This window comes from Centroberyx affinis, unplaced genomic scaffold (genome assembly GCF_046629955.1).
Source record: "Centroberyx affinis isolate AG114_WGS23_722 - 3 ecotype Tasmania unplaced genomic scaffold, CSIRO-AGI_Caff_v1 ptg003475l_1, whole genome shotgun sequence".
NCBI lineage: Eukaryota > Metazoa > Chordata > Actinopteri > Beryciformes > Berycidae > Centroberyx > Centroberyx affinis.
In genome coordinates this window covers 3,404-74,377 of record NW_027281435.1, presented here as the reverse complement: position 1 = coordinate 74,377, position 70,974 = coordinate 3,404, and the positions used below count along the sequence as shown (strand labels likewise).

The following is a 70,974-nucleotide window of genomic DNA, read 5'->3' as shown; positions in this document are numbered from 1 at the left end:
TCATATTCATATCTTCCCAGCCACATGCTTACATCCTACAGACTAAAGGGATGCAACTGTAGATAGTTAGGATCTATGTAGAGCTACTCATAAACCTAAGGTGACATCTGCTGGCTGAAAGGATGAACTCTTTACATGCAGGTTCAGTGAGAGTTAGGAGAGATTCTGCATGGTTAAAACATGTACTACAGTTCAAATCAGGCTTGCTCTGTTCTCAATATCACCACATTATTGGCTATAGCCTGACTCCATGTCAGTTAACCCAATCATTATAAAACTATATATAATAGTTTTATTATAATTTATATTATAATACATACCGTATATTCACAATAGTTAAGGAACCATGTGTGCAAATGTGACCCATCAAATTCCATGACATTTGGTGCACATGTTCAAGAGTGAAATATTAGTTCTTATCTAAACTTTGGTGTTGATTGATGCATGTGGTTGTGGTCTGTCACATGACGGCAGACGGGTGTGGATTATCATAACACCTGATATATAGGCCTATGTCAAGACCTATTGACTATTTTGAACCTAAATATCATGCATTAATTACAAGGTGTTTGGGACTTCCCCTGATGTCTCCAGTGCTCATTTACCCCTTGGCTGTGACTGTAAAACTGTTTTATCTATGGCTCCATGAAGACATCTTTCCCATACCTTGCTGTATACTTGTTCTCTGCCTTCAAGGAACTGGGGTTACATGGTTAAGACCTCAAGAATAATATCTGAGTTGCTAAATTTACTTGTATAACTATCTTTCATGAAGATTATAATGCGTTTGTCATATTTTCACCCTGAAAATAAAAAAGTTACATAAAGTACTTTCTAATTTTCTTAGATTTAATATTCTGACTGCAGTGCTATGGCTGGGATGGTAGTGTCACAAAACGTTATCCCATGAACTGAGGCAAAATGTTGTGACAGCCCATTAAAAAGTTCCAAGTTTTTTTTTGCAAACTGTTCATTATAAGATGCATACATGATTTTCTCCACCAGTGGCAAAACTTGTGAGCAGTGACGTGCAACAAAGTCTTCCCTCTTTTACAGTCTCACTGGCAGCACACTTACTGAAACTTAAAAATACAGTACATTCGGATGTGCCTAATTTCTTACAGTGGCTTGTCTAATCTCTTTCCCAACATAGTTTACCACGGTATTCACATACAGTAAATGACTGTCTTCTGTTGCAACACATTTCACTAAACATATTGAGAAGTGCTGCCTTCATTAAGCGATAACGTCATGGTTGAAAAGCTGCAGCATTTTTTTTTTTGTAAATACAAAATGCTATCCCAATGCCATGCAAGTGAATCATACATTCAAAGCTATGGTCATGATCTCCAAATTAGAGTTCATCCTTTACCCTACAAAACAAATGAGATCTATTGAAGGGACATAATATCAGCATTGTTGTGTTATGGGAAATATAGCTATGACCTGCAACTACAACAATCGATTTGTCTTTTCTTTGAATTTGTTACCTGTTAGAATTTTTATTTATATAATTTTCATTTTTTAAAAGGATACATCTCAGACAGAAAATACCAAGTAGCTGCATCATGTGCAAAAAGTCATGTGGCACACAAAATTTGCATATGACTGTAGATCTATAGCCATCAGAAAAAAGATAAAACAATTGGCTAGTAAATAATTTAAAATGTCATTTTAAAATCTTGTAAACAGATATATTCAACATTTTAACACATTCAACTTACCATAGAGCACTACTTCATCAATCAAATGGCATAGAGCAACAAGCAGTCAATGCATATCTTTATTTTTTAAGTTCATACAGTACAAAGCCTAGTGCAAATCTAAGTTGAATGTTGGCATATCTGCTCAATGTATGTGTACAAGAGAACACATAACACAATGATTTGAAATGTCATGGCTTATCAAATGGCTTTACTGGATTTCTGAGGCCAAAGGTGAAATAGTATTTGAAGACATGTCTGAAGGTGTGATCTCTGAGGCCATATATGAGAGGGCTCAAACACCTGGGGAAAATGATAAGGCCTACAAACAGGACATACTGAACATGTTTTGCCTTCACAGGATCCATGTTCCAGTGCACCATAGAGCTTATCATGTGAAACAGAGTGGAGCTCAGACACAGGCAGAACTGAAGCAGATGCATCAGCACCGTCTTGTGGGCCTTACTGGCTGTAGACACGTTAGACGAGGCCGACCTTGCTGTAACCATGATGGCAATGTATGTATAAATGATAATGACACCAACCAACACAAAATACACAATGGTGAAGGCCTTGTTTATAGTTGTATAAATCTCTAGTCGTAGGACTGAATATCTGATGCAGAATATGCGCATGGTGAAACCTGTGTTCTCAAGACTGACATACACAAAGAGTTGGGTGAGTGAGTCTAAAGAGCTCACTATCCACATGACAGCGATGGCCACGCTTGTCCTGCTTTTGGTGGCAATCTCAGCATTCCTCAGTGGGAAGCAAATGGCAACATACCTCTCCAGAGACATCACAGCAAGATTTAGGGGTGCAATTTTTGCGATGATGCCCGCAAACAAAGCCACCACCAAGCAAACATAGCTAATCATTTTGACACCGGTTGCGGCAAAAAGGTACATCATCATACTCGCTAGAAGGTGCAGGGAGTCAGTGAGGAGCAAATGACCAAAGAGGATGTAGCGGGAGGACTCCTGAAATAAAGGCTTCCTCATCAGCGTAAACAGCATGACACCATTTACATATAGGAAGAGTAGACACGGTGTCAGGGAAAGCACAGCTTTAACAGGCTTCTGGAACAGCATCAGGAGGGTTACTCCTGTTGTCTCATTCATGGCCACAACTTAATGCAGCATCTGTAAAGGCATGGCACACACACAGACATCAGACCGCTTCCTGATAAACAGTATAAATGTTATACAAAGTAAAAATAAAATTTGTACTAATCCGGATGCATGAAGCCTGTTCAGGATGAGATTGTTGTGAAGAAAAAAAAAATCTTAAATAAGCATGTTTGCCTGAAGCACAGTTACAGTTAAAAACATTGAAAAAGTAATTACTGTACACAATCCAATAGCCAACCACTATTTCAAGTATGGAACAATTCTGTAGTATAACAATCAATAAAAAAATTTGAGAACAACATAGAAATGCACAGTTAATGACATCAATTCATTGTATGTTTGAGATGCACTAGAAGAATACTTACACATTGGTCAGGAGCTTATGCTGCTTTGGTCTGACTTCATTTGACTGTGAAGTTGTGGAGAATAGAATGAGACCAATGAATCAATCACCAGCCCAAAATGTCCTTCATATAAGACATCCATGTCTTCATGACATCATCACATATGTCAGTCTAATCACCAATCACAGCACAGCAGTGGTTGATGTTGGATAGACAGCTTATTTGAAGGAGTAAAGATTTGAGAAGGGGTGTGCTAAAAAAAAAAAAGAGAATATTCATTGATAACAATATTTAACACCACTGTGTTTTTCACTGTGCTTTCTTCATTTGGAATATCTGTATTGCTTTTTATTTGTTGCAGTTATTAAACACTGTTAAACATCAACTTGAATTCAACATTTTACCAAGGCTAAAGGAAGAATACAAATCTATAGGAAATCATTTCTATACATTTTAATGCATTTCGACACCTTGCTGTCTTAAAAACAAATATTTTTTATTTCCAATGGTAAAACCGAAAACAGAGCCTTTCTTGAATTCAGCCTTGTGACCGAAACATTATTTCCACATAAGGTGAAGTGACAAGAATGCCAATGTGCTCAAGTAAGTTTTCATGAAAACTGAAAAGAAAAATAATTTGTAAAATAGTGAACAGAAATGCTATACATTGCTGAGAATTACATATAGTGACATACATATTGGGTTGGCAAGAAGGCAACAAGAAGTTCCTGGGCTCAAATTTCAGCCCTGGTCCTTTCTGTGTGGAGTCTGCATGTTCTCCCTGTGTTTGAGTGGGTTTCCTCTCATAGTCCAATGACAGTCAGGTGAATTGGAGACTCTTAATTGTCCATAAGTGTGAGTGTGAGTGTTCAGGTTCAGGTGAGTGTGTTTGTCTGTCTGTGTGTTAGCCCTGTGATGGATTGGGACGGATTTCAGTGATTTTTTACTCATAGGAGCCAATCAGGACCAAGTCCAGTTGTGATGCGTTTACTGAAACTACCTGTAATATAGGGTGGATTTTTTAAAATGTAATCACTCAAACAAACTCAAACATAGCAATGTCTTCATTAAACACCATTGACCATATATGTATATAAAAAGAGGAAAATTTGAATTTCTATAATATGGGACTTGATACATACTGTATTTTCACAATAGTTATGGAACTATGTGCAAAGACATTTGAAATCAGCCAGCAGTGGCCGCAACAAATGTCATGTGCGTGAATGTGTGAACACCACAGATAACTGTGAGACGTTTCTAACTTCTTTGAAATTACCAAAATTACCTGAACTAGGCTCTCTTAGAACCAACAACCAATAACCAGACATGAATGTCTCTTCAGTCTGGAAAAGCCCCTGGGTTAAGACGGGTTTACACCTGAATTTTTATAAAAAAATTACAGTGTCATTTAATGGAACCTTTAATGGATATGTACCGTCACTCAGTTGACAACAAGGCATTGCCCCCAACTATTCAAGAAGCCCTTATTACACTAATCTGCAAGCCGGAAAAAGACCCCAAACTCATGGGTTCTTACTGCCCTATTTCTCTGCTTTCAGTAGAACGCATTTGCTAAAGCAACAGCAATGAGACTAGAAGAATATCTCCTTTCACTCATTCATAAAGATCAGACCGGCTTTAAAATAGAGCGTCAATGAACAATCTGAGGTGCCTTGCCTACATAATATCAGAGGCAGGGAGATCAAATGATCTATCAGTAATTGTCTCACTAGATGCTGAAAAAAAGGTGTTCGATTGTGTTGAGTGGTGTTATATGTTTTAAGTCCTGGAACAACTAAATTTTGGTAAATACTTCATTAACTGTATAAGGCTTTTATATGATAAACCTAGAGCCAGAGTGAGCACTAATGGAACCATATCAAGCTAGAGGTCTTCACGGGTCCAAAATGATGGACCCGAAACCTAATGGACCCGGGAAATTCATTCCGAGATCCAATTGGACCCGATAATTTTTTAAAATATATATATACCGACCCGTTTTTGCCCGAGATATTACAGACCCGACCCGGTGCATGTCCGAGAGGAAAGAGACCTGAGACCCGAGACCTGTATTTTATGGACCCGACAAACCCGGTAATTAAAATTGCTACTAAAAATGCCATTCTACTGCTAAAAACTTTTATCATGTCGGATACAACATATGGTAGCCTAATAAAAGGAGATCAAAATAACAGAAAGACTTGCCAAGTTGTGCCGTTCTACAGTTTGTCCAGTAGATGACAGTGAGACTCCATAATGGAATCTAGCAGCTACGTAGCCTACAATAGGCTAAGTGACAAGGAAATTAAATTAAATTATTATTAAATTAAATTATATTCATTTTCTTTTAGCTTATTTTTCACCTCAGTGAAGAAGGTATCCATCTTGTGCCTTTCCTCCACTCCAACTCGCTGGCGCTGCTCAACGTTTTTTTCACCTTATTTTCGCTCTTGTAATCTGATCCTAATGGTCAGCCTAATCATCACGCAAGTTACACAGTGCTTCCATGCATTTCTCATCTCGTCACGTGATCAGCGCTGATCTTGGGTCTTGTCGGATCCACTAGGGTATTACACATAATGATAAACAGACCCTGGACCCGTGGTAATAGAATGGGACCTGACCCGGACCCGATTGACCATGACAAAACGTGGACCCGAACCTGTACGGGTCCCGGGTTGGGTCGCGGATCCTAGGGTCTGGCTAGACCCGTGAAGACCTCTATATCAAGCCCCTTTCCTTTTGGACGTGGCACAAGGCAAGGGGGCCCCTTATCCCCACTGATTTTTTACCCTCAACCTGGAACCGCTGGTTCAACAAATTAGGGAGGAATCTAACATAACGGGACTCTCAACTGGGAAGACTACACACAAAATCACGTTATATGCCAATGATATACTTTTGTGTTTTAACCAATCCCAATACCTCACTTAAAGCTTTACTCAACCTGATTGATAACTTCAGTAGTTTTTCCGGTTACAAAATTAACTGGTCGAAATGTGAGCTCCTCCCAATATCTAAGACAGGGCTATCTTCACTGATAACCTATCCACCCTTTCAGGTCAAACCCAGGATTAAATACTAAGGTATCATGACAGACAGCAACCTTAATAATTTGTATAAATTCAACCTACCCCTATTGCAAAAAATTTAAAGGGACTTGTCAAGATGGACTACCCTCGCTTTAAGGCTTACAGGCAGATTAAATGTTCTCAAAATGAACATACGCCGTAGACTTATGTATCTGTTTCAATCAATACTAACCGGTCTTCCACAATCCTTCTTTAATAAGTACAATAAAGCAGTGGGGAGGTTTCTGTGGAGTAACAAGGTTTCAAGAATTAAAAGATCAACTCTGAATTTACCAATAGAGAGAGGAGGACTAGGACTTCCAGATATTCATATATACGACTGGGCTGTCCAGTTAAGACCACTATTTTATTGGTTTGGAGGAGACGAACCACCCTCCTGGACACAAATAGAAAGTCATATCTTAAATACAGAAGATTTATTGCATATTCCATATTGCTTTAATAGTAGTAATGTAAAGAAATACACAGATAACCCAATCATTATTCATTCAATTAAAATTTGGGCCAAAAACAATTATTATTTAGGACAAAATACTTCTTTATCTCCATTCACCCCTATAATGTCCGATTCCTCTTTAGAATTTGTCCGGAAAGACCAAGGTTTTAAAGTATGGGCTCAGAAAAATCTAATGAAAATTAGTGACCTGTATGACACCCTAATGTCATTTCAGCAATTAAGAGACTCCCACCAAATACCAGCCACACATTTTTACAGATTGCAACATTTTATACGATCACAATTGGGTGGGTCTCTGGTGAGACCAAACCTTTCACAACTGGAATCACTGCTAACCCAAAGAATTTATACTAAACATATTTCAACAACTTATGCCCTCTTAATGGCAAATAATAAAGCTAACACTACCTTTGTCAAAGAGAAATGGGAGAGAGATCTCTCCTATTACTTACAGACGCACAAAAAGGTTTTTATAAATACAAGATTTAATATTTGTAATTTTAAAATTATCCATAGAATCTATTATACACCTGGAAAGATTAGCTGTTTTAAGGGTAATACATCCCCACATTGCACCAGGTATAACATTGAGATTGGAAACTTCTTAAATATGACCTGGACGTGTCCAAAGTAAGAACAATGGTGGGAGGCCATAGAAAACACACTCAGGAAAGTCTTAAATATGGAACTTAGTTTTTCACCTTCCATAGTATTAGATTACATATAATTTATAGGGTAACCCACAGAGATTTCTAAAAACATGGCAAGCCTGGATGGACTTCTTAGAATATACCTTTATAGAATATAATTGGGTAAACCTGTACTGCATCACCACTTTGCTCCCTTTTTACTATTATTATTGTTGTTATTTTTATTTAACTTATTTTTCTTTTTATACCGACACTGCCATTGTAGACGATAAGGCGCTCATTTGTATGCATGTGTGAGGCCACACGTATTCGGGTATGTGTGTGTATGTATATGTTTGTGTGTTTGTGTATGCTTGTGTGCATGTGATTAACTATTTGGACATTCGCTAGTATAGCGAATGTCTGGATATATGAATTAGCAGAAGGGTGCAAATGAACTGAAAATGTGAAATGTGAATGTAAATAATATCAGCCTTGTTGGAAAATAAGGCAAAATTTAAACAATTTCTATGGTTAATATAGCTATGACCTGCAACTACAACAATCAACAAGGAGTGTGTTTACTTTTGCACACATGTACACATGAGTACATCTCAGACAGAAAATACCAAGTAATTGCATTATTTTGCATCATAACAAAATGTGCAAAAATCAAGTGGCACACAAACTTTGTATATGACTTTATGTCTTTATCCATCTGACAATCCAACAATCAGCTAATTTATTATTTGTTATTTAAAACGTATTTCAGAATCTTGTAAGCAGATGAATTCCATATTTTAACACCTAGTCATTCAACTTACAATACACTTCTTCATACACTAAATCAAATGACATAGAGCAACAGTCAATGCATATTTTTAAGTTCATACAGTACAAAGCCTACTGCAAATAAGTTGAATGTTGGCATATCTGCTCTTTTGTACAAGAAAAAACAACAACATGTAACACAATGGTTTCAAATGTCATGACTTATCAAATGGTTTTACTGGATTTCTGAGGCCAAAGGTGAAATAGTATTCGAAGATATGTCTGAAGGTGTGATCTCTGAGGCCATATATGAGAGGGCTCAAAAACCTGGGGAAAATGATAAGGCCTACAAACAGGACATACTGAACATGTGAGGCCTTCACAGGATCCATGTTCCAGTGCACCATAGAGCTTATCATGTAAAACAGAGTGGAGCTCAGACACAGGCAGAACTGAAGCAGATGCATCAGCACCGTCTTGTGGGCCTTACTGGCTGTAGACACGTTAGACGAGGCCGACCTTGCTGTAACCATGATGGCAATGTATGTGTAAATGATAATGACACCAACCAACACAAAATACACAATGGTGAAGGCCTTGTTTATAGTTGTATAAATCTCTAGTCGTAGGACTGTGTATCTACTGCAATATGTGCGCATGGTGAAACCTGTGTTCTCAAGACTGACATACACAAAGAGTTGGGTGAGTGAGTCTAAAGAGCTCACTATCCACATGACAGCGATGGCCACGCTTGTCCTGCTTTTGGTGGCAATCTCAGCATGCCTCAGTGGGAAGCAAATGGCAACATACCTCTCCAGAGACATCACAGCAAGATTTAGGGGTGCAATTTTTGCGATGATGCCCGCAAACAAAGCCACCACCAAGCAAACATAGCTAATCATTTTGACACCAGTTGCGGCAAAAAGGTACATCATCATACTCGCTAGAAGGTGCAGGGAGTCAGTGAGGAGCAAATGACCAAAGAGGATGTAGCGGGAGGACTCCTGAAATAAAGGCTTCCTCATCAGCGTAAACAGCATGACACCATTTACATACAGGAAGAGTAGACACGGTGTCAGGGAAAGCACAGCTTTAACAGGCTTCTGGAACAGCATCAGGAGGGTTACTCCTGTTGTCTCATTCATGGCCACAACTTAATGCAGCATCTGTAAAGGCATGGCACACACACAGACATCAGACCGCTTCCTGATAAACAGTATAAATGTTATACAAAGTAAAAAAAAAGAAAAATTGTACTAATCCGGATGTAGCCTGTTCAGGATGAAATTGTTGTGAAGAAAGAAAAAATCATAAGCATATTTGCCTGGAGTTAAAGATTTTGAAAAAGTAATTACTATACACACTGCAACAGCCTACCACTATCCCACGTATAGAACAATTGTATAACAATAAACACATAAATGCACAGTTAATGACATTGTAAATCAATTCATTGGATGTTTGAGATGCACTAGAAAAATACTTACATGTCGGTCAGGAGCTTATGACAGTTTGGTCTGACTTCATTTGACTGTGAAGTTGTGTGGAACTGAATTAGACCAATGAATGAATCACCGGCCCAACATGTCCTTAAGACATCCATGTTTTCATGTCATCATCAAATGCGTCAGTCTAATCACCAATCACAGCACAGCAGTAGTTGATCTTGGATAGACAGCTTATTGGAAGGAATAAGGATTTGAGAAGGGGTGTGCTAAAAAAACTGAGAATATTGATTGATAACAATATTTAACACCAAAATTCATTGTACCTTCTTCATTTGGAATATCTTTATTGACTTTTTATTTGTTGCAGCTATTAAAGTCCCACTGAAATGGAAGTTAGAGCATCTTTAGCTTCTGTACTGTGACGTATTTCCCAGTGAAACGGAATATTTGAGCGGTGTACAGTTACAAGAGGGATTTAAATCAAATCCTTCGCATTTGATTGGACTGCTAAACAGTGGGCGGGGCTTAGAGTTTAGCGCAATACAGAGCAACAGAGAGGAACGGAGCTACAGAGGACTGTTGGCTCCACACACACCAGGTTGAAGAATGATTGATGGGTGGATGTCATGATATTATTGGTTGAAATTGGTTGGTTCATGCTTACGTAAGCACACGGCATATTTTGTTTTACAGAAAGAAAACATGATTGGATTTTGATATAAGAATACAAAGAAATTGATTTTTTGTATTTTTTTTGGCTGTTAAATAGGTGCACAATATGACTAGGGATGTGATCTAAAAGGGTTAAAAATGCATTTTTCATTTCATCTCGACTTTAAACATTGTTGACTTCAATTCAACATTTTACCAAGGCTAAAAGAAGAATAAACATCTATAGAAATTCATTTTTACATATTTTTAATACATTTCGACACCTTGCTGTCTTAAAAACAAATATTTTTTATTTTAAATGGTAAAACCGAAAACAGAGCCTTTCTTGAATTGAACACTGGCAATTATTTCCACATAAAGTGAAGTAGCAAGAATACCAATGTGCTCAAGTAAGTTTTCATGAAAACTGAAAAGGAAAAATAATTTGTAAAATTGCATATAGTGACATATAGTGATGTGTATTGGGGTGGCAAGAAGGCAGCAAGGTTCTGGGTTCAAATCTCGACCCTAGTCCCTTTCTGTGTGGAGTTTTCATGTTCTTCCTGTGTTGGTATGGGTTTCCTCCCACAGTCCAAAGACATGCAGTCCAGGTGGATTGGAGACTCTAAATTGCCCATAAGTGCGAGTGTGAGCATTCAGGTTCAGGTGAGTGTGTTTGTCTGTCTGTGTGTTAGCCCTGTGATGGATTGGTATTCTGTGGAGAGTGTTTCCTTCCCTTCATCATATTACATTACACCACATCAAAAGTCCAATCCAAAGACAATACTCATTGAGAAAATGGCATGGGCTATCTTGGAATTTATTGCTTTCACTGGCCCACTTCTACTTCAAACCCCTCCTAGCTCCAGAAGTAAAAAAATACTCATTATGTAATGTGGGAAGCAGTGAGGGAAAGTTGTGTGTAATGCTGAATTAACCTGTAGCCCAGCCATGGACTGCAGAATCAATTATCAGTATCAGAGATAAGCTGTCATCATTTCTGATGGCTGATCATGGTTTATAGGCATGTGAACGGCCTCCTGCAGGAGCTGTGTGATGCTGGACGTCCTCAAGGCTCAGACCAAGTGGTTTCCTTTGTAAATGGACAGCTGGCTGAGACTAAAGTAGGCCTAAATCTCTTCAACTACATTTCCTATTCCCTCTCAACCATCTGACCCCTTTCCACTCTTCCCTGTACTGTATTTCCCTCATATTCAGTCTTTAAAATGTTATTTTCTTCAAATAAGTGAACAATTATGCCATTGGGGTGAGATAATTCTACAAATTTCCTAGAAACAAGTGTCAATATGTTGAAACGAGGCACAGTGGATCACTCAAGAAAATGGCATTTGATTCAAGACATGTCTTAAGACATGTTGATTTGTATTGAAAACAAGTTAAATGATCTTACCCCATTGGCAGACTTTTTTCATTTGCTTTAAGAAAAATACGATTTTAACACTCAATACCAGATTAAATATTTTCTTTGCGTGCATCTTGCCCCGACTATTTCCACCTGTTCTCCAGCCTTCATGTTACTCTCTGCTCCAGCACCTTATGCATATGCCCTACCTGACCTCTATACACTGTATATATCATCTATTCATCTAGGTGCCATTATAGATATAGCCACGCTTTACGTATATGTTGCAAAAATAACAGTATTTAGGACAAATGGGAAACCGTGTCAATATCAAAAGGCTGAGAAATGTTCGGCCCAAAATGATGTGAGCAGCCAACTTTCCCCACAGTTCAGGACTGTACGTTGTGTAAGTATTGATTACATAGTCACATCACATAATGATCTTGGTGGCTTTGGTTCTTTGGAGGACAATCATTATGATTCATTAATAATTCAAATGCTTATATTGCAGCATATCCTTGAGACTATTAATCCATGGAGGGATAATTAAAGTCTGCATTCTCATTCCCCGGGGGAAAAATAGCTCACAGACAAAAACATGTCATCTTTGTCACGAAGTTTAGGAAAACTTTTGATGTCAGATAATTGCAACCATGTTTGTGTTTTTGTTCCTCCTATTCCCTAAACTTTTGGTAGCTAACTGTATACTATCTAATAAAGCAGAAATATTCCTGCTCTATCATCTTTTCAAGGTCTTTATAAGAGACTGTTATTTGATCAATACAGCTTAATTTTTGCTCATGTTATTTTGAAGTGTGAGGAAGAGATACTGTATATGGAAGTAGAAATCTGGAAAAATATGATTTAAAATATTTCCAATAGTATATATGCAAAAAAAAATCAAAAACAAAGGATATTTTCCCTCAGATGTTGACATGAGTAGTCAAAAATAGTACATAAAGAGGACAGTGGGAGTAGTGTCAAGATTCACAGCTAAGCTGTGAAGATTCAGTTAAGGTTAAATTTTCACAATTACATCTTTTTATACTGCTCAATAAAGAACAGACATAATTGTACTGTGATGACTGATAGCACACAGATACACAAGATATTAGTGTCTGTTACCCGAACAGCCTCTTGATACCCTCGAGTGTCATGAACAAGACCATCCTAAATTAACTTATGTAACATGGAGGCAGTAAGAGCTTGTTGAACTATCTAGAACATTTTGGGAAGCTAACATTACATTGTGCAAGCCCAGTGGCCCATGCACGAAGCTGGAGAACAGCAGCAAACTTGTGGCGTGTGAGAGCTTTTCTTTTTGTTCTGGCAAAATGTTCCCTGGCTCCAAGCCTGAGCCGCTGATGCAGAACTAAAGGCAGCCGCTATCTAGTCATGTGTAACTAGTACAGTGAGGAGGAATGCTAAATTGAGTGGACTTTACATGGCCACAAGAATAACATGCCAATTCCTAAAGCTACAAGCAAGATTTTTATGTAAAAACACACCTGTTTTATCAGCTACAACAGATAAGAGTGTCCCATCCCCCCTGACTGAGACCCTAGCTTCACCCCATTTACCCAAATGAAACTCTGGTGTTGGTTATGTTCACTTCTCCCTTCACAGGAAGCAACAAATCAAAACTCACTGCCATTTGGAGCTGCCAATATGCCAAGTTGCCTTGTGCAACTTTAAATACACTTTTACATACATACATACATACATACATACAAGTCGTATTACACCAAGGAAACCATAATTTATACACTGCCCCAAAATATCATATACATTTTTTTTTTTTTTAAAGAAAAATATATTGGCTTTATCAGTGCTTGAGGGGAAATTTGTCTCTACACATTAATCCATTTCTAATCTTCAGTAGGATTTGGGGAGTTACAGTGTCCATTAAAGTATCTCTTGTTAAATAAAAGACCAAATTCAAAATGATCATGATGTCCTTTTAATACACATGGCAAACAAACAAAAAGCATGGACATTTTTTCTGTATTCATTTTAATCATTCTTTGAATCACAAAGATTATAAATACATATCACAAGATGATGCACTCACCCAAAATAAAACATGAAACAAGTATAGCGTTACATTTTGAAAAAAAAAAAAAAAAAAAAAAAAAATCTTGGAAAGGACAAGTAAAACCAAATCCCAGTGTTCTAAAAATAATAAAAATAAGGCAAAGCTGGAAGGCATAATAACTATAAGATGACAAAAGCAAAATAATAATAATAATAATAATAATAATAATAATAATAATAGTAATAATAATAATGATGATAATATAAAAGCGGCTTCTTATATTTTCCCCAATTTGCTGTTAAATTGTAAGATGGTGATGTCCATAAATCTTGACACATTTCCTCTATGGCTGCTGGCTATATCTAGACTGGAAACTGGAAATTAGCTGTAAAAGAATATTGTGCAAAATAATCAGACATAATACTGTATATTCTGTGTTTCTGCTGTTATAATCATTCACTTAGAAAAACAAAACAATGTAAATTTGCTATGATTCTCAATGTACTGTTCTACTGTAGGACTAACGAAATGATTATGCCATATATTTTATGACTGAAAACCTCTTAACAAATGTAGCATGATAACCAAATTCTTTTAGAGGAACTTCTCTTACCACAGGTATCCCTCCTTAAATTCAGTGAATTTGTGCCGGACCATAAATGTTGCTAGAGCATCTGCTACCTGGTGACAGATGAGAGAAGTTGGAGTTAAAACAGCACAAAGTGAATCCGCGCCTACTGCACCAGCTGGACGTATACAAAAAAAAAAAAGAAGGGGGTGCAAAGGCCCCCCCAAAAAAATCCAATGACAACAACATTGCCCACCAATGGAAGAACAAAAATCTCCTCAGACTGAGTTATTGGAATGCAAAAAGTTTTTTCTACATCTGACCAATAAAATGACACACACAGGTGAAAAAAAGAGAGCAATGCCGTTTCACAATTGCTGCAACAATATTATATTCCAATGTCTCAGTTTGAGGAGTTTGTTTCTTCTATTAGTGAGTGCGAGCTCCTGTTGCATCTAGTTTGTTTTAAAACATTTGCATCCGATCCTATTCTTTCTTCTCTGTAGTAATTCTGACAACAATATCTTAGTAAATATACATATAGCCACAGTGTATGGCACTTACTTTTTCAGGTGCGTCCTCATGGACAGCATGACCACACTGAGGCAGGACCTGCATCTGAAACTTCCCTGTGGACAGACAGTGAGATGATGGACGTGACTGAGGGCTGTATAGTGTTGCCTACAGTATATGACATCAGTTAAACACAGGAAAGGGGAAGAACAACAAAAAGTATGTATAAATTCTTAATTGGTGCTCCTCACCTTGCATCTGTCCGATTGTAAGGTCTTTGTCAAGCCTGTCCACTCCTACAGAGGGAGAAAATCACAGTAGGACAAGTCAGCGGTGTAAAGGTGCAGTCAATGACATAATAGTTGGAAAGAAAAGCTATCAGTTTTTATTCTTATAAGTAGGAGCGTGAAAACCCTCCACTGTGAGGATCTTAAGAAATTGGCCCATTGGAAAGTTTTCAGCTATTAAATGAACATAATTCAATTGGTGGCCAAATAATTTTTTGGACCCAATCAAAGCTGTCTATCCTTGTTCTATGCCTGCAAGATATACAAGATAAGACATTTTTGTTTTTATATAATGAATAGAATATACATTGAGAAATTTGTCATTTGAAAGATCTAACCTGCAAGCAGTAGTAGTTTTGGCACTGGGCAGGTGAGGAAGAGGGCAGACAGGCCTCTGAACCAGCCCTCCCAGTATTTTTCCGTCTTCGACAACTCCACCCTCCAGGTAAAGACGCTCTCCTTCTTCATCTATATGGAAGGAGAAATGTCAACCTTTAAATGTACTTTTCAACACCAGTCCAACACACACACACTTTATATATGAGAGAGACAAATAGAGAGAGACAGACAAAGAGAGACAGAAGCAATACCTCTTGGTCGTCTTCCTTCATTCTTTTATTGTTGGATTCATCTTCCGCTTCTTCCTCCTCTTCCTCTTCTATTATGCCTTCACTGATGCTGTTAGAGACACCTGGACTGCTGAGGGGTTCCTCCCATCTGTGAATGTTGGGACAGAGGAAAGTAACGTACGTACAGCCTGCACAGCGACACGGCATTTCATATGTACAGACTAGAAAAACAGACCAGACTTACTTCTTCACCTGGCCGCCCATGGACACCCGCGCCGACTCTATGTTTCGGATCTGGCCGCTCTTCACACTGAAGGGAAGGAAAACTTATGGTCACTTATGAACATGTTCCTCCATGCTGAAACTTTGGGTACATTTCAAACAAGGGAACTGCAGTGGAATCCAGAAGCTATTGGGAATGGAGACGGTTCAAACCAGTAAAATGCTGGACAATCAAAATGCATCCATTTCAAGCCAAAACGTATCCAAAATGTGAAAAATGCACGCATCAGGGCTCCTACTGGTTTTAGGAAATTATTTTTTAGGACATTTCCAGGACAACATCGATAAAATTACAGGAGGGTATAATTTCGCCCAATCATATTTACTCCAAGAGGAGCAGTATTACCAGATGTTTGATAATGGTTTTACCTCCACTCAATGGCATTCTCCAGAGATTTGAACGTCTTTGGCCGACTCCTGAGGAAATTCTGCATACTGTTCAAAGCATCCATTGCTGTACCTGATCACAATGACAGAAAATAAATGTGAATAATGTACCCACTAATACAATACTAATCTGATCATTTACAATTATTTAATTTGAATTTAATATTAGTTTGATTTTTTAAATTCAACAATTTACAAAACTAATTTAATCATTCATAGAGTTGGAGACAAAAATAAAATCACATTCTGCCAATGTTTTTGTCAACAAGTGATGTTGCTAGCTCCACTCAGCATCTTAAAACTGAGCAACATTAATCTCTCATGCTGTTTCAACAAAGCAGAAGCACTTACCCTCTACAACATCAATGACACAAAGGCCAAGTAGGGATGGTATATGATTGGCTGCGGCTGTGTGAACTGCGATGGCTCCACCCATGCTGTGTCCAATAATCATGATTGGAGGAGGGTTTTCTCCATACAGCGCCTCCACCACTTTGCCAATATCCCTTATGGAAGAAAGGGAAAGGCAGTATTAACATTCTTAAATATCAACAAGTAGACTGAGACTCTAATTTATGATAGTCGTCCTCAGATCGCCTGAAAAGCATCCTGGGTATTGTCACAATCCTTATTTCCATTTTCCAATTCTTTATGCAGTTGTGTGCCATCGCATATTGAAAGTGGGGAAACTCCTTTCTGTCACTCTGGCTGTAGGAGACAGTAGATAGTGTTCAACAACCCAGAGTAAACTCTCCTATGACAGGAATAATATTCAAATCTGAAACACAGTGGTGTCCCTTTTAAACTCACAAGTAATGGAATGCTTGCTCTTCCTACTGGAACACACTGTGAAAGCAACACTATTTAGGGATGCACCAAATCTCGTTTTCCCTATACATCAAACAGTCGCTGCCTCTGTGTGGGAGGCTGTGGCAGAAGTTTGTTTGCCTGACTCAGTCCTCCTCCTAACTCTTGGCTGTTCCACCTGCAGGTCCACCACTGCCCTCTCTGGTGTCCTGTTCTTTTCTATGATGCAAGGCTAACAAGAAGTTGTTGAAAGTGTGTTGATCACGCACTGTTGCATTGCAAGAATATCTGACCAGACAACTTACTTGGCCATTGTGTCTGCAGAGAGATCTTCAGGATTTTTCACTTTGGTGTCACCTGCAGGAGAAGAGAGAGAAAAGCATTTCACTGTTTGCTCCATCTAAGGTGCACCAGATCTTTGCTACCTTGTTACCTCTTAAATGACGACCTCTTCATTTCATTGCTCCAGATAATTGCAATAATAAGCAAAATCAGAGTGTTTATAACAAACTGATCAACTCTTTTGGATAAAGAAGGGCTCCTGAAGCTTGTTGAATTACATTATGACAGAACTAACTGTGTTAGGATGGAATTTTTAACAAATTTTAAGTGGCCAATATGATACATTTCCCCTCCGGATTACACTACAATACTGACCACTTCCATGTCTTTTCTGGGAAGTTGAATCTTTACATACATCACAAGATGTCTATATGCTCAAAACAGAACTATTCAAAGGGGATTACTATTACTTGGGGTCCTAATGGAATTGAGATTCATCCCTCAGGCTCTGCATTTTCCTGTAGCCCACTTGCACAGGTTTTACCTGTGAGTGTCCTGAGATGGAACTTGACACCTCCACAAATTTGACTCATGATGTGCAAATTAAACATGCCGAGTAACTGATATCAAAAGACACCTTAGAACGACGCCCAACGACAAACAACACTGCTGATGCTGCTGATGCACAGGCAGTGCTTCTATTTGACTATGATCTTACTTGAGTAAGATATCGTTACTGGTACTGGAGTACTCATTTTGTGTTCTCTGACCACCTTTACTATTTACCATGAGCTCGGAGGTCCATGGCCACTACCCTGCAGTTGATCCTGCTGAATATCACGGCCTGCAAACGCACATACATGAAACCATTAACCTCAAATAATACAAATCAAATATGCTATGAAATGAAACAGATTTAGTGTTATGTTCGCATGCATTATAAATTTACATAAGAATAGTTATTAGACTCACAGTGAACACTGCCCAGGAGAGAGCGGAGTGGCCTCCTCCATGGAGCAGCAGCAGCACGGGACCATGGGAGCCACTGCAGTAAAGTCTGAAAATGTGCAGGCAAGTCAAGGAGACAGATGCAAGTACAAGGGATTTGAAACAAGCAGAGTACAAGTTCTGTAGAGTTCTGTACAATCCCACGGCACATTAGTTGTATGTGTAATGTGTGACAATACATTTTCAAGGTTAAATTTTTTTTACAATAATACAACTTTTACTTCATTTTATGAATTAGATGTTGCTCAATAAAGAACAAACATGATTTACACAAACCAATTTTCTCAAGTTCTGTACACCGTGGTTAAGTTAGATATGACACAGGTATAGAGAGATGTGTCTTAAACTGAACCAAACAGCTTGGATTTGGATGATAGATGATAGTTTAAACTGTAAGCACACATTCTTCTTCAGCAACACCCTGATTCACATTCACACTCCTGGGAGCTGCCCAGCACAACCAGAGTCTTCTACTGTTGGCAACTGAGCAGCTGCACTGGCACAATCACAGATGCCTTGCTCAAGGGCAGTTGTTGAGCTCATTCAATTTCCTGCCAAGGTTTTCTTGCTGGTGCAGAGATACGAACCAGCAACCTTTCAATCGCAAGCCCGCTTTTCTAACCTTTAGGCGACTGCTACACCACCTTATTAATGGTGAATTTCCTGTTGACAAACAGTGAATAGAAGCAACAATCAAGGATATGTCTTTGCCGTTTTCATTCTCCACCTCAACGTCTTCCATTGTTTCAAAGTATTGACTCCAGGGCAGGGGGGTGAAATCTCTCTTCCGGCCAGGTCTGTATGTAAGGGAAGACAAGCAAAGAGTAACTCAAACTGTATCTGTATTATGATCCCATACTGCTGCATGAAAACTCTCAGAAAGATTAAAAATACATTCACACATAGCATGCAATTCTAAGATATGAATTACTGGAATGCGTTTCAGTGCAGAGGAGTCGGACCATGCACCAATCTGATATCTTTGCAGTCACATGTGGTCAAGTGTTGCAACATCAAAGAAGAAAAACTTTTATGGTCTATGATAGTCAGGTTAATGTATTATTCTTAATGAGTTGATAATGTAAATTTTAAGTCTCAATGCCACTTTTTGAAATCATCTATTGAATCTTCTGAGAGTGACTCTGCATTTGTGTCAGTGGCAACATATGTTACTTGTGGCTTCTAAGGGCCCTTTTCAATAGTGCGAACTGAGAAAATTTTAAACCTGACAACCAAATGCCAGAATCCCCAGAATTGGGTTGGTATCTTGGGCTCTGCTCTCAATTGGCTCTTGTCCTATCTGACAAACAGGAAGTTTCAGGTTGTCATAGACAACTTTGTATCCTCAACTGCCCCTATACTCTATGTAGAGTTCTGCAGGGTTCAATCCTTGGTCCCATCCTTTTCTCACTGTACATGTTACCTCTAGGCAACCTGGTTAGCCAGTTCAATTGCATCTCTCACCACTGCTACGCTGATGACATGCAGCTGTAATATTCAGTCAAGCCACACGACATGGGTAGTATTGGTACCCTCCATGACTGCCTGGCTGCTATTAAGGAATGGATGTCACTTAATTTCATTCAGTTAATTTCAGACAAAACCGAGGTTCTTCTTATTGGTCCTGATAAGTTTGTCTCTGAAGTGAAACCCTGTATCGGCCCTCTGGCCACCAATGTTAAACCCTCCTCAAGAAACCTGGGTGTAATCTTTGACCAGAATCTGAACTTTGACCTTCACATAAACAAGCTGGTGCAAACCTGCTTTTTCCAACTCTGGAACATCACAAAAATCAAATCAATGCTATCAACCAGAGATCTAGAATTACTAATCCATACCCTGATTTTTTCATGCCTAGACTCCTGCAATGCTCTTTTCTCCTGTCTCAGCCAAGCAGCCCTGTCCCACCTGCAACTTGTGCAAAACGCTGCAGCCAGGCTGCTAACCAAAACCAACCGTAGATCCCACATTACACCAGTCCTTGCATCCCTTCACTGGCTCCCTGTAAAGTAAAGTATAGAATAGATTTAAAGATACTACTTATCACAATCAAGGCCCTACATGGTCTCGCCCCTTCATACATTTCCGAACTTTTGCATCCGTATTCCACCTCTAGGCCACTCAGATCATCCGACCAACGTCTCTTATTTATACCCCGCTCCCTCCGCAAATCCAAGGGTGATTGTGCTTTTGCCGTTAGGGCCCCATCCCTCTGGAACTGTCTCCCCCCCTCAGCTGAATCTGTAAACAGCTTCAAAAAACTTATCAAAACCCATTTTTACCGACTTGCCTTCCCTGTAAAGGGGCTGTAATTTATCTTTCTGTATATTGCTGTGTATGTTTGTTGCTTATTTTTCTGTATTGTATTTTTGTATTTCTGTATCCTGTGAAGCACTTTGTAACTTTGTTTTAAAAAGGTGCTATATAAATAAAATCTTACTTACTTACTAATTGTGGCTCAGTCCCAATTATGAGAAAGAATTAAAAATGTAAATGCAAGCAGATTATTTATTAGAATTCCATGACTAAAGTATGACAGCAGAAAATGTGCATTCATATTCAGCAAACTTTTTTGTTTTTCATGTTAGCAGACAAAATAGTAAATTTTGACTCAAGCTAATGCTCAGTGTACTTATGTATATGGCTAGGCTTAAGAGTGATTCACGGGGCATTTTATTTTCATGTTAATTAAGCCTATCTAGATTTCTGCTGTCACAGAAATGATTTGATGGCATGTAACAAGTTATTTAGATACAGGATTAACTAAGCCAACATGTTTCAGACAGACTTGGAAAACATCTTGGCTTAAATCTTTGAGGCACACCAAAAATTTACAGGTTACTGTTCATCCGCAACCCCGTCAAACGTGTCACGACCCACCGGATGACAAACACTGCCTCTGAGGCTGCAAGTTGCATATCTGGCCGCTGGCCAGAGCTGCTGCCGAAAATTTAAAGGACCGGCGAAAATACGAGTATGATATTGCCTAAAGGTTGACAGACATGTCCAATACAGAGAGCATCGACCTAGTCAGCTTGATCAACAGAAACAACTTGTCTGATCAACTGCTGTACCACCTTGATGTAAACAAGCCAGCAGCCTCTGTGTACCACGACAAGCTAGAAACACGACCTGACTGTCAGGTCCTCACTGCGCAGTGCCGCCTGCCTCACTGGAGACCAGCAGGGAACCTGGCCCGACAGCCGCTAGACTGAACTGTTCACACAAAATCTATCCTAGCTTTGCAGATTCAGGTTTTTCATTTGTACACTGAAGGTTGACGTCTTTACGAACCGCCTTTGGTTTATTTTGAGTGATTACACTTTCCACCCTGAAAATCCTAGCTAAGCTACTGATCAGCAGATAGTACGCAGCGCAGTGAAATACTGGATTTAACTTGCGTTAGTACAACACGGTTATAAAATGCTGACATGACATACCGAGTCAAAATATTACATGCCATATAACTCAGCCGTTATATCCAGTACTGTCCAAACTCTGCTAGGTTAACTGCAGCTAGCCTAGCTCAAGTAAGTACAGCTCAATATCCTGTCATTAAATAAGCTAACATTAAATACCGAGGGCTAACTAGCTAAGTTAGCTAATGTTTCAGGAGATCCTCAGTAGCATAATGACTGATGCTGGACATCATAGGTAACGTTAGGTAGGTTATCTAACAGAGTTGACAACATGCTAATAAGATGCTAGCTAACTCACCCCATTCTCATTTTGGACCCCGACTGCAAACCACCTGCCATTGGAGGTCTGGAAGCTAACAAATTTAAATGAAGCTGTTTCTCCATGTTGTCAAAAGTGTGTTAGTGTTCTGTCAAGAACTATTTAACAGGGTCTTCCCCCTCCTTCGCAGCATAAGATTTCCTTTGATTCCTGCACCGAGGCTAGCCAGGCATTAGATAAATTTCAGCTAGGTTGACGTTTGTTTAATAAGCTACTGGGTATCGCTCTTCTTCTGATGCTGCCGATTCTTGCGCTTCTGCCTCTTCTTCGTTCTTCATTTTGAAGGTGGTTGGCATTCATATTATGTCGCATTACCGCCATCTACTGCCTACAAAACTTACAATCCATCTCTACCTACACCCTCCCTAATAAAACATATTTCCATTAGAAAACCAAATAAGAAACTACATTTTCTTCCATGATCTACTATCTTCAAAACTCCTTTACCTGCTACAGAAGCAACTGAAAGAGCAACCAGTTGCCCTTGGTGAAAAGACGCCTGTTGGACCCCTAACTATGAAAAATCCACCTCATAACTAAGATAGCATCCATAATCTACCGTATGATGACATTATAATGATAGGAGAATGTATCTCTTTTTACATATAGTCAAGTCTGTTGTTTGTTGATGCAATGAAGTTTCTGAACTGTTGAACAGGAAGTTTCAAACCAGCAGGGTTAGCCATTCCTTTGACCTTTAATTGTTGGTATTGTAATGCTGTTTATTAACTGTGGAGCAGGCTGAGAGTCAGATGTTCCATTAGCCTGTTGTTCAGATTGAAGTTGAGTATAGATATTGTGGGGTGAGATATTGTGGGCTACACAGAAGTGTGAGTGCAGTGTGGGTGCTGTGAAAAAGTCATGTAGATGAGTGTGGGTCTGATGGGTGCTGTAGAGGGTGCTGGTGTCATGGGCCTAATTTAACAACATAGGTACCTGCTTGATGACTCTAAAGACATACCTGCTCTCCCTGGCCTCCTTTTCCTCTAGCATCCAAGCTAGGTTTCTAGGTGCTCACCCTAAATAGCACACTTTCAACCAGAATTAATCAGGTAAAACACTTGGTGCATTACTCATTACCCTGCAGACTCTCAGCCCTCCATGGCACCACTGCATTTAGTTGTACTGCTAATAGAATATATTTCAATAACGCACACGGCCTGAGAGGAGTAGAGAAAAGATAAAGAAAATAGCTGTGGAGCAACAAAGACTTCACATTCCTGTGATCAATGTACAATTCCCCACAATTGAATATGCTGCAGTTGGCGTTGCTTTGAAAACAGACTGGACTCTGCTGACTGTGGGAACAGGATGTTCTTGTTGCCCAAATCTGTTATATAAGGAAAAAAGGTTTTCAGTTACTCATCAGATGAAAGAAAAATGGATGACAACAGCACATTTCAGAACAATTTCATATTCCCTACACCTCCCTAAATCCCACTCCACTGTTTGAACACAGGGTGGCAGTAGTCTACATTTTAAACTCAATTTCCTTTTAGACACCTTGTCAATAGATTGACTAAATAAATATATGTAAAGAGTGTAGTCCCTGCCCAAGTACTGTATGACCTCTTGAGGAATATCTTGCTGTGTATGTACCTTGAAAGTTCTGTGGAACTTGAAGAAAAAGACTCATCAAATATTTATAATAGTCTATATACACTCACCGAGCACTTTATTAGGAACACCTGTACACCTGCTTATTCATGCAATTATCCATTCAGACAATCATGTGGCAGCAGTGCAATGCGTAAGATCATACAGATTCAGGTCAGCAGCTTTAGTGAACGTTCACATCAAGCACCAGAATGGGGAAAAAATGTGATCTCAGTGACTTTGACCGTGGCATGGTTGTTGGTGCCAGACGGGCTGGTTTGAGTATTTCTGAAACTGCTGATCTCCTGAGATTTTCACACACAACAGTCTCTAGAGTTTACACAGAATGGTGCGAAAAACAAAAAACATCCAGTGAGCTGCAGTTCTGCGGACGGAAACGCCTTGTTGATGAGAGAGGTCAGAGGAGAATGGCCAGACTGGTTGGAGCTGACAGAAAGGCTACAGTAACTCAGATAACCTCTTTACAACTGTGGTGAGCAGAAAAGCATCTCAGAATGCAACATGTCGAACCTGGAGGCGGATGTCACTTTGGTAGCCGGTTGACACTGAGCTGAAAGCTGATACCTACCCAGTATTAGTATGGTGTTCCTAATAAAGTGCTTGGTGAGTGTATATGTCATGTTCTCATATAAAGTTGTTCTCTACTTGACATTACACCCATTTTGGATGGCAATACTCACTCCCTCGTTCTCTTTCACTTATTCACACATACTATAGTAATATAATCATACTAGTCTTAGTGCAGATTTGAGGGCCTTTCGATGTGATTAAGATAATGTGAATGGTGGTTCACTGGCAGCTATGTAGGCTTCAGTCTCAGTCTGGATCGTTGTTTTCGTTCATGGGAAGACAACTGCAGTTATGAATGCAGTTACATAAAGAGAAAGTTATGACAGCTGACAGACCACACTTGCAGACTTGCTAATTCGGATGTACAGACAGTGAGAGGCGCAGTGACAGGTGAAGACACACAGAGGAGAATAAATAAAGGTTGTTGGTCATATTCAATTTTTCTTTAAACAGGACAAAGAAGATGTGTTTTAATCTCTGTCATCATTAAATGGATGAAATGCTTTTTAAATATTGCTGGCATTTTGCAGTGAATGTCTTGTGGACTAACTGCTGTTGAAGTGTGCCTTCAACTCAGTGATACATTCAAAGGCAGATTCTTGAACTGCTCCTTTTACTTTTTCTAATTTCAAACGTATTCTGTTCCTGTGGTCTTTGCCATGTTAGTTTAAAGCTGCACTAGGTAACATCACACATTGGTGGCTCCAAACGTCAGTGAGAGGTAACTGCTTGACAAATTTTAACTTCAATACCCAGAAATCATGTAAAATGATGTCAGTAAACTATACCACAGGAAACCAAAGGGACAAGAGGCAAAAGATTTAATGTTGGTGAGTCCAGCTTTCTCTGGATCGAGCGCTGCTCACTGTTTGGTTTTCACTCTGAAGTTTTGGTTCGTCTTTTCCTGTGGGGGAAGTGTCCATATCCGCCACCAGAATTTCATTTGGGAAAATACAGCAAATCTACAGGGTCTAAATTAGAGGAATGGGTCGCTCTTCTCTGTTGCGTAGGGTGCTTTTCAACTCGCACCAGGGGCTTCCTCAAAAACGAGACGCCCCAAGCAGATGAACACGAGGCGCCTGGAACGCAACAGCAGTGCACAAAACGCTTCAAACTCATAGAAAACATTTAGAGAAAGGCGCCTGCTAAAAGCACATCCTGTCTGGTCATGGCCTTAGCCTGATAAGATGTAGTTTTACATAAAATTCTGTCTAGCTTTTATCTCTGTGTGAATTTTGTTATTCTTTTATTATTTCATTTTATTCACTTATATTGTATTATTATTGTCTTATTGTATTTTATCTTTTTGTGAAGCACTTTGTAACATTGTTAAGAAAAGTGCTATATAAATAAAGTTTATTATTATTATTATTATTATTATTATTATTATTACTATTATTATTGTTATTATTATTAGTGTAGCTTTACCCCAGAAAATTTTACAAATTTTAAATGCATTTCCTGCAATTCTACAGACTTGGCATCACTGTTGAGCTTTCTTGAATACAGTAGCCTAATAAATAAAAGGAAAAAAGGAAAATGCTAAGTGACAAAATATTGATATATGTAGGCCTAAGTTTTGAACACAATTAAAACAGTTTTTAATACCATCCTTTTCTCTATTAGTTATATATTTTTTCTTTTACAGTGTAATATGTCTACTTGGAAAAAAGGGTAACTACATAAATCTTAACAATGGAGTAAAGATCAACACAACCAACTATCCCACTATACATGAAACGTGCATGACTGCACACATATTACATTCTCTTGTTTAAAGACCACTAGCATTGTATTGTGGATCTGTAATGCTCCATTAACTTACAAGTCACATAAGAGCAAGCTAATGTAAAAGCACATTACAATATAATCCAGAAGATAATTATGAGAATTTGAGACTGATACAATTCAAATTATTCAACAGAGTTTATTATTGCCACCCCACCCCACAGGTAACATAACATTGTGTGTGTGTGTGTGTGTGTGTGTGTGTGTGTGCGCGCGCGCGTGCGTGTGTGTGTGTGCTAAATGTTATTGAAGTGATGCATCTATTCAAACAGCAGTCACCATTAGTGTGTGGCTACAGGTGTTTATGGTCCAGCTATTAGACAGCAGAGCTGTTTTTAAGTCTTTTGGTGCAAGTCCAAGTCAAGTCTCAAATCAATCAAGGACTTGTCTCAAGTCACTTGAGACAAGTCTCAAGTCAATCAAGGCGTGTGCTGTGTCACTCACTCACACACACACACACACACACACACACACACACACACACACACACACACACACACACACACACACACACCTAAGAAGCATGTGACATCCAATTGCACATACATTTTTACTTATTTTACATACATTCGTCTTGAAAAGTTTGACTTGTAAATGCATGCATCTACAAGCCTACTCCAAATAGAAATAAAGTTCTACATAAAAAGGATAAATATCATTTCAAATAATCCAAACTCCAAAAACTTCCAAAAACCAAAACGTTTTGGCATTCAATCGGCAGATCGGATTCTCTTCCACCAATCAGAACATGAGAGAGATGGAGCAGGAGCAACAGATTGGTGGTGTCTCTCACGTCTCTCGTGCCGGCTTTTTTTGAAGTTTTTTGTTTTTTTTTCTAGTTAATTTTGATAGTTTGGACCAGGTGGCATGGCGGCTAGTGAAAGTGGTTCGTTGAAGAGCTGGTGATTGGTGTGAAGAGACGCTGTTTGCCTCCCACTGAAGCAAACCTGCCACCCAGTCCAAACAGTTTGCTCCTCGTTAGTATAGTGGCTAGTATCCCTGCCTGTCACGCAGGAGGTTGTAGGCCCGATTGTCAAAGTCCACAGTAAGAGCTTTACGAGGGGCTCCAGGGAATGTGCTGAGTGCTGCCGCTCCTGCTGCTGCAGCAGTACCGTTAAGCCAGGTGGTATTAGTCAGTAGTGGCAAGCAACAACGCTGCTGCTGCTGCTGCTACTACTACTACAGCTGCTGCAGCAGTATAGGCCTAGTAGTGGTAGTTCCAGTAGTTCTCATTGAAAGGAGTTGGTGGGTTCAGGAGATTATTAATGATTCCATATATAATTCAAATAAAGCTTATTGAAGCTCAGGATATACTCTAGAGGGGTTCCTGTGAGAATATTGGGGAATCCGAGTGTGTTTTTGCATACAAAATCCCTCACTTGCAGATAGCGGAAAAATTGAGATGCGGGTATCTTAAACCTTTCTTTCAGATGGGCAAATGAAGCAAACGTGCCATCAATGTTGTGATAAAGATGATAGCCCCGATGTCTGCCAAACCCTAAAGGCTCCATCATTTAATGATGGGGGAAACATGGTATTTTGAGAAATTGGACCAGATATGGAAAGATGTTTCAAGTTAAAGGCTAATCGGAATTGATTCCAGATCCTGAGTGATTGTTTTACTACTGGGTTATTGCCACATTTTCTTAGAGGAAATGGACATAGTAGAGTGGTAGGTTTGCATTATTCTGACTCTAGCTGGACCCAGAGAGGAATTGTATGCCCTTGATCTGGTGGTATCCAGTGTAGAAGGCCTCTGAAATTTGCTGCCCAGTAATATGTTTGGAAATTTGGTAGTGCTAGACCCCCCAAGTCTTTGGGTTTTTGTAAGTGTTTCTTACCAATGCGTGATACTTTACCATCCCAAATAAAAGACAGAAAAGTTTCTTCAATTGAAGTGAAAAATGACATAAAAACAGGTAAACATTGGAAAAAATATAAGAATTTGGGAGCACATACATTTTTATAACATTAACCCGACCAATGAGTGAAAGAGGTAGAGACTTCCAATATATAAAGATTACTTAAGGCTATCAACTAGAGCAGCAATGTATGCCTTGAATAAGTCTGAGTACTTTCGTGTTATTCTTACTCCACTCTGAACTGAAAGTGAGAAATGAGCTATTCAAGGCAACATTGTTTACCGGGAACAGTTCACTTTTCCCCACATTTAACTTATACCCTGACACTTTGCCAAAAGCTTCCATAACAGATAGGGCCTTGGGCAGAGAGACATTTGTATTGGAGATAAACAAAAGAAGATCATCAGCATACAAAGACAGTTTCAGTTTCAGAGTGAGAAATAACCTGAATATCATTGTTAGCCCGTAATGTTATGGCGAGAGGCTCAACTGCTAGAGCAAACAATACGGGTGACAAAGGGCATCCTTGTCTCGTGCCACGTTGTAATGGGAAATACTCAGAAGATATGTTATTTGAGCGCAGTGAAGCCATAGGGGATAGATATAGGGTCTTAATCCATGTCACAAATTTGGAGTCAAATCCAAATCTTTGAAGGGCCTCTGTCAAATAATCCCACTCAACGCGATCAAACGCCTTCTCTGCATCAAATGATACTATTACCTCAGGATCCTTTGATGCAGGGGAGTACAGCACATTGAGGAGCCGTCTGATGTTGAAAAAGGATGTGTCTATTTCTAATAAATCCTGTTTGGTTGGAATGTATTTTCTCGTGTAGAGGACCTTCCATACGCTTTGCTAGGAGCTGTGTCAGAATTTTATAATCCGAATTTAGGAAGGATATTGCTCGGTAAAATACGGGTTCTAGTGGGTCTTTATTTTTATAGTCCAGGCACTCTGCAAACAATAAAGAAAGAAATGGGGAAAGCTGTCTGGAGAATGCCTTTTAAAACTCATTCAGAAAGCCGTCTGGGCCGGCCGCCTTCCCACTCTTCATAGAAGATATGGCAGCTTCTATCTCTTCAGGGGAGAATTCCTGCTCTAAACTATTATGAGAGTCTTCACTGATCTGTTTTTTTTTGGGAGGGGCTTGGGACTTGAAATCAATAGGCATACCAATCAAAGAAACTACTAATTTTCAAATACACACAAGGTCTGCCTGGCGCGCACACACACGTCCTCCTGTCGCTTCCAAGCAAGCACTGGCCTCATGGACTAATGTTACTGTTCTTGGAATGTTCTTGAGAAAATGGACTCTAGCCATGTTCTTTGATTAAGCTTTTGATCATCCTACACAGCATGCCTTCTGTTTGCGTATCTGAATTTGTTGCGGAGTCAGTTGCAGCGCGGCAGTTTAAGGTGCTACAGCAGCTCCGCCAGCGGTCTGCTCGTTCTGTTGTGCGTATCTAGGATTTTACCCATGGGTAAGTCAACACAGTTATCCAGTTTTGCTTATTGTTCTATAAACAACTCACGTCGTACTGTGAGGAACATTAATGTACCATAGCGGAGTACTTATGTCACTTTTTACTGTTACCAAATAGAAGCTTCTCAGCGGCTCGTGGATAACCTCATCTCCAACATATATTTAAGCGACATTGATTGATTGATTCATGTATTCTCTATTTTCTTAACTGACATGGTGATAAACTATTATTTATATAGCCTACATTTATATGACTAAAATACGGAACAGACGGATAGAAGTCATGCGTATCTCCAGAGTTGCGGCTCCGATCCTGTTATAAAGCTCAACCTTTTTCTGATAAACGTTTGAACTGACACATTTAATACTGGTAATGCTTTGGAAGTGTTTTGTATGGTTTTGATTTAATAAGCTATTCAAAATTGATTCGGTTTATACATAAAAAAAAAAAAAAAATCAGGCTTGGGTCAGGCTCAGGCTGAGAATTCTCATAAGCCTTAGGGCTCGGGCCGGGCTCGGGCCTGAATGTCTAGGGTCCGGGCCGGGCTAGGACCTAAATTTGAGGCCTGTGCAGGGCTCTAAGGTATAGAACTGCTTAAATCGGTTGTTTCCTTATGGACAGTAGTGGCGCCTGAATTAGTTCTTATCTGGGGAAGCTCATTATCATTTTTGTAAGAAACAATTGTTTTCAAAGCAGTTGAGCGGTTGCTTGTCTGTGGTGTCTCATGTTTCGCTCTTGAAACAGTTAGCCAATCAGAACAGAGGGGTCGTTAATATTAATGAGCCTTAAAGGCACAGCAACAGAAACAGCCTGTTCTTGGCAAGGCTCAGGGAGATGCTGGAAAATTATAGACCTCAAGACATAAAATAAAACACTGGAAAGTGTAGAATATGGGACCTTTAAGATTGTGGTTCCACTGGAATGAAAACCGAACTAGTAAGAAGCTAAGTCAGCGAAAGCTATAACCAACAACCTAATGCTGCACCAATGAAATATCTTTTCATTTGTCCTGTAAAATATGTAGAAATAGGTTGATGGTGAGTGTGTAAATGATTGATTATTGGGTGTGTATAAATGAAGGGTAGGTGTAACATCAGTATAGTGAAGGTGGAGGTGTGATGGATGGGAATGCAGGGGGTGGTTGTTAGAGAGCAGAAGTCACTGCTGATCCTTCTGGGTGTTTTCCAGATGTTCCTAATTCAATAAAATATCTGTGATGGGACGTGTCCATAACAACCAGTGACACCCACTCTCACCTAACCCCCTTTCCTCGAATGTCCAAGCCAGGTTTCTATGTAGGCATGCACCCTATTTTACTACTACAAGGGATCTCAACATTAGATCCTGCATATTAGTAAACCCCCAAATTATGTCTCCTTATTGTATATGCTTAAACATCTATACAAAAATAACTGTGCAAAACACACAAAATACTGGGAGAAAACTGAATGGAGATGCTCCATTCCAAAACCCAGTGAAAGATAGAGTCAGGCTCAGATGTTTTGTATTTTGCAAAAATAAAAAAAAAACCCTGGGAAATAGTTAGCACTGATGAGAAATCAATCAACAATGTGTTAATTCAGCAATCACAGTGAACATATTTTGGCTATTCACAGTATTCTGTTACATCACCACACAGCCATCTTGGTAGGAAAATAACAGGTGACTCTAATAAATTAACAGCTGATTATGATCAAATGACAGCGACAGTCAATGAGCTGTGTATATGGTAAAGCACCATATTGATAGGAAATACATGTGACATCATGGGAATACTATGAATACAACCTTCATCAGCATACACAACATCCAAGCTGGCTCAGTGTTTGAAAAAAGTAGGAGGCTGAGGAGAGATCAGTTGGTTAAACATGTTCATAAAAAAAGCTAGCCATCTAGCAAGCACAGCACACTGTATGATGATTAAATATTACCATGTTAGTCTGTAGCCCACAGATATTTGAATCCACATCAAAGTTGTTTTTCTTAACAAAATACTTGGATTAAAACACAAAAATTAACATGAGAGAAGAGTTCATAGGCTTACGCCCCTATCAATGAAGGGAGCAGACGAGGTGTGCCATCAAGTCATATAATAAGTTGGCCTGTGTGCTCTACTAACCTCGAGTGACGCACTGGCTGATTTTATTTATAGTGTGATGGGGATTATCTGTTTCACAGCACTGAGTCGGGATTCGTGGTACTCAAAGTGCAGGAGAGTGCCGGCCAGTGTTGATGGGAGCTCGCCGTACCTAGATTCAGTTTCATTTTCAGGCATTGTGGGTGAGGTCGCACACCGGCTGGATGCGGTCAGAGCAGCAAGTTGTTTACCAGTGGTGGTAATGTGTGCTCAAAGGTCACTCACACAGTGTTCCTCTGAAACTGTTTTTAGCTAGGGGTGAAAAAAGCAACGGGTGAAAGTGGTTCCTTCTCTCTCCTGTAACATTGTGGAGGTGATTTAGCCTTTTCTGCCTCTGCCATTCAATTAAAAAAAAAACCTGGGATAGACCCGTGTCTTAGGCATTCAGATTTTATTCAGACTGAGTTAAAAACATAAAAATCCAGTTTTAAATGTAGCCAAGATGCATTTAAGATTAACCAAACCACCTGAGGAAATGCATTGTTGACACAGTGTAACCAAGTGTAAATACAATTGTACATTTCCAAGCCACATACCAAACTACAATATATTCAATTCAATATAATATACCATTTTAAACACCTGTCGAGGCCATTAGCAGCACATTTGTGGCTCCCTAACAATGATATATTTTAGCATCATAGAAAATTATCTCTGCTCCTTATATGATGGATTAGTACAATTCTTCTGAATACTGCAAGGAAAACTGGAGGAAAATAATCAATATGAAAGATATGAATGTGTTAGATTCTTATTGTTGTCTCAACATAGTCCTGCTGCCTTCACACATGCAGCAGGACTATGTTGCCGAATTGGAGGTGCATTTGAGGAACTGAATTGAAGAATTAGCAGTGCAGTTTAGAGACAAGAACATCCTGACATGTAACTGCAGGTGAAACTTTAGATGTTTAGAGGAGAGTGTTTTGCACAGTCAACCGTGTGACTAGACGTAAGCTTGCCAGGGCGGTGACCCAGAGCCGCCATGGAAAGTCACATGTATAGAGGCATGCATACTCAGGACTCCAGCAGCCCTCTGCCCACCACAGACTCTCACCACAGACCCCACGCCACTTGAACAGTCACAATTCTCCACCCTGTCTCTTCTCTTGGTGTTGTAAGTTTCCTCAACCAGATGCTGATGGCTTGAATGATTGCATACAGATGCCCTGTCCATCCACCCACCCTTGTTCAGTGTATGGATTGGCTGAGAGGCATGGCGGTTCCCTTGCCTGGAACGTTTCGTAACTTTATTACATACAGGGGGAGGATGAGGGAATTCTTGAAACTCCTGAGCCACTTTTCCACTCATGTTGTGAGCACTAGCAGTAAGAAAAGGCTACAATGCAAATATCCAACACCATAGCACCATGTCAGTCAGTCCAGTACCCCATGAAAACACCCCTGGCATCCAGACAGGCCTCTCTGTCTGATTGGCCATATACATCAACCAATAGGAAGATGAGGCTGGCCTTTACTGGGCATGAGGACCGAGGGGGGCGGGTTCTTGGAAGTGCATGTGGTAATGTGATCGTCTATCACATGAAATGTGAACTTGGGAAACGCATGCCAAGAACATTGGACAACTCTTCATTTGTTGAAAGTTCAAAATTGAAGATCATAAAATTGTATACGTTTTAAAAGGTTTTTTTTTAAATGTTTAATTGACAATTGTCAATAAATTTTGAATATTTCTATTATAATTTATATAATAGAAAATATATAATTTTTTTTGCAATCCTTTTTGCATTGCCATATCAGAAGTTTAAGTCAAACTCCAAGCTCCAACAACTTAATGTAAAATAATAGATTTATCATATTGTCAACTACTTGCAGATATAATTAATAGATTCCAAATCAAGCTAATAAATAAGACTGTTTTGAAAACTGCAAACAACTTAGAGCATCATTCTACAGTTCCCATGATCAGGCTACCGTAATGACTGTTTGTTAAGTGCATATCAACAACTGCTCAAGTGTCCGTCTGTGTCTTCCAGACGGTAAACACACGAGATAAACATAGCAAGTGTGTACTCTATGTGCATAACTTGTCAAGCTGCCCCACAGTCATGTGCACAAGGTGCCTATAAATTGAGGAGCTTCTTTAGCGATGGAACAGTAAACACAAAGCAAGAGCTAAGGACACTAAAGGGACTAACTGGTCAAAGGATTATGGATATTTACCATTGTGCTGGATTATAATTTCACTGGGAACTACTAAGGTAAACTTGGATTACAATTACATCAGGATCATTTATTGATGAGTTTTTTTGTGCACCTTTTATAGGATTTTCATGGATTCAAACTCCACTCATGTCACTTATTTTAATAAGAGGAAAATTTTACACTAGTGTTTCTTGTACCCTTGTGCTGAAAAACATATATAGTGGCAGGCAGCAAGAGTATATCAATAAGTCAATTGATGAAACATATGAACCTCAACATAATTATAATACAATTCTTCTTGGATCACAATAACATGATGAATGTTAATTTTTTCAGGTAGTAGTGGTATGCTGGCTTGCTTAGTTCAAGCAGAGTTTATGTCCCGAGGCATTTCCACAGCAGAACAGCTTCAAAAGACAAGATTACCACTTGAAAAAACTTGAAGGTCGCTCACAGGTATGCACAATGTTCAGCATGAGCACTTCAAATATTTTAAGAGTAAATTTCCAGATATTGTAATTACAGCAAACCAAAATATAAATTTATGTTACCATCAGAAGAGGAAATGTGAGCATTGACTTTCCTTCGTCCTGCCTGTCTGGATTAGTTGAGTAATGATTTTCTTTGGTATTTATTCTCAGATAAACACAGAGTCCCTGGGGTGCGCCATTAAGAGCTGAATTTTGCATAATACCAACCTGGACATAACAATGGTTGGCATGAAACCCACAGACATGGTGCCCACTGCTGCAACCAAGTTCTTCGGTGCAGGCACAGCAGCCTGCCTTGCCGATCTTGTCACCTTTCCTTTGGATACAGCCAAAGTCAGACTACAGGTTAGAAATACAATGGGCTGGGAGGCTTGGCACATTTTAACTGTGAAACCTAGATTTTATTAAAAATATGTCCTGTTGAACATTCTTCTAACCTGCTACTGAGCATCCTTTAATGCATCTTTCTGTTGCACAGATCCAAGGAGAGTCTGAAGCAGTGCAAGGGGCCAAAGTAGTGAAGTATCGGGGAGTGTTTGGCACCATCACCACCATGGTGCGTACAGAAGGGCCCAGGAGCCTGTACAACGGGCTGGTGGCAGGACTCCAGAGGCAGATGAGCTTTGCCTCTGTCCGCATTGGTCTCTACGACTCCATGAAGCAGTTTTACACTCGAGGCTCTGAGAGTAAGTTTTATAACCTAAGTATTCCCATATACCTCTGTTACAGATTCGTTTCTCTCACTGGCGTGTGTTGCTCCTCCATCGTGACTCATGATATACTGTACATGCTCTCCAGATGCAGGGATTGTTGCTCGGCTCATGGCAGGCTGCACCACAGGAGCCATGGCTGTGGCTTTTGCACAACCCACAGATGTGGTCAAGGTGCGTTTCCAAGCCCAGGTGCGTGTGGCTGACGGTGGGAGGCGATACAACAGCACAATGGACGCCTACCGGACGATTGCCCGTGATGAAGGAGTGCGGGGCCTATGGAGAGGTACGTGTCATCATGACTTAAAACTTCTAAAAATTACAAGACAAGTATTTAGTGGTTATCTTTAAAACAAAAAAAAGGCCACTGGTTTTGAAATAACCATCCTCTGCTTCTGTTATAGGTTGTATGCCCAATATCACCCGCAATGCCATTGTAAACTGTGCAGAGCTGGTAACCTATGACATTATCAAAGAGCTCATTCTGAAGTATGACCTAATGACAGGTGAGACAAACTGCCAATATCATTCTAATGAACATGTTATACAGTCGATTTCAATATCTACAATATGAAATACTAATACAAGCTGTTGCTGACGGATGTGACATGTCTCTATCCACCTGCAGATAACTTGCCGTGCCACTTCACAGCTGCCTTCGGTGCAGGTTTCTGTACGACAGTAGTAGCTTCCCCTGTGGATGTGGTCAAAACCCGGTTCATGAACTCAGGTGCAGGCCAGTACCGCAGCGCTATACACTGTGCTGTCACCATGCTGACCAATGAAGGGCCCACTGCCTTCTATAAGGGGTAAGCACACAATCATCAGTGGTACACTAAAGTGCTCTTTACAGATATCAGAGTGAAATCCACCTACTTATCTTGCATTTTGTCTGCTACAGGTTCATGCCCTCTTTCCTGCGACTGGGGTCTTGGAACATTGTAATGTTTGTGTCGTACGAACAGATTAAACGAGGTATGACCCGAGCACAGCAGTCCTGGGAGTCTCCGTTCTGATCTCTTTCATCCAGGCACAATGGCCCAACCTTCACCACAGTGTAGAGTGGTTACCATGTCACCAGAGTGAATGTAAAAATGAGACTCATAAATGGAGGCCCAAAAGAGCTTCAGGGCCTGTGGATACATTACCAAGATGGAAGCATGGAGGCGGGGTTAAAGGGAAAATCTCCCGTAAAACAGTTCACATGTGATTCCAATGATCTTGGACAATTTAGCGTTGATTCCTGAACATTAACTAGAGCCAATACAGACTGTTTTATGTCAGAAAGAGGCAAATCCTGTAGCCCTTCCATTAATAGTGAATGCAAAACTGACTTTGTGGGCATCGTGGCAATACCAGAATGATGTTATAAGGATAAAGAGACATTTTATGTTTCATAACTGTAAGGATGTCCATCGAAAATGCTCATTTGGATGTAAAAGACAGATGTCAAACAACAATTCCATAAAGTTTTGTTTTATCTCATGATTAGATCATACACTGGAACCTTGGTTAACTGGCTTTTAGCTGTTAGAGAGTGGCATTCATGTTTACAAAAACTGATTGAACTGTAAGATCATAGGAATAATGTGATTTGTGATTTAGGGAAGCTTTTCTGTTTAAGCAGACAGATTTTTCTGGCAACAAAGGGCTTGAAGTACAGTGACCACTTTTATGCAGCACATTGTTTCCTCTATTATGTGGATTGTATAAAATGTTTACAGATGTTTGTGATGCATGTGATTAGGGTTTTATATGTTAATCTATATGTTTACAAGGCTGTTTATTCATCGATATGAAAGTATGGTTTATTGCTGGCCAATAAGTCATGAGTATGTTGTATGGAATCATAATGTATATGGCATTATTATATAATAATAATAATGCCAAAGTGTAGATGGGAATAAAGTGGTAATTTTTCAATTTTGTCTATTAATGAACTCCAAGCAATTTACCATGACTAGTTGTTTCTTATCATGGAACACTGAATTAGGATTTGAACACTGTGATAAAAAAAAAATAATAATAATTGGGGCCACTGAAGTGTTAGTGGAGCAGTAAATAAGATTACTTGATAAAATAGTGCATGCTCTTTTCAGAAAGTGGGGCATGCTGGGAGTTAAGTGGGACATTCAGTATTCTTGTTTCAGTGCGTCAGAAATAACTACAGTGCACCATCTCAAAGTTTCTGAAAAAACAGGGAAAAGCTGGAGGGCAAATGCAGCTATTTTAAAGCCATATGAAAATTGGGAATTGAACATGAAAATTTGTCATGGACCGTGTAAATGCATCTTTGGGCAAAATTTCCCTTTAAACATAATTTACTTCACATCTTAAAATTGAAGCAGGCAGTGTAGGTAAGCTGAGGAACCCAACATGTTCAAACTACTGTGAGTTTTCTCCAAACCTTTCCGTGTGACACTGACATCTCAGTCCTAAATATAGCTGCCAAGCAGTGTTTCCACTGCTCGGCAGCTATGTGAGAATGTTAAATATTTATGGGTGACAGTAGCTGCATGGGAATGTTCAAAGATTAGCTTTTGATTTTCATAAGGACCTACATGAAATTACACTGTGGCAATTATGACTTATGTGTATTCATATTTGTTTTAACAAATTAATTGACTGACCTTTTGATTCAGGACTGACAGTAGACAGCTAGACATGACTTCAAATGTGTGTTTAGTTGAGCACAAATTAATCTTCAGGTAAAATTATTTTCTTGGCCATGTTTCTATATGACCCATATAACTAACATACAGTCTGCCTCACAGGCATCAGTCACTGCCTGGTATTTAGCTGTGTGCCTGTACAAGTTGTTCTCTGTCCTATTTGCTGCTACCAGAGATCTGGCACCTTCTCCTTGATGTAAATGTATCAGTTCTTGGAGAAATCTTTCCTTCAAAGAGATTCAAACTTGGCCCTCAGTACATTGTTGCACTGTAATTCATTCAGTCATATCTGCATTGTTCTAGCAACATCTCCACATTAGCTGTGAATCAATCTTTACAAATTTCAAAACTGTATTTCTGAACCTCCAGGTCTGCTAAAGTCTGTGTGGTGAGCAAGTGCCCCTGACTGAGAAGTTGGAAAGAGAGCAAAGTTTTCCTCTGGCATTTCGCTTTTCCATTAACACAATTTATGTCACACGCTCCTTTATGTCACACAGAGAAACCAAGTTTGTGGCTGGATTCAGAATATGTCCCAAATTTGTTGTCAAATTTGAGTCAAAAAAACAAAACAAAAACCCAAATAACTTTTTCATGTTTTCTGAATTCAAAATGGTGAACTATCCAATATGGTTCACTTGAAGGGTCCATATTACATATATAACAACATGATAATAACATCCCAGAAATAATACAACACTGAATGGCATATTGTTTCTGAATTTATTTTCAAATATACTTTGCTTCAGGATAAGAATAAGGATTGAGATGCTGATATTGTGTTTTAAACAACTGTACAGAGAACTCCTTCACAATACTTTCCCAATCTAGCACTTTGCAATACAGAGAAAAGTTAACACTCAACATATTTTGCTATTGCTAATACCAAATAAATAAGCACATAAATCAGGGCAGGAACTACAGGTCGTGGACAACAAAGCTGTAAACGAAAACCAGTGGTGAGACGCTGGGTCTGAACATATGGATCTCATTTTGAGGGGGATGTACTGTATGCTCTTGGTTTTTCATCATGACTCAGCAATGTACTAAAACATGCAAAGTGCAGACATAAACAAATAACTGACTTCACCAAATGAGTTTTAGGAAGTGAGAAAAATCCAAATTTGTGTTGCAAAAGTTTATTTTCACCACATTATTATTTATTGTCACCATATTATTTTAACCGCTTTGATATTGCTTCTCATTTAGCCAGTCTAATCAATGACAACACAGTATTTTCAAGTCTGTGCTGACACTGTTGTAGCTCTCAGACACAGAGGCCTGAACGCTGTCAGAGTTGAGACTGTATCTACTCTGTTCTCTTCAGAGGACTATGAATAGATGAGTTATGCCGCACACCATGATTGGGTGTTGTCTTTTTATCCCACAAAGCAGGGAGGCTTGATTATGAAGTCAACATAAGACAGAGGTATGCAGAAGGTTAATATGTTATGAAATTGTAACTGTTGACAAATAGAACCACAGCCTGTTTCTATCACACACAAGTTTATAATAGTCTCCTAGTGTGACTTGCAGGCACCTTCATGTGTGCAGTGTGGGGCCCCACCAGCCCACAGCTGCCGCGCCATTACGTAACAACACTGTGATAGCAGTATAAAAAGCAGCGGCTCTTTCTTCCCCACAATACTGTATCCTGTCCAGTCATCAGTTCAGTTTCCTCTAGAAATTAATTTACTTATTTAAACAGGGGATTGTCACTTTGAGAGGAGTTTTTACCCAACTGAGTAACTTCGACGATTCAATTCACGGTACACCCACACGTCTGCATTTGCATTTGAAATTGTTCTTGGATGTTGGTTTTGTTGCTGTTACTTTTGTTCTGCTGCCTTGCCTTATTTGATCTTGTTACTCTTTGTTTTTCAGAATTTGGAGTATGTTTTTAAGGCATATCATTTTTGACCTTTTTTCTATGGAAGAACAAGGAAACCAATTTATGGCTGGTAGTAAATTTAGCCAGAGGGACACCTTTAGAGAATCCTGATGTTTCTGTCCTAAATTGCTCCATTAAAGGTAAGAATTAATAACAGTTTGTATTATTACTATTTGTGCTATTATAGTTGATTTTCGTTCAGTGTCACTAAAACTTCTACATTAGTATATCGCTTCTGTTTAGTCTGGTGCTAAATGAGCTGAACACACCACACTGGAGGCCTCATTAGTATAGTAATGTAAATAAAAGAGAGGCCTATAGGATCATGAAAAAAGATCCATGCAATGAGTTTAGTTGTGGTTGAATGTGATGATTATCTCATGTCCACTTTGTAGATTGTGTGGTCAAATTTTGATCACACGGAATACCATTAATTTGTAGAAGGCCATCACAAGTATTTTCATCAAATCTCTTTTGTAGCGTAACATGTTGTGGTTCTATTTTCAGATTTCCTTGCCCTGTGTCCGCATCAATTCCATTTACACCACTCTTCAAACCTCATATTCCAAAAAGTCTTAAAAATGGTTGGATTTGGACCTGCAGATGTTCCCCCAACAGCCACTGTGAAGTTTGTAGGTGCTGGAACTGCAGCCTGCATCGCTGACCTGCTCACCTTTCCCTTGGACACAGCCAAAGTGCGGCTGCAGGTAAACAAGCTCTTTGTTGGAAAGGAAAGGAACTGCATTAGAAATGTTGTGTGTTGGGTTCTCTATACGAGCAAAATGTGATTCTCCCCAGCATCCCTTCAGTAATTGTATTTTTCATATAGTAAAATTTGTTGTTTACTGATGAGGCTGCATTAGCTCTTTCTTGGACATAACTGCACAATTAGAAAATCAGAATGACCTTCGCTATTTGTCTACTGAAACCTATTGTTGTGATGCCCCCTGCTGAAACACTGCTGCCCTGCGTCTTGCTTTGTTCACATAGGGATTTATTGGACCTAAGATTTTTTTTAATTTGATTGTCAGAACATAATTTTTTTTTACAAGGTCTGACAGTATGTATAAACTCAACAGGAGTTTTACATATAATTTCAAGGCAGTAAAATATTTATGTTAATAATGTTAAAAAACAATGGAATAAAATAGAACTATATGGTCAGTTTAAGAAAATTCCAAAAAGCATATTTTCCATCAACAAATCAAACTCGTATATGCGAGCATATTTGAATATACATAGAATGTTATCATATATGTCATATAAATCCAGAGGGTATCTTTAAAAACATTGTATGCATTACATATATTTGTCTTTACTTGCCTGCCTGTAACCTTGAAGAAGCTACACTCAGGTCCTCCCATACTGCTCTTTTCTAGTGTCAGTTGAGCCTCCATGACCATTTATCCTGCACAGATCCAGGGGGAGGCCGGATGCTCTGCAGCTGCAGGGAGCGGTGCTGTAGTGAAGTATCGGGGAGTGTTTGGCACCATCACCACCATGGTGCGTACAGAGGGGCCTAGGAGCCTGTACAACGGACTGGTGGCAGGACTCCAGAGGCAGATGACCTTTGCCTCTGTCCGCATTGGTCTCTACGACTCTGTGAAACAGTTCTACACTAAAGGCTCCGATCGTGAGTGTCTACGAACTACTATTAAATTGTTTATCCAGTTGAGGGTGTCCTGCACCGATCAGGTTTGACATCTCCTTCTTCTCTGGTTCAGATGTTGGCATCGGCAGTCGGCTGCTGGCGGGATGCACCACTGGTGCCATGGCGGTTGCTTTTGCTCAACCTACAGACGTGGTGAAAGTCCGCTTCCAGGCACAGGCCAGGTCTGCTGGGCCTGTCAGACGCTACTGCAGCACCATCGATGCTTACAAGACCATTGCTAAGGAAGAAGGCATTGCTGGCCTGTGGAAAGGTAGCTTAAGCTTGAGAGGAGCATGCAGCTCTAGAAGCAAGTCCTATCATTTCTTCTTCTGCTTATGTCCTAATATTACTCTGCCTTGCAGGTACTGCTCCAAACATTGCGCGCAATGCAATTGTCAACTGCAGTGAACTGGTGACATATGACTTCATTAAGGATGCACTTCTGAAGTCGACTCTCATGACAGGTGAAACAATGGCTTCAGTATAACATGATGTCTGTATGCAGTGCAAGGACCATAATGATTGTCTCCTTGGAGGAGTGAAGCTCAAGACACTCAGTAACTTTCAGTGTTTACTCTACAGATAATCTGCCCTGCCACTTCATATCAGCTTTTGGTGCAGGCTTATGCACAACAGTGATTGCCTCTCCGGTTGACGTGGTCAAGACAAGATATATGAACTCTGCCCTCGGCCAGTACAGCAGTGTCCTCAATTGTGCTGTTGCCATGGTGACCAAAGAGGGACCACTTGCCTTTTATAAGGGGTAAGCAATGATCTGATGCACTTTATTGAAGCAACTGAGGTTATACGTCAGAAATTTATAGAGGAGGGGGGGCAGAGTCCATATGTTCATAAACAAAAGAAGTAGGCTATTTGAATGATCAATTTGAACGGATTGCAATATTATATCATGTCCTTATTCTATTTTCTTACTCTTAAGGTTCATGCCATCTTTCTTACGCCTGGGCTCCTGGAACGTGGTGATGTTTGTCACATATGAGCAGCTGAAACGAGCCATGATGGCGGCACAACACAGCTGAGAAACTAAACTGTAATCGTTATTCTCTGGCAGAAGGATGATACTGTATTTGTGTTACTCTTTTTTTTTTTTTTACTTTTTGTTGCCTAGTTTATCTTTCAACTCGCTTGACTTAAAGTGGAATAAACGTTCTACAATAAATTGTGTCAATGACAGAAATGTAACTTTATTAAATCTCAAGTCATAAAATAGCCAGATTTATAAAAAATTTGTCAGTGATAAACATTGAAAACAAATAGCTGGCATTTTAAATCGGGTTGTGGTTGTTTGTTGAGTAAGATAGAGCTTGTTTGATCAGACGTTTCCTCTCAGCAGAGAGCTTCTGGGGGAACTGGGTGTCAAACATGATGATGAGGTTTCCTCTCTGGGAAGGGTCCTGGGACAGCGGCATTCCCTCTCCAGTCACCACTTTGTTGTAGGTGGGGCTGGGTGCGGTGTGACGGACAAATTAGAAACAAATAGGTGATTCCAGATAATGTGCAAACCCAGAATACATCATCCTAATTTCTGATTCATTTTAGTTAGACAGATGGATAGAAATATCCCAATTTAAGTGTACAATTTAGAAAGTGCTTGAGCTCATTACGATCATCTCACCCCGTCATAGCCTGAGATCTAGAGGATTTTCACCCCACTGATGTAAATTAGTATATTTAATTCCAAAGTATATTCACAATCACTGTTCACTGTTCTGGATTCATCAAATCACTATATTAGAGTGCAGATGAATTCGCTCAACTGCATGCCACAGCTGTATGAGACCATCTGCTGATCTATTTTCTTTTGGGTTATTCATAGCAGCTTTGTGATTAATGCCAAATTAATAGGATTGCAACATATAATACAGTAATGTAATTTGACCTGTATCTGAACCAGTATTCCCCTTTCCCCCCCAACATAGCAAAGCACTCACTGCACAATGTCATTGATGGGAATGTTGAGTAGCCTGCCATCTAGTGTCTCCACATCCACAGAGAACCCAGTCAAGGCCTGAGGGAAAGGGAATAATACATGTATATTCTACTAAAAGCATCTCTTTAAGAATGATGGATAATAAAACCCACCAAGAAACATGATGGATCAATGAGCAGTTACATTGCGGATGGAGACATTCTAGCTCCCTTTAACCTGACTCACCATCTCCAGAGAGATCTGGGCCTTGTGCACCAGGTCATTCTGTTGTCTCACAAACCAAGCATGACTCTTCTGTCGCACTATGAACACAATGTCTGCAGGGATGCTGTTTGGCCCCTACAAGGAAAACACAGGAAAATAATCACAAGGTAGCCATGCTCTTTCCCCTAAAGTAGGGCTTTGAAATGAATGAATAAAACGAATGAAACAATGTAACTCAATAGTTCATTGGTATCTTTAGTTATCGTTCTAGATTGAATGGGTCTGTATGTAGTATGAATAGCTTGTTAAATGGTTATGAATAGTTTGGTGCAATGGCTTGTTAAAAAGTGACCTACACTGAATTATACATACATAAGAAAACTAAAATTCCACAGATCAAACAAAAAGATGTTTGATGAAACAACTAGATGTACAGGTGACTGAGAACAGTTAATTCCCTCATTACTACGTGGTTATTTCATATAGAGAATGGATTGGAATGAGATCTACTTTGTCTGATGAGGTAATCTACTGGAAAAGCATGACTCTAAATAACCAGAATTCTGAAAAATAAAATACTGACAGTTGCCAAAAATATTCTTTACACACCCATTTGTATTTTTTTTTTTCATATCTTGAGTTGATTCTCATATAGTCCAGCAAATGAAAAGTGTCTAGTCTTGCGTTCTGTGGGCAGCAGCCCAGATCAATATCCAGCCATGCTTCATCAATACCATCTCAAATATTTATTGTTGAAATATAATTAAAATATGACTTGGAGCAAATATTTTGAAGGAGTAGAATTTAACGGTCTGTTGCAAAATTATGGATTCAAACTTGCTGACACAGAAAAAATAACAACAACAAAAATGAACAATCCTCCAAACACTAAACCCTGCAATCAACCAGGAATCTCTGGACTCTCTGACTTCTCACCATCCAATAGAAGTGCCTGCAAATCTTACTACTGTGACTACCTCTTATTATGTTTATTATTATCCAAGCAGATTTTGCACAATTTTGCACTATAACAATGTCTGCACAAACATATGCACATTATGACACTTTTCAACTTCAGGTTCTCTAATTCTCAGAATTTATTTCTTGCTTCTCCTTCATAACTTCCTCATGGTGCACTGGGCAAATGCTATACTGGCCACTTACTATACTTCCTTCTACAGCTTACAGCACATTGACAGTTGCCCAGGCGGTGGGTAAGGGCCTTGGAGCTGCAGTCAGAACCTAACCACTGGTTTTCAATCCTGGTTCCCGAGACCCAGAGCAAGGTTTATGTACAGTACACACAACACGGCAAAGAACCATCTGACGGGGCTAGAACAGTGGTGTCCAATCATGTGCCATGGAGGACAGAGAGTCTGCAGGTTTTCCTTCCAATCAATCACTGCACCAGGTGACTTCACTAATTACTTGCTCCGTCTCTGCTTGAAGGTGTGCTAATGGGTGAACTCAGCTGCTGCAATGGTTGGTTGGAAGGAAAACCTGCAGACTCATGGCACATGACTGGACACCACTGGCCTAGAACCTGTAGGTGCTCAATTCCGATCCTCCAGGCCGCAGGTTTTCGTTCCTCTCTGGTGGTTAATGAGCTGGGTCTAGGAATTACGCACAGGAATTACGTCTGACTGATGTGTGAAGACTTTCAGTTGCCCTTTTTCCCCTGTCTTCCCCCAAGAAAATTATCAAAATATATTTTTGCTCTGCTGCACAACTGATCTGTCTGGGTTTCTTATTTTATTGTGAACGCTTCCTCCCTTACCGCTAGGTTGCCACAACACACATGTGATGTCGAGCCTACGATTTGTAGTTTGTCTTACACTGTACAGTATGTGAGGTCCTGTGGTCTTGCACCATGTGTGTTAGTATGTACTGAGAAACTCTGTAAGCTGTCAATATGTCCGTCAATATTACCAAGATAAACTCCTGTACATTTATTGTGGTAAGACTGCTGTGGAATAATCACATGCAGTAAAGCAAGGAAGTTTAGCAGGATGGAAATCAGACGACACACCAACTCTCTTATCATACAGCTACAGAGACAGATGTTCAATGATGTTCAGACTAGCTCAATACTGTTTACATAAGCTCCCAGCCTCCAAGCCACCATGTCACTGGTGATTTTGATTTATTGTGATTGTTCTAGGCCACATAGGGCAAAAAAAAGAAAATAACAGTTATGGGGAAAACTGGGGAAGGTCTAAGTGACTCTTGCTACAACTGTCCAAAGTCTCCTAGTGTGTTGCATTGGATAGCTCTCTTACCTGATCCCCCTCCTTGGGGAAAGTTATCCTTGTGCCTTCATTCCATCCAGGCTTTACAACAATAGTCAGTATCTTGTCTTTTATGCTGGATGTGTATCCATCCTCATTCATAACCTGCCAGGCAAAATGAGTGAATGGGGCAGTGAAATGAGTAAATGAGAATGTGACGTTCTTATATTTTAAAAGAAGCCAAATGATTTTTTCCATGGGTTTTATTGTTGTCCAACTACTTACAAACTGGTCAATGTATAACCCAAAAAGTTTTGTGTTACATACGAGACAAACAAGGATTATATAGTTTAGCCTTTCATAATATGCAGTGTGAATCTCTGCAATAGAGTACAATTACAACCCTCCAGTGTTTTTTTAATCTATACCGTCCCAGTGGATTAAACAGGGAAATTATATAAAAATGACATTAATCATTTCTGAAATATTAATCTATAGTATAATCTATACTAATCTTTTTAACATTAGATTATTATAGAAAGCATAGCATGGGCATATAGGGTATGTAACATAGCCTACCCTATTAGTCCATGTGTGTACCTTAGTCCACTTTATTATTCATCTATTGAAAACTACATTTTAATACATTTCTGGGCAGTGAAAACATGTTCTATTCAAATATGTATGTTTTCAGATTTCAATATCTGTTGTGATTGTATCTGAACATGTGTCTTGCAGCCTGTAGCACAAAGTAGAGCTATATCTATAGTGCTGTCACAGATCAACACCTCATCATTGGACTGCAGCTAAAATCTGTTTTCTAAAAGCACAAATCTAGTGAGAATTTCTCCCCTTGAACTCTTGGCAAACACTTAGAAGAATATGAAGTAAGGTACTGACACATCTCTAATTCAGTGATCACATCTCTTATTTGTTTGGAACAGCAGGCGTGGGCTTTTAGGGCAAGTGGACTTAAATGGTACACTGACCCTGCCGTTCTCAGGAGCTTTAGGTTTATAGATTAATTGGTTAATTGGTCTGAACAATCAAGAGTGGTGTGATGAGAGGCATTTCAACAAGATAGGATGGTTATCCTCCATAGCTCTTACCCTACGGGATATCTTGATCTTTTTTGTGCATCCATGGTAGAGGTCATCCAGGGCCAAGTGCAGATCTCTCTCTATAGGAGAATCTTGAGTTTTCACCCCTCTGCCTTGCAGGCCACCAAACCCAACTGGCACTTCATTCCCATCGTTTGTATAGAAGTCTTGCAAAAAAAATAAAAATAAAAGATTATTATTCTGTTATTAGTGTGAAATGTGAATAACCAATGTACATAGTGTATAATTGTACAACTATTAGTCTAGGCCTCTGTCTATCCTGTTTTTCCTACCTGCAAATGGGTTGTCACCTCCGAAAAACTGTCTGAATGTTTTGTCTGGGTTCCCATGATAGACGTATCCAGATGACCAAGCTCCATTTCCCCCAAACTCCGGTGGGATGCCTCCTTTTAGACCCTCCTCCCCAAACTTGTCATAGGTTGCTTTTTTTCGAGCTGTCATAAAATATATATACTGTAACGTTATATATCAAGATTTGTTATAAACAAGTGGCACACTGCCACTGTCAGAGATGATCAAACACTAGGTTTGGTGTGAAGTTGTTGAGCTGTCTGTCCCTTTGTTGGGAAGTGAAGGAAAAAAGAAAAGTTGTGTTTGGAAAAAAACCCATAACGGTTGTGTTTACGGGTGATGGTGCTGCTATTGCGCCACTGTCACCTCTCTGCTGGCTCTGATTATTAGATTGAAGACATTTATTCCCTGTCAGATTGATTGATTACACCACTGAGTGATTCAATATGCAATATAACAAACTTTTCAAGGGTGTCACTTTTCTTTACTTACGGTCGCTCAACACATCATAGGCTTCAGCCAGCTGACTGAACTTCTCAGCGCTTCCAGCGTTGCGGTTTTTGTTTGGATGATATTTCAGCGCAAGACGTCGATATCTAGGAACATTGATTTGGAAAATAGTGAGAAGTGACAATAATTGCAAAGCGCCTAACAGAAACATGTGCACAAAGGTCAAATTACCAGAAATGTCAATTACACATTTTAACGCAGATTGCAATGTAATATACAGAGGGAATTTACGTTACGTTAATGTTAGCTAGGCTAACTCAACTTACGCCTTTTTGATATCTGCGTCAGTTGCGTTTCTGTTTATTTCCAGTGCTGCGTAGTAATCTATAGTCATTATGGAATTCAAAAATCAAAGGTAAGATCGATGTGTCTGTCCTCAATATAAGTTTTGAGTTAGCTAGCTTTTGCAAACTTCTCTTTGACAGAATAAAAAACACAAGGCAGCAGTGTGGTTTGGAACGCCAACTGGTTGCCAGGGGCAACAGCTGGGGCGAGAGGCTCAAAGAGACCCAGCCGAAGAGAGTCGACAAGATCTGTGAGCTTCGAGGACTGTAGTTCTGTTTGCAGTTCAGAAGCGCTACGTCACGGCGATCGTCTAAACCAATCACAAGTACGCGTTTGCCACTCTTGGTGAATAAAGAGGGGTAAACCATTGCAGCTTACTGTCTATCACTTGTTTCTGATTCAAACATCAAAAAGGGCACGAGTCAGTGAATGCAGAGCTATCTCACAGCTGCCAATAAGACACTGATGAACTCCAGCAGCAGTGACAAGTGTACTTTTATTCTTCCATTTAAAACCATTCCAGACATAAACGTTAAGGACTACGATGCAATAAAAATTGATGAACTTTCCTCCATACGTACACACACACAAACAAAAATTGCACTGTATTATCAGTGTGATCAAATCAGCATTGAGAGGCGGTGGAGGGAACAGGCCGAGCTCCCTGGTGTCTGTTGATTATATTAAAAGGTGGTCCAGATGGATGCATATTTTATTAGCAAGGATTCATCCCAAAAGTGAAGATATTAACAGCCATAAAAAAGAAAACATGAATCCAGTAGAAATAAATATTACAAGTCATTGTGGATTAAATACACATGTAGAGTAATCACTAACAAAAGATCAAATCCAAACAAAAAAAAAACAAGCAAAAGAAAACAAAATGTTGGTAAAACTTCATACCAAACTTAACAAAACTAGGTGAACCCAAAGCCAAGGAAGCCCTCTACAATTAAACTCCAAAAGGCATGTCTCCATATCTAATGTTTATGGTGGGTTTCTGTAATTATTATGACTCTTAATATATGAAAATATTCTCCTCAAACACTAATCATCAAAGCAATATTTCTTTTCTCTATGATAGTTATAGTCTTTAGAAAAAAAAAGTAAAGATCTATCCCCCCAAAAAAGAAAAAAAAAAAGATAATAGAAAATGGCAGCGAAGGTAAAGGTAGCTTTTACTCATCTCTAAGGACAAGTGTGGGAAGAGGGAAAAGGACGGCGATGTGGAAGGTGTAGTGATAGTGATAGTGTTGCCCTTGTAGTAGGTGTCATGTTGTTGCGCTGGCACTGTTGCCATGCAGCGGTGTGTGTCGGTGTGGTTTCAGGCTGTTGAGTCATCACATCATGCTGGTACACAGTGGGAGAGCTGTGGCTCCGCTGGTGGAGCTGCGAGGAGCCGGTCGGTTTAAAATAAGCTCTCCGTTGCCACCTCGAACCTCAGTTGCATTGTGGGAGTACAGTCTACAACTCAGAATTCAGCTCTTTTACATTATGTTCATTAATTTCAACACAACTTTCTAACCTTTACCACATATTATTCCCTATACAGTAAAAAGGGGGACCGTTTGCTGAAAATGAAAATAACATCATTCATTAATGAATACTTGCCATTTCATTGCAACAGCACAAATTATGTTTTGACTATTAACAAATGTACATCACATCCACATTGTGCTCATTAAGCTTAAAGCAATATGTAACTTTTTTTTTTTTTTAAGAACATTTTCACTTTTCAGCACACACCTTGATTTGACTTCATGAACCACACGTTTTCTTGCCCCAGGTATCCATAGTGATATCATTGCTTGCTTTCATTTTGAAAACCTGGTCCAAAAAGTAATATTTAGACACAACGTACAGCAATGTGACTCAGATATTACTCTATTCTCCTTCTGCCACCATCTTCTCCCATTTGAAATATTGATAACAAGAGTTCAGGAAAGAAGGCTGAGCTCAAGCTGTGAATACCGTCTCCCAGCGCAGCCAAATGTCAGCAGGTTCATGAGTCATTATCAATGTATGTGTGTTAAAAACGCAAAGATTCTACTTAAGAGAATTTTATGACTTTCAGGGCGTCCTAATGAGTGAGCGGGTTTCCACAACGGCAAGGACAATGGATGTAGTGTTCTCTTTCAGACTGGGGGAACAGAGCCGGGCATACTGAAGGGCACAGTACAGAAAAACAGACTGGGTTTGAGAAGAAGCCAGTAAGAGAAATATTGAGTGATAAAGAGGCCGGCATTAGCAGGAACAGCCTCCTTCGCTGACGGGCTGTTCTGGCGGCTTCTCCAGTTTTATGTCGATCACTGAAGGGGGTAGGAGTTAAGGAAGAACCTCAGAGATCGGGAAATGCAATTCTCAAATGTACATTCAAGGTTGTGAAAATCTTGGAAAAAGCTATGAAATTGGAAAATTGATTTTTTTCTAGGCTTAAAACACTTAAAAAACTTTCCAATGTATTTTCAATAGAAGACAATGGACTTGTAACATGGTTCAGACTTAAACGATCACATATCAATTTGCTTTTGTAAAGTGTTTGGACTGACTGATGAAGAAACAATGTTTTACTATACAAGCACAAACACTTGTTTCTGCACACTGCCTTTGTGTGGTGTGAGCTCATATAACAAACAAATCCCTTAGGACTCATTTCATTTCAAAACTAATGGAATTCTATGACAGAAGATCATCTTTTTATGTCTCTCTTTCCTGCGTCATTCACACTTGAATACTTTCCATATATAGCTTATGATCACATATTCACACACACACACATTTTGATGCATTTACAATCATTTGGCAGTGAGTGGAATAGGGGAAAAGTAGGGTCAACATGAACATGCATTTGTAAGACAGAGGGACAAATAAATTGTAATTTATATCCATTTGTTTTAATTACATTGAGTTCTATGAGATTTCCTTGCTCTCATCCACTCTAGGACTGTGAGAGCATCTGTGTGTTTGGGGACTAAATTAAATCATTCTCTACTTGAGCCAAGATTCCCACCTGTCACTCAACAAAGGCATTTTGGTTTATCATAATTTGACTGAGGCTTCATTCATACAACCTGTAAAAATGGTGAAACCTTGTGACCATGTACTTTCTGAATTTCCGTTGTGGACATATACAGTGATCGCCAAGTATTTACACTTTGACAACTAAATTGATTTGTTAATTTCAACTACATCGGATTAACAGCTAAAGAACTACCTTTGTGTACATGGTCTCTCATTTCAGGGAGGCAACACAATTTGGACAGATTAAGATTTTATCCAGTGAAGTAGTCAGTGACTTATTGTCCAAACACATGGAGCTCAGTATATGGGCTGCCTGGCAACTTGCATCTAAGAATCCATGAGGTCAGATACTTTGTGACATGTAGAGAAAGGATACTGTCTTCTCTGCTCTTGTCCTGTGTGGTGTCCATGCCAGGGAGGGCGGCTGCCACACGCCGGAAAAGCTGCAGGGAAAAGAGAAGCAGATCTAATCTGTCAGAGAGTGAAACGCACTCACAACCAGACAGAAACAACCAGATGAAATCAGGCTTGCGTGCTGTGTACATTCTCACTACATAATTCAGCATTATGTTCACTTGTCCAGAAGCTCGCACAGAGGAAGGAGCCCAATGTACTTTGTCTGACATTGATTTGAGTTCAGCAGAATGTGTACGGGCTACTGCAAGGCAATATGTCTGCATCGTATAAGTGGCTTGAATAGAGGATATAATTGTGCCTTACTGAGACCTTCCATTGATAGAGCTTGCTTGATCAAAAATGATTGATGAATTCAAAGAAACAGTATTGCACGTATGATGATGCTTTACATGCCCATCCCGATCTAAATAGTGAAAAGCATCACCTAGACCTGTTGATAACATGCAGATTTCACAGCAACAGAATTACTGATACTGCGCCAATCAATAAGATTAGCAAATGAAACCTGGGGTGAGGAGTGTGGGTTTGCAAACCCTGACCCACCACTAGAGCTTTAAGATCAAAGGATGGCCAATACAGATCGTTATGACAGGTGGGAGAGAGTCTGGAAACAAATCCACAAACCCCACTTAGGCCAGAGGAAGCCAACGTTTAAAGCACACCTTTATTCACACGCGCGTGTGTGAGATAGAAGCTATCAGAGGAGAGCATGAGCACTAGAAACACACACACCACACACACAAACGTGCGCACGCTCTACCTGTTTGACATTGTAGCCTGTCTTTGCACTTGTTTCAATAAACAGAACATTCATCTCTTTCGCTCTTTGTTCTCCCTCCTCAGTGGTTATCTGTCTGTGATGAGCCACGCGTCACCACGCAGAACACACACACACACACACACACACACCCACAAGTACGCGCACATACCACCACAGACCGCACACACCCACAAGAAGACAAGAAAACAACAACAAAAAACAGTGTGAATATGTTGAAGTGGATGAACAAGTCGTGCCCCTTCCTTCTGCTACTGCCACCTTTGCTCTTGTCCAATTGCCACCTAATACACCATGTGCCTTTCAGACTGTCAGCTAAGGCTTCCAAATTTGACCTTAAAATGAACAATGACTCCAAAGCCCTGTTACTGGGACAGATGATCAATTTACTCAATATCTGTTTTGAACAGGAGAATGCTCCAATGACCTTTTACAGGTCTACATGAAAACAGAGTAGGACAAATCTGTCATTAGCCTCTGACCTCTGTTTGTGATGGGTGACCTCTGGAGGGTGAGCCCAGGCGGCAGCATCTGCAGCAAGACCAGAGAGCACGACTCACACACACGCTTACCTGCTTTACGTTGTAGCCCGCTTTAGCGCTAGTCTCAATAAACATTACATTTAGTTCTTTGGCTTTCCGCTCACCCTCTTCAATAGATACTTGCCTGCGGCAGATAAGGGGGTTAGGAGAAGCACAGCGAAAGACAATGCACAAATTACTGCATTACACAGTTGGATAGAATGGGTCGCAAAAGACACTTTTAGATCAAATATTATCACACATCACTGCTGAACCGCACCACTTTACTTGTCAGCTTAATCTGAGATTTTAAGTCTCTATAGCTTTAAACAATGTGGGGAGAAAGAGAGAGGAAGGCAGAGAGGGGGCATCTGTTATGTAAGAAAGCTTCGTAAATCACAGCTCTGACACCCACAAAGGGCGGCGATTCTCGCTCTGAGCTCATGCTGCCTCAGGAAGGGCTGAGGAGCTCAGTATTGACCGGCCAGCGGGTAACAATCAATGACTTCATTAGTATGCTCCCATGGAGAGAGCCCACCACGACTTCTGCGGAGGCAGAAGCAAGAACAGACTACCTTTTGTCTGCAAGGTCTGTCTTGTTTCCCACCAACATGATGATGACATCACTTCCTCTCTCCGTTCTCACATCGTCAATCCATTTTGTGGTTTGCTGGAAGGAGTTGACATCTGAAACAAGAAGAGGGAGGACAGGGTGGGATAGGAAGCAAAGGATCAGTATTCAGGAGATGATAAATCTCAGCTATGAAAACACAAAGATGAGATTGAGACAGGAAGACAATAGGGAAACTAGTAGTCGTATATAGCTGGACCATGTTTGATATCTAATGTACTGTATTTTGTAACGTCCTGATCCAAAGTTATGTATTTGTTTGGAAATTTGGTATTTGGAAAACCAACTTAAACACAAGACAAAGGCCTGTACTAATCAAACCTCTCTGAATTGGGGCCTGTAATTAAATGTTTTGAGGTAGGAATAATTACCAGTTGATACAAGGGGCAAACAACAAAATGAAATATTATAATCACTGACAAAAGAAAGAAAATGCCCAATTTCTGTGCAGTGTTAGGGTGTTCCACTGGGGCAAAGAGGGAGGAGATATCAGCTTATAAAATACAAAGCACTAGGTGCAGTGGACTCGTTTGATGAGTTTAAGAAAAAGAGGTGTGGCTGCAAGCCCTTAGGAAGAGGGACCCAAACCTCCCAAACAGCAACTACAACAGAAATTCAGTATAATGATCATTTTTATCAGCGGCAGCATAGGTGGCTAACTCTTAACTCGTACCGTTTCATCTGCATAGCATCACCTAGGGAAATAACAGTGGGGCTGAACACATTACTATTATAGAGTTAGCTAATTATATTGTAAGAATTACACTATTACTGCATCTGTGCCTAAAACAACAGAGTTATCAGCTTTTAACTTGAAGTCATTATCAAGTTTTGTGTGACAGAATGCCTTGGCTCATGTGATTGTATTTTGTGATGATCTCACAGCCACAGACTAACTCTAATAGCCTCTGTGATCATTTCAGGTCTAGAGTTTGGTCTGGGCCTGCTCGGACCTTGAAGCCAATACTGACCACCTGTTATTCAGAGTGACAACCAGAACTCTGACAGTTCAAACCCCCAGGACTTCAAATAAAATCCAACCATTTTGACTGTATCATAACACAATCTGCATGTTTCTGTGGTCTGAGATGAGTGATGTGACTTCTTGAGAAAACACTATGACAGAAAGCCTTAATTTGAAAAAGTCTGATGTTTAAAGTTGAGATGATACACAAATGTTTATCTTTTGAGGTAGGTTTTTATCGATCTCAATGCTCCTGTGATGACTAAACATTTTTTCTAAAAATACAAACACAGAGACTCATACAGAAAAAAACATACAGTTTTGAAAATAGTTGCAGAAATTTTTTTTACTTCTTCAGAAACTATTCAAAAAGGAGGACGGTACTAAGAGGGGGGGAAGGGAAACAAGCCAGGGACTGCACTCACACATGAATCAAGTACTATGATAGCCACAGGGGCGACAATGTCCCAAAACGGCGACAGTGTCCCAAAGCTCCAGCCTCACAGACAGGCAGGAAGACAGTTGTAATAGATAGAAACAAATGGAGTTCTAACCCGCAAGCAAGGGAAAGGTGAAGGCCAGGTCCTCACCATTACCAGCAATGTTAAGAAAGACACTTTTCGGCACCTCAACTCGGTCTGTCATCACTTATTGTCAATGAAAATGTATAAAATAATACAAGTGTTGTCATTGACATATCTTTCTGTGTCTGTTGTTGACACAACTATAAAAAAGTGGCTTAATTCAGGGTCACAAAATGCCAACAGGCCAGGAATTATGTGTCATATTTGAGATGTCAAAAAGACAAAATGATTTTTGAAAATGTCAGAGTTGCCTAGCACCAGTCTGCTCTCCAAAACAGCATGGGAAAACATATGCTTGCATCACAGTATGCAACCAACATTTGTTAGCTGTAGTTAGCATTTTAGTAGTTTAAGACAAGTGGATTTTAACGGTCATTTGTTTCTCAAAAATAACAAGAAAATATGTGACAGAGGACAAGACAAAGGTGGCATCTTTATCGTCAGAAGAAAAGGTAAGACGCGTGACTGCGTGGGTCCGTCTACCTACTTGTGATGTCGTACACTACAACAGCAGCGGCAGAGTCTCGGATGTAACTTGGGATGAGGCTACGGAAACGCTCCTGTCCCGCCGTGTCCCACAGCTGCAACCTGATCTGTGGAGGGGGATGGGAGGAGAAATAAAAGAAGAGGAAAAGAAAAAACAGAAGGGATGACAAGAAAATGAGAAGAACCGATGTCAGAAATGAGGAAAATTATAGTGAGAAAAAGAAAAAATAAAGCGGATTGAAGTCACACAAATGGGAAAGAAAGAAGGGAGATGGCGAGATAAAGAGAGACAGACAGACAAAGGGAGAGAGAGAGAGAGAGAGAGAGAGAGAGCAGAGAGAGCAAGGTGCATGCAGATAGTGAATGACCATCAGAGAGAGTGAACTGTCTGGGCCTGGGGGGGGGGGAACTAAAAAAAAACAAAATCAGCCTTCACTTGTCATCAACCCTCCTCTCTTGATCAAGTAAGGTGTTTAATTTCAACATAGGAATGAAGAGAATTAGATGGAGGAGAAGGAAGGAAAGGAAGAAAATTTGTGTTGAGGGAAGAAACAAGCAGAGGGAGGATGGTCCGGGTGCTACGGCATCCAGCCCACAGTTGGAAGGCGGCACAAACTTGTGTGTGAGTGTGTAAGAAAGAACATAACTGAAGAAATATCTAAAAAAATAAATATCACAAAATCATGTCAGTAATCAGCATCTCAATTATTGTTCCTTCACATGCCCAGTGCCAACACAGAGATCAAGGTGTATTACAGTCACAAAGAGAGTTCTCCCAATCTGGAAAAGATCGACCAACAATCATGAGGGATTGATTAAATAGCAGTAGTAGTAAAATAAAAAACTTACTGTTCTGTCTTCAAGGTACATGGTTTTCGACAAGAAATCTATTCCTATTGTGGCCTGAAAATGAGTATCAAATAAAATAGTTAGAGATTATGCATAGCCTTTTTCAGTCACATCTGAGAGTGATGGGAATAGTATTCAGATAAATGACGGTTAAAACATGTGGAGATGCGAGTCTCACCTGATAAGTGTTGTCAAAGCTGTCATACATGAACCTGGTAATCAGCGAAGTCTTTCCCACTGAAAAACCCCCAAAACAAAACAATAAGACAAGTGCAGTGATCACACATTCATCTCAACTTTATATGGTAATAGGTTGATTTTCAAAATAACCATTATCTATGAGTAGATTTGACAATATTTTACATATTCTAATAGAAGAGAAATTCAACATGAAGCAAACAGTAGCACAGGCTGAATATAAGACCCGATTGACAATGAGTGAATGAAATGTGAAGAAAGAAAACAGTATTAGCCTAATCATATCAACATTCACAGACAGGGAGTGTGCTGAAGTGAACTGTAAGCACAGTTGTTCAACAGAAGCTAAAATAGCCAGTGTGTCCCTCCCTCTCCCCTCCCATCTAGTCACATCTAGACGGGATGCAGGGGTTTTCGGGAAGTAGTCAATCTCTGCCAAGTTGCATCTAGTTACTATAGCGACAGCATCATTTAGACACCCTCTCTTGTGTGTTTGCCTCATTTACGACCTTGCTGGCAATATGAAATGTAGGCACACACCACAGTGACAAAAGGATGACGTATTGTAAGATCCATCAAGCCACAAACAATAAGCAACATTAAGTGCAGACAGCAAGGTTGTGTATAGATGAGCCACAGTTGACAGTTGCCCTTATAATGGACTGGAGCAGACGGCAGCATGTCAAGCAGCTGCCTTTGAAAGAGTTTCTCTATTAGAGACTGTGCCACACTAGCACAGTGACAAAAAATAATTTCAAGGTTTTGAGGAAGAGAAGTTGGAGGGTTGGAGGAATGTTGAGTGACAACTAGGGATGGGAATGAGGTTTCCTGCACATTTCCCTTTCAAATTTTCAGACTTTTTCCAGCCCTGAATTCCTTGACTGACTGAGGATTTTAGACGGTGCTGCACATTGACTGTCAGCAAGTCATGTCACTCTATAGCCAAAGGTTATTTTTATCATCAGCAAACTATCACAAACATCACAATGTGTGAAATGACAGAAGGTAAACAAGTACGCAATAAGTGTGGTCATATCATTTCCCATATTTTCCAGGGATTTTGTTCAATTCCCTTTTTTTAAGACCTATAGTCAAGTCAACTTCCATACTTTCTAATCCTGCATACTTTCCAGACCTGCATAGCAACCCTGGACAACAGAGGAGGGGTTCAAAAATCTTGTTGAACCATGGTATTGATCATAAAAACATGACTTTCTGTGATCGATTAAGACCACAGTTCAAATGCTCTCATCATACAGGTGCTTTGAGCGGCCTGACACGGCTCTCCAGCCTAGGATTGTTTTGCTGAGCTTGAGTTACATTATCAGTTACATTGTGCAGCAAGTGATGATGACATGGCCAAACTCTGCACTGCTCTGTTTACAGAGCCACAGGGAACCGCAGTTGACCCAGACTGTCTGACAAACACTCTTGAAGCTAGTTGTAGCTGTATGAGTTTTAAAACAAATAACATTCCCAAATACAATACCTGTAGATAAGTAATTACTGGCAAGGGAGGCAAGGCAACACCTCCAAATCGATGAAGTGTGAGAGAATAATGTCTGTGTTGTCACACCCCAGTCTCCACAGTATGCCCCAAATGCAGTTTATCCTCAGTTAAACCTGACACTTGTAACACACAGCTAACAGTGAATAACTCCACACCTTTGCTAACAATTACAAGTAAATAAATGTTAAATATGGGTCAACATATACTACATATTTTCTTATACAGCCAAGCAACTGCAACTTCCCAGGGCCCCCCTCATCCTGATCCACATCAGCAAGCAGAAACTCGGTTCACTTTGGAAAGGGGAAAATGACAAGGCAGAGTGTAGGAATGCCACCCAGCAGGTTTGGTAAAGGGGGTACATCCCTTCTCCACAGATGAGTCTCCTAGGCAAAGTGCGTTATGGTATTCTGCCATAAAGCAGAATACTCCCTGTAATCAGTGCAGTATTTTTTGTGGACTTTAACCGAGATTGATGGCATTCAATACAACAGCACCGAACTACACAAATACTTGTCACCTGTAGGCTATTTGGGCAAAATAGCTAATTCTTTGAAAATATTACTTAAGTAAAGCTAATAAAAATAACGTTACCGTTGTGTTTTCTATCTGGAACTGATGTACAGGACTAGTACATACTAGTTAGTGTGTTTCACCACTTAACTCGCACTTTTGTTTGTTACTTTTAGTAGTTTTTTATCATCATATCCGTTGACGTTGCAGCACAGCTCACTATGTACGTTAGCCAACATAAAGAACAAGTCAAGTCAATAGCCACAGCCTTGGCTTTGCTCAGAGAAAAGAAACGGGGCTCCCATGTAACCAGTGTGTCCAAGCAGTTGTTAGCGAGTTAGCTTGCAATCGCTGACGTTGTCGCAATGCTATCACCAAGTTTAACGTTACGCAGCTAGCTAACGTTAGCTAACTAACTGGTTAACGTTAATCACCCGACAGGAACAGAGCGTTACATATCCGATTCAGCATATTTCAGATTCGGCATCCGACAGACAACCTTTAGCGTTAAACTTACCACTCTGCTCCCCAAGAAAGACCAATTTAAATTTCCTTAAAGGGTTCCCGAAGTCTCCGGCCGCAGACATGACTGTATAAAACAAGCCTTGGCGTTACTTTCCGTGAGCTCACTAGCTAGCCAGCTAACGCTAGCTAACCAGTTCTTGTCAAATATCAAAGGTCTGGGATCCGTAACGTTTGCTGGTTTGCCAAGTATCTATAAAGGCAATCTGGCGATGGATCGTAGTCCACAAACGCTCCTTTAGGCTTTCAAACACTTTTGGATAACTACTGCGGCTAAGTTAATGTTACTGTCACTCTTCTGACATGTCTAGCCCACTAGCCAGCCTGGGCCACTCTTCTTCCTCAAATGAAATTTGACACTCACTAGACGCAAGTCAGACATGCTGCTGCCCTCCACAGGTAAGGAAGAATAGCATACCAATTCTCTAAACCACCGTGGTATTTAGCCTGGTGGCAGGGCGACACACTCAAGAATTTAACATAAAAACACAGGTTTTGATTGAGATAAGAGTACATTTACTTCTTTAGTGTGACACACGGCAGTACAGCACGCCAGGCAGCCTGCCCAACGTGTTGTATCTCAACATCCCCACAAGAGGGCATACTCACTCCATTACCAAAAACATCACATCTCCCATGATGATAAAGACAACATGACGCGAAAATTACTTTTTTGAGTTGTTAAGTGATATTAATAACCACGAGCTTCTCCAGGGAAGAGAATTTGACCATGCTATTACATCATAAATTCACAGCTACCTGTGATCAAACAGCCCCAAATGATTTTTCTTCATCTTCCTGTACATGATCAGTGAAGGGCAGTTTACAGCGGCAGGAGGAATAGTTTGATTGACATCTCTAGGCTCGTGGCTCGTTTCCAAGGTAACGTGTCGCCGATGCTCTATATGGATTAGCATGCTAGCGAAGAAGCAAAGAAGCAGTCAGTGATTCCAGGAAGTCCCAGCGAATATTGTAAAATGTGGTGCAATGATATTTCATCACTTTTTTTTATTATTTTATTTTCTCCTTCTCAAATGCTGTACAATCATAACAGATCATTTGGCCAGAGAAACTGTGCAACTCAACTCCCGGCCAGGATGAACTCTTCATAAACTATTTATCTTACATTTCCTACATTGCTCTCATATAGCTCAGTGTTAGACACCTACCCTCCGAAAAGAAACAACCTCTTTTCACAAAACAAGAATAGAAAACAAAACACATACACTCAGTCTCACATTTCATATGCATAATGCCATGCAGTATGCCACAACCCCTCCAAGCACCTACCACCTAATGATATTGAGAACAGACAATGATTATTGTGCTTTGTACATTGTCATTTTATATAGGATTTGGTACCTGCAATCAGAGTTTTTTGATATGCAATGTAGCAATGCACAAATCCAAATCTGAACCTTGTGTATATATGCTATATGCTAGCTAAATGATAGCCTATATTGGCAAGGTGTAGGCTATAGACTACAACACATACAAGCCTAGACACTTTCTTTTCACATGTATCCTCTGTTGATTTGTTAATGGACACTCTGCACAGCATGTATATTTGCTGTAAATTTACATATCTTTTTACTCATATTCCCATATACTTCTCATTGATATATCATCTCAATAAGTTCTGCTGCTGAAATTTTCCCACCCTAATAATGTTGTAATCCATACTTTCCCTCATACTTTTCATTCACACAGCCAGCCTAATTCTTTCTGGTATTGAAGTTGTGTGTTGCATATGTTTATAAAATCCCCATGCACTATGTTCTTGTTTATGGTCTTTTTATAATATTGTTTCTTTGCTGTATATGTGCCGTATTAGTCTTTGCTACTGCAATGAACAAATTTGCCCACAAGGATCATTAAAGTTTCATCTAATTTTATCTGATGTTATATACTGTTATTCCAGGGCAGACCGCACCCACAGACTGTACACAGACATTTCCTTTCTTTTTTGTTTATCTAGTGGGTTTTACAGGCAGATTTAACTGAGTATCATTTTGTTTAAAAATGACGTGTACAGAGAGAAGAGTATAGGGCCTATAATTGAGCCATGTTGGACTCCACAGGTGATGTCTGCTGAGCATGACGATGAATTGCCGATACTGTATATTGACAGAAAAGGTTATTTTAGAAAGGTCTGAGAGGAGCCATGTCAGTGGTGTGTCTGTGATACCTGACAGTGGCTGATATGGTCAATAACTTGTATGATCTACAGTATCGAAATACTCAAAAGGTAAAAAAGGATTTAAACTGAGTATCCCCATGCACCTCTTGTTAAAAGTTGTTAATTTATTATGTTAACAAATGCAGTCCTTGTTATATGCAGTGGTCTAAAACTTGATCTGTACTGGATTTTCTAAAAAATATGGCTAAAAAATGACATCTGCATTCAACCTATTTACTCCCATAACTTGTTAATAGGTTTACACAGCAGTTTGGAAATAAGCCTAAAATAAGGATTGGTGGATCTTGGATGGGTTTCTGAAGGAAGGGCTGAACCAGAGGCCTCTTTCGGAGAATGATAAAATACCATCAGCATTAATGATAAGTAATTTTCTTTTGCAGTGAAGTTTATCAAACAAATTATTTCATTATTATCATATCAGTCACAAGTGCAGTCTTTACTTGCATCTTTTTTATATCTATAAATTTAAATCATGATTATTCTAAAAGTACACTGAAAAACACTGTCAAATTTACTTCTCATGTATTTGTCTTATATGTTTTATATTTAAAGAGACAATGTTAATACAATTTTGGATTTCTCTTCATAACATCTGAGCTGACCTACCTACCTTTCTTGGAGAATATTAAGCTGCTGTGTTAGTGTGGGAGGAATGGCACCTCTCTGTGTTCCAGCACACAGGCTTTAGAAACATCACTGCAATATGCACATATATTTACATTCAGCATGTTCTGTTAAAATGCCAATTTTTGCTGGCAACCTGTCAGTGTCTAGCCAACTGGCATTACTTATCTTTGCTAACAAAATGACTGGCTGGGTAGCAGCGGGCAGCTTGTGCTGCAGAGGTGGAAGTCTGGCTTGTCATTAAGCCACTCTGCAGCTGATCATCGATCAGTGATCATTGATGAAATTATTTGTGTAGTATCATGCTATATCTCTTTAAAATAAATATTTACAGGACCTTCTGTATCTCTCATCCAATTGCTCAAGACCTCCAGTTCACCGGACAGCTGCTATCCAGAAGGCTGGAGCCTTGTGGCAACATACTTGAGTGGCCTCTAATATCTTTTTTTTTTTTTTTTTTTAAACTATAAAGTTTCTCCTCTCTGTTAATGTAAAGTTGCTAGGTTGTTTGGCCTTGCTTGCTGTTGCCAAAAACAAAGAACTCTAAATGTTCTGAGATTTATTGCAACAGCTATTCACAGCTTTATTCAAGGTCAGCTATCCCATTTCTAACAAAGCTGAATAAAATGTTTTTCACTCAAATTTGTTTCTTTACCTATTGTGTTAGAATAATGTGTTAAAAAGTTTCATCAAATGAAACCTGACAGCTGAATTATCCACAAAATAGTGGCAGAGGCAGTAACATGTTGTGTTCAGTGTCAGTAATGACTTCTGAAATCTAACATTATTTCTACTATCCTGAGGTGCAAATCATAAAGTTTTAAATGGCATCCTCTCATCCTGCAGCAGACAGGGGCAAGCACCAATATCACAACTTCCTAACAAAAGGCATAAAACATATTCAAATTAAAGCAGACAGATACTTTAAACTCATGGTCACTGTACTATTTCACATCCAAAGTAGAAAGTATCAAGGGAAAACATCAAACAGCCTATCAGAAACGCTTGCTCTCTCATGAAATAGACGGGCCAAGTGGATTCAAGTGAAAGCGATGATCCCTTATTGATTTCACCAGCTACTTCCATTTTGATCTTTAAGGGGAAATGTTGATGAAGGGAGGAGACAAAGAAAAATGTTTTTAAGCCTTGAGACAAGTGAAAAACGGATCATGTGAGAATGCAACTCAATATTAAGATGGTGTTCCTAATATTTTGTATACTCAGTATTTGTTTCAGTATTGATTTTGCTTTGACTTGGCTTACTCTAGTAAAAATGATAAATATAATAAATAATTTTCTGTGTCTTATATATTTGTGAATTGAAAAAGTTGCAGCATGGGATCTTACTGAGGGCCTCCACAAAGCTGGGGGTGGACCTTTCTGCTCGCTTTCATTTGAATATTCTACCAGCGATTCATCATATTCATACTCCCATTATTATTTATTAATAATCACCTCTCATTTACATCTTATATCTGGCGCTGTTGTTGCGAGGATAAACTAACTTCACTCTTAGATATGTTTTAAATGCTATCTCTACAGGATATAGAAGCATGTCAGACTTTGCAGATTTGCCGCTCTTTTACTAATTCATATGCAAAAATATGTACTGTTCAATATGCACATTTGGCATTTTTTCTACCTTTGGGCCCTAACAATTGAACTGAGGTTATTTTAATATGAATAATACCATTTTGTGTTATCATCCATGTAGGTATATATGGTGATTTAGTATGACTGTGAGTACAGTATGTGTGTTTATGCATGCTTAAGCTGGCTGTTCTAGGTCACTGATGACACACCTGCGTCCTTTCTCTCTCTCCCCCTCTCTCTCTCTCTCTCTCCCTCTCTCTGTCTCCCTCTCTCTCATGTGCCATCCAGCTCTGAACTCTCTCCTCAGAGCCCCAGCCGGCTGATGCCAGCGCTTCTGAAGCTCTGTTTCTAACCCAAGCCTGGCCAGGCCGGCCCCTGCTACACTCCACCGCCTCCCTCCCCTCCCCTCCCCTCCACCGCCTCCCTCCCCTCCCCTTCCCTCCACCGCCTCCCTCCCCTCCCCTTCCCTCCCCTCTCCCCTCACTCCTACGCCATATGTCCTTGGTAAGGGAGAGACCCCGAGTCCCCCGCTGAAGATGCTGAACTAACACAATTCTCTTTCGCGCTCCCTTGCTCTCTCTCTCCCTCTCCCCCTCTCTCTCTTTCTCACACACACACACACACACACACACACACACACACACAAGAAGAGGGTGTTTGCACGTGTGCATGCACACACGTACAACGCGATAGATCAATCACTAATTCACTGTGGAGGTTTGCTGTGTAAGGGCTGGGATTGTGAACCTGCTCTCCTCTCCACTAATTGAGTGCCTTGGCTGATTTGTTAAGACATACAGCAGCATTGGATGTGAGGACGTTAGTGATGTTACCAAAGCATCCCACAGACACGCGTCTCCTTCTAGAACCAATAAACCGTTGACTAAAGGATCATGTCAGAACAGAAAGAAAGTACAGTACAGATGAACTGGATGTGTCACCTCAAGCCATGACTGCATTCTGGTGTGCTGGTCCCACATCATGCCATTACATCATGTACCTCTGCAGAACGTGACTCAATCTTCTAGATGGGAAAGCCTTGGGTCTGACTCACCTATTTAACACTTATTCATTTCCTCTTCTGCTATTTTTATTTCTCTTCCCCTCATCACATGTCCTATAGATAAAGATACGCACACCTATTTTGGGTTTCTTATATTTGTCTACTGTGCAGGTATGCGAGTGTGTGAAAACATGCATTTAATGATGCACTTTGCATATGTCTGTATCTGTGTGTGTGTGTGTGTGTGTGTGTGTTGGAGGGAGACTATCCCATTTACACACCACCTTAATATTAATCTAATGAATGCAGCTTTCAATGTCACAGCAAAGTACAATCCAGTGCTCATCTCTCCTGAGAGGGAGAGAGAGCAAGGAGGGGTGTAATGGAGGAGGGGAAATGGACAGAATGAGGGAGAGGGGAAGAAGAAGAGGAGGAGAGAAAATACAGTAAGGGCATGAGGGTTGGGTCAGGGAGAAATAGGTGTGCTGTCAAGCCGAGTACAGTAAGATGGAGAAAGGGAGGAGATAGATGGGGGGGGAGCCATGATTCTCCCGTAATCCTCTCCCTCGAAGCATGGGCTGGATGATGTGTAACAGAGAGTGAGAAAAGAGAGAGAGAGAAATAGAGAGACCGTTTGAATGAACGGGAGCTGCGGTGAGAGTACAGGAAACACCGCCAAGCTGCCAGACGGAAACAAAGGATTGCAGAGAGAAGGAGGGCAGGAGGCATGGTCAGATCTCCAATCCCTCCTTTCTGTGTAACATCAGGCAGGAACAGACACACAGCACTATAGAGGGAGGGATTCTTGCAAGCATAAGTGAAGCAGCGATCAGGGTAGCAATCCAAGCACATTTACCAGAGAGGAAAGGAGGGAGGGAGAGAGAGAGAAGATCTAAGAGAGGAGGGGGGGTGTTGCATGCTTACAGAGTGTGACAGAGATAGAGCGATTGCATGAGCGAGAGAGAGAGAGGGGGAGAGGGAGAGAGAGAGAGAGAGAGAGAGAGAGAGGGAGTACACAAAGCAGAGAGAGGACCTATAGGTAGCTGGCGAGACCAAGCTCTGCACACAAACGTGAGGAAAGGGGGAAGGAGGAAGAGCGGAGGGAGAAGGAGAGCAAGGCAGAGAGAGAGAGAGAGTGGGATGCCAGATGATGGAGCCCAGAAATAGGCTTCACAGGACAGCTTTTCATCCCCGCTCTCTGCGGCAGACATGACTCCGGGCATTGGACTGTGCTGAAATTAGCCAGGGGGACAATACAGGACAGCAGGTCTGCAGCACACCGCCGCGGTTCAGCCTCACTGGATGCAGCAAGGCAGCTGATTTATTACTGAGGGACTGGGTGGCAGCGTGTGTGTGTGTGTATGTGTGGGGCTGCGTGTGTGTGTGGGGCTGTGTGTGTGGCTGTGTGTGTGCGTGCAGGTTTTTATGGGTCCTTGTAGTGCTCAGAGCTGTAGGAGCGACCATTCCTCCAATCTTTAAAATGACATTCAGCAGGCAAGACGGTGCGCGGCAGGAGGAGCTTTGTGCGCTGGTGTGGATCTGCAATCCTCTGTAGGAAGTGGGGGAGAGAGTGGGGATTCAGAGCTGTGGCAGTGAGTGTGCGTTCATGGTGTTGGAGGATCAACTGTATGCAGCGTGTGTGCTTGTGTTTGTGTTTGGGTTAGAGTAGCAAGGGTGCAGCAGAGGTAGGGATTCTGCACAATGCAAGGACGAGCGCTGAGCGGCGCCGATGGCAGGGAGTGCATCTGAGGTACAAGGAGCGCCCTGGGGGTAGGGTGGAGGACGCAGACAGGGACGGAGAGAGGAAGAGAGGAGGAGAAGAGGAGGGAGAAGAGGAGCAGAAAAGAGCAAAGGGGAGGAAGAGGGAAGAGAAGAGAGAGAGAGAGAGAGGGGGTGATCATGGCTGTCATACAGTGAGCTATAGCATATGCTATAGCGCAGAACAGAGTGGTGCGGCAGGGGGAGGACAAGCATCACTGCACAGGGGAGGGGGGTAAAGGGGAGAGACTGAAAGAAAGAGGGAGAGGTGGGGGGGGGGGGAGAGGCATTCAGCTTTAGCACCTCTCTCTCCTCTGCCAGGAAGAAGAAGCACAGCGGGACGGGCCGGAGAGAAGACACGTACACACACTCGCACACACACATCCGCGGACGGGCGGCCAGGTCAACGTGTAGAGGTCAAAAGGAGCCGGCGTGGGACAAGGGCCGGGTGTACCCTCGCTGCGCCGGCCGGACGTCCACCGGAGCGCAGGCCAGTCCCCTGGAGGAAGGAGAGGGGTGCGGCGGAGGAAGAGGGGCAGGCTCCCCCCCAGTCGAGTCCCATTTCTTCTTCTGACAGTTCTTCCGTCTTTCCATCACCATGGGCGAGTGGACCATTTTGGAGCGGCTGCTGGAGGCGGCTGTCCAGCAGCATTCCACCATGATTGGGAGGTAAGACTTATTTTCCTGTTTTGTGTCTGTGTTCTTTTTTTCATGACCTGGGTGTCTTTGTTTTTATGTGTGTGGTGTGTACTGTATGTTCTCTCAGTGGTTGGACACCCCCCTTTCCTCAGGCTTCTCCCAGTGGCCCCCTCCACTGTCCTCCATAGTCCTTCCTGCCCCCCCCATCCTTTACTCAACCCTCCACACTCTCCTCACCCTTACTCTCTCCACACCCATCATTAGTTAAGGGATAAACTAATTGCACATAATCAATAGCCGGCTTTACTGGGCATTATGGTTAATTCAGATAGGCTCCTGTGTTGATACTACCTAATAGCCCAGCTATTGATAGATACAGCTTGATGCTACTGGCTGCAGACCAATAGGACAGAAGGAGGAGAGGGGAGTGGGAGTGAGAGGAGAGCAGAGGTGCAGAGGATGAAAGGATGATGAGAAAGCAGGTGTAGAAGGAAGAATCAAAGGGGAGGAAATGGCTCTGAACTCAGTCTGAACTTGAGAGAGAAAAAGGAAAAAAGCAAGTTCATTCTTGCCCCTCGCGACAGACACTTATTTGAATCTTGGTGAAAGTCTGCATAAATCACTTCTCATAATTTGTGTGTGAACAGACGAGCTTGTAGTTTGACTAACAGTGGAGACATGCTTTGGGGACATACTGTAATATCTGGTGTGTGAAAAATATGCTCCATCATCTCTGTGTGATTAATCAAATTCAAAGGTGCAATTTTCCACCCATTAAACACAGTTCAAGTGTCACATTGGGAATCCAATGCTGTATTGTTACACAGCAGTGAGGAATCAATCTGGTTTAGCCTGGGGAACATGTGGATGACCAGATTTATGATTTGAAGGTTACATTTCAGAAAAACAAAGGCAGACATGGAATTTGGCTGCACTGTTCAGTGTGAGAATAGAGGCTACTGCACTGCTGCGCTCATTAAACCAGACCACAGGTAGTCCACAACAAGGGCAAGGCCTAACCTTCTCCCCCATCCAAGTGCTTTTTTTATCTCGGTGTGTGCATGTGTTCTTGCAGGGGTGTAATTTAAAGGACTGAAAGGTGTAGGGCTTTCACTGAGTACACTATGCACTGTGTGTACACGCAACCATTAGGCTACATCCTTCAACTTAAAGAAATAGTGTAGAGCAATATATTTATCGTATGGTAATGCTCTGTATTGGTGAAGGTGTGAGTTACATTATACAGAGCAATAACAACATTTCTGTAAGACAAGTCGACACAGAATAGGTGTAAAAGTACATTTCAGTTACTACTTTCAGAGGCAAGAGGCTGATTTCACTGATTAGTTCCTCCTCTCTGGCTGAAGGTGGGCTAATCAGTGAAATCACCTGCTGTAATCTTCGGATAGAATGAAAACCTGCATACAGTAATGCGTGCTTCCCACATTTACTTGACTTAAAATCCAGGCCTGGCAGCTGGAATCCTTAACACCATGTCAGCACAAAAAAGAGGAATACAGAAAATGAATCGTTGAACGATTCAATGAATGAACGATTTGTCAGAGGCACAGAGGCGGCTTTCGATTTGTCTGCAGCATAATGAATACTCTCATGATGTAATGGTAACTCCTTTTATCCTTAATTTGAGCAGTTGGTTGATCATGCGTTTCACAGGCCCAACAAAGAAAGGGTTCCCCAGATCCCCAAAATAGATAGAATAAAACGAGCAATGCTTCGCAGGCTAAATTGGCCTGGTCCTTTATCTTCTCTTAATCTTATTATAGATAAGAGTAGTCTACTGTATCTCTTACTCACTGTTCCAAAAACATTCAACCTCCAAAATAACATAATGTTAGATGAATTAATTGGTAACTTGAACTGGAAATTGAGTGACTGTCCTCCAGAGAGGAAGTAGTTTGTATGATGCCCACAGGACATCTCATGGTTTTATGTACTGCTGTGCTGAATATGCTGAATTGCTCAGTAAATGATCCCTATGTGTTTTGGCTTCTCGCAGACTGTGTTTGTCCTACAAGGCTCTCTAGTTGGCCCCTAGGCATTAGCTGTAACATTAGCTGCTTTCCAATGAGTTTCCCTCAATCTATTCTGCTTGTCTATTCTATGCGAGCCAAGAAACCTCTCCTATAGAATCACTATATGCATAAACAGCATTGTGCAAGGTGTTTATAGTTTCCTGGATTTCTTTTTACAGCCGCCAAAGAATTTCATTACTGTTAACTAGCAGAATATCTAAAAAAATTCATGACTGGATTTACATGAAATTTGGTGAAATGATAGGCCTTGGGCCAAGGAGCAATTAATCTGACTTAGTGTTTGCGCTCTCTGTCTTCTAGTTTGTTAAGAGTTTGTGTGTGATGAGAGCCTTTTAAACAGTGCTGTAGGATGTCTACAATGTCTAAGCTAGCTACAATTAAGATGTTTCTTAAACCTGCAATAAGCGATATCACCTTGTAACCAAGCCTGAAATTAAGAGGAGATTTCATTGATAAGCCAATATCCACACAGCAGCTAGCTGTGTTGCTGTTTTCTCCTCTTTTCTAAAGCTTTGTTGTCAAATTCAGCTCCGGAATTAAGCTCCTCCCGTCCAATCAGTAGCATTTCATTTTTTAAAAACTAGCTTTGTTCCTCCCTCGCTGTTTAAAAGCGCCGCTCTCCCCCTTCCGTTCCTGAAAAAAAATCTTGTAATAACAGAATCGATGAAGCGAGCAAGTAAACTTGTTAAACTGGTAAACTAGTAAACTTGCTACCTGCCTCTTCACTTGTCATTGTGGGACATGTAACCTTCAGCAGGAGAAAGATCTGTCAAAGCGAGACTGGTAACTGGCAACACTTCTCTGTAGGTAGATTTAGCTTTGCTATTAGCCTTTATGCACGGTGCTTTGCAATGTTTGTCCTTAGTAGGCCCCCGTAGTGCAGTGGCTTTGCTGTGTGTTGTTTACAAATGTGCTGTGGTTTCTGTCACCCTCTAGTGGTCAGAAAATTTCACTTAAAGATGCTCTTTGATATACAATGACTCATTCAAAGATACATTTTCTGTATTCCTCTTTCTATAGACTAAGCCTTACCTCTACTTTGGCACTTTTACAACTGTTTACAACTGTTTACAACTGTAAACATGATTAGTCAGTGATGGAAATTATAGTCAAAGCTGTGTTATATTCACAGCTGTTATAACCCTGGGGCTCTGCACATTAGATAGTTCACTGTGCAGCACAAGCTGTAGTGTCCAACTTACCCAAATACTAACTCTCATTCTGTGTGTCAATTAAGCTGATTAACTAATTGTTTCTGCCCTTGATGGAGGGCAGAGGTAGTCTGCTCAAAGATAACGCCACAACTTGTGCTATTAGCCTAGCTACGCATACATCAACACTAACAACAGTCAAACACCAACGGTTAACCAAAAAAACAGCTTTCTAATCCCAGGGAGGTTTGCAGTATCATCCACTGTCATTTAGGTATGGTATAAGGAAATCAAAATCAAGTTTATTCTCATGTCATGCTCTCAAAATTTGTATAAGAGCACAGAAGAAGTGAAGCTAGCACCAGGCCCAGCGGCCCTAGGGATCAAGCCACCTTCTGGATGTATTGCAGCGCTGTATCTGGATCAAATGGGTTAGCTTAGTAATTGCAAATAAATGATATTCATACTTTCTGCAAATTGTGTGTTGACTGGCTTTTAGAGCAAAGCACCTTGTTGATACACAACAACAAACTGTCTTGCTTTCTATACCCTTTATGCTCAGTTTTTGTCACATAAATGCTGATGACACAAAGCTGTATTTGCTTATAAACAATGATACTAGTAGCCTTGATAATATTTATGATTGTCTGACATTAAATGTCTGACATTTTTTAATAAAAAAAAAACATGGCAATTTGGCAACTAATATCAAACTGACAGCCAAAAATTGATTTGTAATTTTTAATGTTGGCCTATACAATAATCACGTACAAACATTTAAGTGTTGATTGTACAATTTAATATATTATTTATTTATAAATTAGATATTCACCTTCTCTTCCTTTCATTCTCCACCTTTTTCTTCTCTATTGGACCAGCATTTGAGCACTTTATGTCCAGTAAATGCTCTCCACCTACACATGAATAAGACCAGGTTAATCCAGTGGGGCAAATGTTTGTATGCTTTGCCAACCCTGCCTGAGATAGGGATTTGTCCAAACAGTACAGACAATGGAAGGCCATTTCTGAGGTTTAATTTCTATGGGATTGCCATATCTTGGGTATTGTTTTGGGCTATTTCTGTGCCTGGAGATTGTTGTGGCTCCTCTCTAGTCTTCCCTGCATTCAGGAGTTTTTATCACTCCAACCTCCCTGGTGCATGCAGTGCTTCGTGCAGGTGCTGGGCAGGTTGGACCATATCTCAGCTCTTTGACATCTGAGATGTCGCCTTAATTTCTTCAGAAAATATGGGTTACATGTTTTACTT

The 70,974-nt window shown here is 40.3% G+C and overlaps 7 protein-coding genes across 10 annotated transcripts; 2 read left to right on the top strand and 5 right to left on the bottom strand.

Annotated features, from left to right (window-relative positions):
• Positions 1-1,894: 1,894 nt before the first annotated feature.
• Positions 1,895-2,824, bottom strand: LOC139661191 (odorant receptor 131-2-like). The gene has a single exon (XM_071539584.1). The coding sequence runs from the start codon at positions 2,822-2,824 to the stop codon at positions 1,895-1,897; it is 930 nt and encodes a 309-aa protein (XP_071395685.1).
• Positions 2,825-8,344: 5,520 nt separating this feature from the next.
• Positions 8,345-9,274, bottom strand: LOC139661183 (odorant receptor 131-2-like). Its single transcript, XM_071539576.1, has one exon. The coding sequence runs from the start codon at positions 9,272-9,274 to the stop codon at positions 8,345-8,347; it is 930 nt and encodes a 309-aa protein (XP_071395677.1).
• Positions 9,275-13,546: 4,272 nt separating this feature from the next.
• Positions 13,547-22,309, bottom strand: ppme1 (protein phosphatase methylesterase 1). Its single transcript, XM_071539618.1, is given in 14 exon segments — positions 13,547-14,011; positions 14,240-14,307; positions 14,759-14,823; positions 14,959-15,003; positions 15,333-15,462; positions 15,585-15,704; positions 15,804-15,873; positions 16,215-16,305; positions 16,584-16,738; positions 17,345-17,396; positions 18,108-18,165; positions 18,294-18,386; positions 19,033-19,126; positions 22,047-22,309. Coding segments are annotated over 14 exon segments (1,131 nt in total). The 5' UTR covers positions 22,133-22,309; the 3' UTR covers positions 13,547-14,007.
• Positions 22,310-34,396: 12,087 nt separating this feature from the next.
• On the top strand, positions 34,397-35,906 carry LOC139661222 (dicarboxylate carrier UCP2-like). Its single transcript, XM_071539630.1, has 6 exons — positions 34,397-34,525; positions 34,659-34,866; positions 34,979-35,176; positions 35,295-35,396; positions 35,519-35,699; positions 35,792-35,906. Exons 1-6 carry the CDS (start codon positions 34,400-34,402, stop codon positions 35,904-35,906), a joined length of 930 nt encoding a protein of 309 aa, XP_071395731.1. The 5' UTR covers positions 34,397-34,399.
• Positions 35,907-39,285: 3,379 nt separating this feature from the next.
• On the top strand, positions 39,286-42,237 carry ucp2 (uncoupling protein 2). 2 transcript variants are annotated; one of them, XM_071539628.1, is made up of 8 exons: positions 39,286-39,328; positions 39,444-39,590; positions 39,958-40,157; positions 40,867-41,083; positions 41,175-41,372; positions 41,464-41,565; positions 41,684-41,864; positions 42,042-42,237. In XM_071539628.1, the coding sequence occupies exons 3-8, from the start codon at positions 40,032-40,034 to the stop codon at positions 42,139-42,141; spliced, it is 924 nt and encodes a 307-aa protein (XP_071395729.1). In that variant the 5' UTR covers positions 39,286-39,328; positions 39,444-39,590; positions 39,958-40,031; the 3' UTR covers positions 42,142-42,237. The 2 variants fall into 2 exon arrangements, with proteins under 2 accessions (XP_071395729.1, XP_071395730.1); XM_071539629.1 differs by lacking the exon at positions 41,684-41,864 and having other exon boundaries at positions 42,042-42,096.
• A 120-nt stretch (positions 42,238-42,357) lies between these two features.
• On the bottom strand, positions 42,358-47,855 carry dnajb13 (DnaJ heat shock protein family (Hsp40) member B13). The gene is made up of 8 exons (XM_071539627.1): positions 47,673-47,855; positions 47,389-47,492; positions 46,878-47,039; positions 46,594-46,751; positions 45,536-45,649; positions 43,278-43,391; positions 43,054-43,130; positions 42,358-42,565 (listed from the first exon to the last, which is right to left on the bottom strand). Exons 1-8 carry the CDS (start codon positions 47,738-47,740, stop codon positions 42,388-42,390), a joined length of 975 nt encoding a protein of 324 aa, XP_071395728.1. The 5' UTR covers positions 47,741-47,855; the 3' UTR covers positions 42,358-42,387.
• A 530-nt stretch (positions 47,856-48,385) lies between these two features.
• LOC139661207 (ras-related protein Rab-6A) lies at positions 48,386-59,006 on the bottom strand. 3 transcript variants are annotated; one of them, XM_071539602.1, is made up of 8 exons: positions 58,681-59,006; positions 56,121-56,179; positions 55,943-55,996; positions 55,095-55,200; positions 53,004-53,115; positions 52,480-52,573; positions 51,089-51,155; positions 48,386-50,000 (listed from the first exon to the last, which is right to left on the bottom strand). In XM_071539602.1, the coding sequence occupies exons 1-8, from the start codon at positions 58,748-58,750 to the stop codon at positions 49,936-49,938; spliced, it is 627 nt and encodes a 208-aa protein (XP_071395703.1). In that variant the 5' UTR covers positions 58,751-59,006; the 3' UTR covers positions 48,386-49,935. The 3 variants fall into 3 exon arrangements, with proteins under 3 accessions (XP_071395703.1, XP_071395704.1, XP_071395705.1); XM_071539603.1 differs by lacking the exon at positions 52,480-52,573 and adding an exon at positions 51,890-51,983; XM_071539604.1 differs by lacking the exons at positions 52,480-52,573; positions 53,004-53,115; positions 55,095-55,200.
• Between the last annotated feature and the right edge of the window lie 11,968 nt (positions 59,007-70,974).

Bases quoted from the DNA above. Each gene is read 5' to 3' on its own strand.
- LOC139661191 (XM_071539584.1), bottom strand. From the start codon at position 2,824: ATGAATGAGACAACAGGAGTAACCCTCCTGATGCTGTTCCAGAAGCCT.
- LOC139661183 (XM_071539576.1), bottom strand. From the start codon at position 9,274: ATGAATGAGACAACAGGAGTAACCCTCCTGATGCTGTTCCAGAAGCCT.
- LOC139661222 (XM_071539630.1), top strand. From the start codon at position 34,400: ATGGTTGGCATGAAACCCACAGACATGGTGCCCACTGCTGCAACCAAG. The intron at 34,867-34,978 runs GTAAGTTTTATA...CATGCTCTCCAG, and splicing joins TTACACTCGAGGCTCTGAGA to ATGCAGGGATTGTTGCTCGG. The intron at 35,397-35,518 runs GTGAGACAAACT...ATCCACCTGCAG, and splicing joins GAAGTATGACCTAATGACAG to ATAACTTGCCGTGCCACTTC.
- ucp2 (XM_071539628.1), top strand. From the start codon at position 40,032: ATGGTTGGATTTGGACCTGCAGATGTTCCCCCAACAGCCACTGTGAAG. The intron at 41,373-41,463 runs GTAGCTTAAGCT...TCTGCCTTGCAG, and splicing joins CATTGCTGGCCTGTGGAAAG to GTACTGCTCCAAACATTGCG. The intron at 41,566-41,683 runs GTGAAACAATGG...TTTACTCTACAG, and splicing joins GAAGTCGACTCTCATGACAG to ATAATCTGCCCTGCCACTTC.
- dnajb13 (XM_071539627.1), bottom strand. From the start codon at position 47,740: ATGACTATAGATTACTACGCAGCACTGGAAATAAACAGAAACGCAACT. The intron at 46,752-46,877 runs GTAGGAAAAACA...TTTTTTTGCAAG, and splicing joins AGGTGACAACCCATTTGCAG to ACTTCTATACAAACGATGGG. The intron at 45,650-46,593 runs GTAAGAGCTATG...TTTGCCTGGCAG, and splicing joins AGATCAAGATATCCCGTAGG to GTTATGAATGAGGATGGATA.
- LOC139661207 (XM_071539602.1), bottom strand. From the start codon at position 58,750: ATGTCTGCGGCCGGAGACTTCGGGAACCCTTTAAGGAAATTTAAATTG. The intron at 56,180-58,680 runs GTAAGTTTAACG...GGGGTTTTTCAG, and splicing joins CTTTCTTGGGGAGCAGAGTG to TGGGAAAGACTTCGCTGATT. The intron at 52,574-53,003 runs GTAGTCTGTTCT...TATCTGCCGCAG, and splicing joins ACAGACCTTGCAGACAAAAG to GCAAGTATCTATTGAAGAGG.